The following is a 61110-nucleotide window of genomic DNA, read 5'->3' as shown; positions in this document are numbered from 1 at the left end:
AAAGATATCACCCCCAAATATCCTATCATTTTTCATATTTCCTGGATCATGATGGCTACAACATCAGATGAACGCTACCACATTTTCTTATAGAATGAGTTTGGGGCTGTTGAAGTAGGCCATTCTGCAGGCAGCCCAGCAGAGAACTGTAATGTCCATAGAAGGGAAACAGCATGGGCAGCTGCAGAAAATGCTCCCTTTGCACTCCTTCCCAATGTATCACCCTCCCTATCTGAAGGCTTCTCTACAGAGGAGCATGCAGTTCATTTTCTGCAGCACATTCAAGACATGATCCCTTGACTTAAACTGTCACCAAGAGGAAAAAGAAAAGGATATTGATTGCAATTACAGACTTTTTTCCTTGTTACATGGGCACCTGTACATGAAAAGCTAAGCTGTGATGTACATGTCATTTTAAATAGGCCACGAAACAGCCAGCACCTGCTGCTCATGAAAGTAATAAAAATCTTTCTATGCAGATTCTCTTTATTTACAGGAACTGCTATAGAGTCATGTGGGAGTAGATGTCTGCCTTTGTTGTTCCATACATGACTGGTAGAGAATTTCTGGAAATGAGATCCATTTTCTTTTGTTTCTATTAAATGTCCCACATCCATATAAAACAATCTGTCAGCAATACTATACAATGAATCTGGTAGGTGGGATATTGAGACTCAAAAACATTCATAGAGATATGGAAACTTCAAAGAACAAATTCTATCTATTACATGTTAACAGCAGTAACAAATCACTGAGACTGAGACTGAGTTTGTGGAATATGAGCTAAAAGGATAAAGAGCATTCATGTTCAGTAGGGAGGAACTCAGGTTGCCACCTATGAGGTCATCTAGGGATGTCACTACTGAGAAAAAACACGGTCATGTCTAAATGAATCTTAACATGAAAAGTTTCTCATCACACTATGTGCAGAACAAGCATAGAGAATATTCCACTTAGCCTGTTCTAGCAAATAGCTAGACCAAAAATACAGTTCCATTTCGTTTGTTTTCTTCAAGCCAGCCTTACAAATATGCACCCCTGTGAAGTTATGGCTGTTACTCCCAGATTACAAATGGGAAAGCTGAGGCACAGGGGCAAAGTCTAAGGAACTTACGGAATTTATAGCAGAACTAGAAAATAAGAAAACAATTAACTTCCTGTGCTGCATGTTAGCTGCACACCCCCATGTAGAGGGCAGCTCTGAAAAAAAGACATGAAAAGCAAAGCCTCAGTACACTCTGTCAGGAATTCATGTTCTACGTGGAACTGACTTGTCAGCTGCAAACAGGGGAAATCTTTCTTTTATTTTCAGACATAAAAAGGCCTGTCCTTTGAGAAACAATTTATAAAGGAGATTCTTTTTGACAGGCAACATGACGTGTCAGCAGTGGGATTGTGGACTACAATTTGCTGATGTATGAGGCAACCAAGTCTAAATTGATATTATAGTGTGGATACAAGAGCTTTCTCAAGTCACCCTGTCATGTGGCAGAGTGCTGGGGTAGTGAATGTGCTGACTGTGATCAGGATTGAACAAAGTTGCTATGGAAATGTTTGTGCACAATGGATTCCCTAGCTTGTATGTCATGAATCCAACAATTCAACCAAGGACATCTTAAGGTAGGTCTCAAGCATAACCAAATGGAATACCACATGGATTCAGCTTTGTTTGCCAAGCAGCAGTCAGATACTAGGGTGATCCCCAGACTCAGTGCAGAATCCTCCCCCACAGAGACATGACATACTGAGTGTGCATCCCCTATTGTTTAGAACCTTAATGAGAGCAAGCTTGATTGTCTGCCAGTAGCGAATCCTTCAGCTGAGTATAAAAGGAGCCATTAGAAACTTAATCACAGTTTTTGTGTCTATAGGGGATCACTTACCTTTGGCCAAGCAAGGAGAGGTATCGGTGAACTGGTCTCATCTGACTCATTCCATGCAGACCTTCAATCTGCCCCTTCCACATCAATCCATTCAGGATCTTGGGCTTGTTGGGCTGGAACAGGTGTTCCTCAATGACCCCTCATAAAGGTCCTACCAAAATTATCTTACTAGAGCAGTAAGCTGGTACTGATCTCCTAGACTGGCAGTCTTTTAAGGATGTACAAAAACCTGTGAGTTGGTCTATTAATGTTTAGCATGAGAACTTAAAGAGCAGGGATGGTTTCCTTCTTTGTGTTCTACAAAACAAGCATGATACCAGTGTTGAAATAATCCACTATTGCCAATAATCAGCATTAAGCAATGTAATGCCATTGGGTATTGCATACAGCATCTTTTCCGATGGCATAAGTTGAAGTGCCTTCTGCACTTTGTCTCCTTCCAAACCAAAGTTAGAGAAACGTTTTTGACTATTGCAGGAAAGTGCAAGTTCTATCAGCTAACAATTAAGAACAAATTTGTATTGACCTTAAAATTTAAAATTAGAGATGAATAGAAGATAGTGAGAGCTGTGTAATGCGGAATTCTACGAAAAAATAAATGGTGAATTATTATATAAAGGTGAAGAAACACAGTTAACATTGGAAAAAACCTGAGGACACTTTCAGATACTGAAAGGAAGAAAAGAAAAGAACGGAAGATTCCTATGGACTTTGACTTGGGTTATTGGAGCACTCTTGACAGAAGAGAAATATCTGTGTTCACATATTTTAGGGGAGTGAATGCATCTTTAAATGTCAAATCTGTTATTTGATCATTTTGGATTCATTAATAAATACAGTTAAAAAAAACTGAACTTAATTGGTGAGCAGGGGAGGCTCTCAGATGGGAGCGTTAGCCATTTCACTTTATGCTGCTGGGTTTATATTTATCCCATTTATGTCAGATTTGCAGACAGATATAAGCACAAACACACATGTAACAGGTTATCTTCCCTATGTAAATCCATGCATATATGTCTGCCTTCACAAATATTCTTCTATAGGGGTCCATGCAGATCTGTAGCGTGAACAATCCAAAAGGTACATGCCACGAACTTGTGATTCAGAATATAAGCCTCTCTTTAAAATGTTGACAATCGGCCTCATACAGACCTGGAAAAAAATGCTAACTGGAGGCAAAAGTTTCTGAGTTTTCCAGGCTGAGTTCCTGCATGTCTGTGCACGGTTGTTTCAAAACCAGCCTCCCTTCGTCATAAAAAGCTGTGCCCAGGAGATTATTTCTTTCCACCAGCTTCCCTAGCAGTTTACACAAAGGGTTTTGTTTTTTCCTCTCATATTCTTTGCAGCTTTGTTCAGAATGCCTTTAAACTTATGGTAAAGAAGAGGCTGTTCAGAGCTTCACATTCCTCAGTGAGCAGTGCCTGTGCTCGCATGCAAGCCATTGCCTCCCCTCCAACTATTTTAATCATTTCAGAAAGGGGGGGGTCATGAGGCATTTGGCAGCAGGCTCCTTTTATATAGCTGAGGTGGAGTCAGCCAATGGCCTACAAGCCTGGAAAATTTTGCAGGCCAGTTTTACTGGACAGCTTTGCAGAGCTGTGCCATTTGAATTTAAGCACACGCATATCCACACACTGTGCTCTTCATTTCTGGCTTGTCTCCCAGCACAGAGAGCTTAGTGAGATTTGGGTCTCTCTCTCTCCCCTCTGCAGCGATAGTTTCTCCAGGCTCTGCTAGTTAGGACTCCCCAAGCAAATCATGGAGGACACCACTTTGCAAATTATTGAACAAACAACTGCCTCTGAAACCTCTGAGGAGCAAGCAGCAGAGGAACCGATCAAATCAGACCAGATCAATGGGGTGACGGTGCTGACCCTTTTGGACAAGATCATCGGGACAGTGGATCGGATCCAGATGACCCAGGCTCAGCTGGAACAGAGACAGCAAGAGATGGATAGTGCAGTGTCCAGCATCCAAGGCGAATTGACCAAGCTCACAAAAGCACACACCACCACCAGCAACACTGTGAACAAGATGCTTGAAAAAGTGCGAAAGGTGAGCGTCAATGTGAAAACCGTCCGGCAGAACCTGGAGAAGCAAGCTGGGCAGATCAAGAAGCTGGAGGTCAATGAAGCAGAGCTGCTGAAGCGCAGGAACTTCAAAGTCATGATCTACCAGGTAAGGAGATTTCCTGCAGCTCCTTAGGCTATGTTTGTCAGTGTTTGTTTCCACTGCTAATAGTAACATAGTAATGAGGTAGAATGGTGGTGTTTCCCCACTCCTGGTTCCTCTAGAGTTCTATTACAGTGTCACATAGTTAATTCTAGGTTTAATATTATTGGTATGCTCATGAGATGGAAGATTTAACATAATTTATTGTGCTTAAAATGAGTGCAGGCTGGCCTTTGCAACCTGCAGCAAGCGAACAGCAGAATCTGGAACTTGCTTTTTGACTAAAGGTAGAAAAAAGTGCACTGGGGACTTTATGGGGATCTTGTAAATCAGCCAGTTTAGGTGGAGCATGCCTACTGGGGTTGGAGTTCTAAGAATTAGAAGGAGCATAATACTGTCTCAGGTTTACGATACGCACCTGACAATGCTAACATGAGACAATAACATTGGTGTCATGTTTAACCTCATTCTTATGGGCGATAGAGCAGAAACATTAAAGAAAATGTAGCATAGTCTTTTGAGTTCATTAGCACCCCTCTTTCCAGAGCCGTGGATCTGCCTTTGCCATACTGCTTGTACAAGTAAATACAATCCAGTATGTGTTACAGTTTCTTTAACCTGAGACCTGTTCGGTTCTGAGCTTTTCCGTGACTCAGTTTCAATAACAGGCGCCTTTGCTCTGCCTGAGGCTCATTTTCTGGACTAGGACCTGGATTTGCCTTTAATCTTTTAAATATTATATAAGCAAATAACTGGGGGGAAAAGCAGGCCAAGGCTTCCACCCCTTTTTCCAGTATCTGTTTGGGTTTAACTTCATTTACCAGAGCTGCCCTCCAGTCACACATCTGGAGAAAGTATAATGAGTTACAGGCAGTCAGAATCACCAGGGGTTAATAACAGACTATGTCAGGGACAAACAGAGGAACATCCAGTGCAGGTCACAGGGAAAAGGGGGAAGAAAAGGAACAAAAAAGCAGAAGTACTTATTACAACCATAGTTTGAAAGGGGATCTGGTCCTGCTAGGCTGAGGAATCTGGCAAGTAGCGGACTGATATAGCTCTCTGATTCAGAGCCTAAGCATTTATAGTTATATCATGCCCGAAAGGCTGAAATACTCAAGTATATTAGGATCATGCAAGCAACCTAATCAGACTTAAAATACATATATCGGAAGCTCTTCATATCAGGCCTGCAGGGTAGCATAGTAGCTCTACCTAGGGAAAATAATGTAAACACCTAAATGCACAACAGTGGAACCAAGCATTGCGAAGTGATGGAAATGGCAGGGAATCCTAATATTCCCTGCAAGTATTTAAATAAGCTAGAAGAGATAGATATCTTCCAGGTGTTTTTGCAGTGTCCTGAGTATTGGTGGATTGTCCTTCTGAGAGACGCTCTTAATTGCTTGCCACTGCTCAGAAACACTGTCCTTTTATTCTCTGGGACAAAAATGTATACTCTTAACTCCCACGGGCAGCAGTAGCAAAAAGGCCTATTGATTTAAAAAAGGAGCAGAATCAGCCCCTGAGTTTGACTTCACTGAGAAAGGATGGAGGCAAGGATTTCCTGGAGCATAATGTTGTTTTGTGGAAAATGGGATGAATGAATGGTTTGAAATGCAGAACAAATTGTTCTGTGTGCATTTTAGCATGAGATACTACAGCCTTGAGGCTGGAAGGCAGGAGAGAAAAACTCTCTGTGAAATTCTACTGTAAATCCCTGTAAAACTATGCAATGCTCAGCCTGTCTTAACCAAGAAAGTATAAGCATAGTTACACACTCAAACACAAGCAAGGGTAAACAGGGTGCAGGAGGTCACAGGGAAAGTGTGCAGACTTTTGTCAAACACTGTTGAGACACATGAAGCTTCTTTTGGAGGAGAAACTCTGAATGGTCCCCTGATTTGGAGCCTGAATTGGAAAGCAAAATCTGTGGGAATCTTTGCCTTTCTCAATGGCTGAGCACCAGGCTGGGATGAACCCCAATAATATTCACCTATCAGCACACCGCATGCATCTTTCTGTATTACTCTACTGCTGCATTTGCTTTGTCAAAGACAACTGTGGTACAATGAGCTTTGTGATTCCTGTTGATAAACCATAGGGAATCCCCTGGAAAAATTGGGTATATGTTTCCAGTACACTGCAGTACTGTAGCCACTTTCCCTTGTATACGGGGGAAAAATAGATTTGCAGTCAAAAGAGAACTTGCCTCAGGGATATTGTCTCTCTGGGTGCTTCTCTTGCTGCATGATGGTGTTAGCCTTGAACAATTTTCAAGACAATAGCTATTATTTTTCTCATACACAACAAAAATATTTGGCTATTTAGCAGTATCATTAGTCTGTGGCTTGTACTTGCTGATAATATAATCATTTAAGTTCTACCAGATAGTAAATGGAGTTATCTGGCTCCACATATACTATTAATTGTCAGTGTTTGCATTCTATAGCGCCTTCTGATTTGTGTAGTGAGAGAGATTTTGGTATGGCTTTCTTTTTTGCTAGGCAGGACAGGTTCCCATTTGCTGAGGTTGTCCTGGCATTGGGGGCTAACATTTTTGAGCAGTTACTAACATAGGATGCATGCATGAACAATGTTGTGTATTTATGAAAATAGCAGGATACAGGGCCAGATCCTGATTTCTTCACGTGAGAAGCTCTATCAAAGTCAGTGGTTTTACCTGCTTCAGTAAAAGGAATAGGTATGGGCCCAGCATGTGCACTAAGCCGAGGAGTGCTGACCATAAGGCTTCTAATAATTTCATAAAGAAGATGAATGCAGGGTGGAAAAGAAAGTACCATTTCTGTTTTTAAATCTGGAGGTACATATAACTAACTGTGGATCAAGTTCTGCCACTTTACCCATGTTGAGAAACAGGAGACTAACAAACGGTGGGTGACCAGGGCACCGGCCCTGGACTTCCACTTAGAGGGGCCGAAAGAACTGAAGCTGGCATTCCTGCCTGCCCAAATGCTGGATCAGCCATAGCCAACCCAGTCCCTGCCACCACCACTGTTGCCCAGGGAGCAGATCCTGGCTGTTATGCTTCTGTTGAGAAATACAATTTCTTGCAAGTAGCCCTGTTGATTCCAATAGGATCACTCCTGGAATAGAGTCCTCTTCTGACTCTATATTTAACAATTATTTTATATTATTTACTAAGCAGCAAGAATGTGAGAGATGCAAATCTCATGATAATTCCTACCTTGGGGAATATTTGGACATTATACATTTTCTCTGAACTCCCTCTCTCTGGAAGAAAAATGCAACAAAGGCTTACAAAATAAGCTCATTGTTCTACAGTCATTGCTTCCCAGAATGAGCCATAAATGGAGAGTTATTTTAGATGTGGCCTTGATAATTTTGTTCATCTCGGGGCTGTAAACAGTTATGTTACTAACCTTTAACAGCACTTGTTTTTTAAGAAGCTATGATGTACTTTCCTGCTCAACTGTGATTTAAGGAGGAAAAGGTTAAGAATGCAAAGATTTATGAATTTGCTTTTTTTCAGGGAGTGGGGCAAGTTTGCCTAAATGAAATATTAGGCAAAAAGAGGAAGGGGATATTTTCAGTGGGTCACTGAGCAAAGAGTCCGTGCTCCAGATGCATTTAATACTGCATGATTCTGTGACTTGGAGAAGTAAAAACAAAAGGTAGAATAACAGTCACTAGGAATAGGTGATATCTGTCTGCTAGCGTCTTTCTGCAGACATAGCAGTTATGCAAGGAGTTACACCAGTAGTACCATCAAGATCCTCCAGCTTCTAGCTGGCAAAAATAAACTAAAGAAAATAAAGCTTTTTTTGTTCTCTGATATTAGAAGGACCACGAAAATCAAAGCTGTTTCTTGCATTTGCCTTTTGGTTAGTAGAGAGGAGCATACAACATGTCCATCTTATTTATCTGAGCTGGGGGCGGTGGGGAACATAAGACTGAAAAGCGGGCTCGCCCAGCGAGGCCTGGTAAGGATGGTCCTGGGATGGAGACTGTACACAAATGCATATGTGCTCATATGTCTCACTCTTTTGAGACCAATCTGACCTCCTGGTGAGGTAAGAATCTTTGACTTAAAAAGGAGTTGGATCAGCCCATAAGAGTAGTATAGAAAAGCAAAAGACTTCCAAATTAACCAGACTGCATGTTCTGAAAATGAATCCATGAAGTGAGGTGTTTTTCTTTGCCAAACTGCTGTGTAAATACAGCTTTAATCTCCTTATCACAAAGTTCAACTTTCATTCCACAAGAGGTTTGATGGCAAGCAGTTATGTTTGTCCTTACAAGCAGCTCATATCACCAAAGCCACTTAATGCAACCACTCATGGCCTCTGCCCTGCATTCATGTGTAGGGAATTAGGGAAGCTCTGTATCAGATTTGGTGAGCTTGCTGATAAAAGCAGATGGGCCTGTACCAAATTCCCTCATTCCCAAACTCAACCCTAGTAATATGGTTATACCCTCTCTACAGGGTATAAAAATTGTAAGAAAAAAACACAGTCCAGACCACTCATCTAAGCCATGATAGTGAGACCTTTAATGCATCTAAATTTTAGAAGAACTGTGAATACAATTCCTCCCCCCGCAACATTTTGCATCAGAAACACTCTTATAGACACAAAAGCCTGGCTTTTCTTATGGTTGAGTGTCCAGATAGATGTACATAGTACACAATATACCCTCAAAACACAGACCTTTTAAAACTGTGGCTGCTGACTTGGGGGCTGATGGCATGTGAGATGAGCTCTTAGGAATATCATCTGGCCCATGCTGCAGTTTTACCTTCTTATGAAATTAATTGCCTTTGTCAGAATTGGGGTAAATAAGTCACTTAAGGCTTTGCAGGTACCCAAAACTGATAGGTGCAGGCCCACTCTCATCCCTATAATACTACTGCCCTTATGCATTATTCTGGCCATGGTTGGTTTGGAAAACAGAGTGGGAAATGTTCTTTGGTAATTTTAGGAAGATCCCAGGAGATACCCACCCCACCCCGCCTTCTTTGTTGTTTTTTTTTTCCATACTGTCTCATTTTTAATTTTATCTGAGAAGTCAATTATTTGAAAGCCCCCTGCAGAATTTCATCTCCCTTTCTGAGTAATTCAGCATGCCAAGTCTACCAAACGGCTGAGCTTCTCCCAAGAAGTGCCAGGTGGCAAGTTGGGATGGGATAGAAAACAGATCCTAGCTCTACAATGTGTAGGGTAGGTGGGGCTGTGCAAGGAAATATAAATAGCACAGCTTGGCTTTTGTGCCTTCGGTGGGCCATATACGGATGAGAGTGTCCCAGTGCTTGTAACAGGGAGGGGCAGATCCCTTTTGAACCCGCTTGTTAATATGGCGGGTTTGGAAGCTGAACCTGACGACAGTGTTGGGAGCTCTTGCTTCTCAGAGAAGAGGGTGAAAAGAAGCATGGGAAGAAGTGAAAGAACTGAATGAACAACGTGGGGTGGGGAAGGGAGCCGAGAGTGTGGCAGAGGGAGAGACGAACACGGAGAGAGACGAAAGAAAATGAATCCTGTGTTCTGGAGAAGCTGCACCCGCCCCACATCTGAGCAACAGGGTGTTCTCTCCTCCCCTCCAGCACACGAGCCGTTTCTAAGCTAGGGAAGCTTTTTTTTCCCCCTTTGAAATTAATCATGATTAAAGGAAAAGCTCATGAATTTAAATGACAAGACAAGGTCTGCAAATGTCAACGAGGCTTGCAGACTCAAAAATCAGCCTACAAGAGTCACAAAAGCTTGGACTCTGCAAAGTTTGGCCTGCTATGTGTGTTGCATTTTGGTGAGGAAGGAGAGTCAGAAGCAGAATGCTGGAGAGTGGCGTGGGTGTTGGGTACCGTGTATGTGCCCAGTTTACAAAGCCAGCTAATGTAACATGGCCAGAAATACTCAGTGTTAGTGACTGGGGATCTGGTCTGGAGCTCAAGTACTCTGTGTAGGTGGCATCACCATTTCCCAATGAATCACTGGAGAGACATCCCTTTCACCACCCACTGTTTTCTTTATTTGCTTCTATCGCCTAATAGCATCTTAAAATAACAAAGCAATGACTGCATACTGTCCTTGATCCACTCACAAACAGCTCCCCCTGACAGTCCTGGTGCTGTGCCTGCAGACATAGAGCGATACGTAAGGATTCCAAAGTGTTTCCAAATTCATAAGATAATCTCCATTTATGTATATAGATACACCCTGTGTCCCTGAAAGTGGCTTTTGGGACAGTGCCAAAGTCTGGGTACACTGCAGACTTCTTCGCCCAACATCACACTGCAGTGAATTGCATTGCTGTGTTGTGGGGATGCTTTCATATTGCAATGAAATGACAACACAGCATAACTCAGTAATGTAGCCTCATAGCCCAAAGAGACATTGTTGCAAAAGAAACCTCTGTAGCATGTGGCCCTAAGTCAAAAATCAGTGAAGAACACATACTTGATGAACTGGCATTGAATGCAGCTCCATTGTTAGTAAAGTAGAATGAATGTCCTGACTGTATTCAGTCCTGTGTTGTTTCTTCTATGGCTCCACTTGCATTAAGTTTTGTTGCATTTCTAATGTCTTAACCTTGGAATGACAACATTTTTGTGGGTGAAATCTTTTATTGCATCAGCTGCACAGTTGAGTGAGATTTAGGGAAGCTTTCAGATAAAAGGTAACCTTCCTCAGGTAGAGATATCACCCACAAAAACTCCTTGCCTTTTGCATTTATCCTGGACCATCACAACCACAACATTAATCCAAAGCTACCTTGGCCTTGGGTTGTGTTTCACATTTGAGATGCACCATGAAATGGGATTTGGTATAGAGGTATGCTTCTCTGCTAGCATAAAGACATCTTAAAATGTGTGTAAGTATAATTTATACTCACTTTACTAATGAAAATTACTTCTTTATAACTCCTGCTTGTCTGTGGAATGCTCCAGGTAGAACTTATACAGCCTCACAGGTAACTCTCTAGCATAGTCCCTTGGTTTAGCAATAATACTGATCTGAATGTTAAAGCTCCATTCAAGGTGCTTGCTCCCCCCATACTGTATTTCAGCCTTTGTAAAGAAAACCCCTGTTTCAAAGAAACCCTTATGATCCCAAGCTGTATGCCATAATTACCATAGTCATTCAGTGTTTTTGCAGCTGTCTTCACAGAGATTAAAGGTCTCTCTGAAAAGGGCCTGCATATTGACAAAGATCACGGTGGGTTGAACAACCTTAGGTATAATAAGAGTTGGCTTCAGCCATTGCTCAGAATTTAGCTTATCTCAGGTTCCAAAGAACTGAATCTACACTTTTGGTTGCATATTCACGTTCCTTTCTAGGTCCCAAGAGAAACTGCAGAGTAGAGCCAAATGACAATACCAAGTCTGTTATACCGATAACACAAGCCTGTCCATGGAAAAGAGAGACTCCAAATCCCTCAAGAAAAATCAGTTTACATGAGAATTCCTATCTGATTTCTGGACCAAAATGTCTTGGACAGCTTGGGAAAGCATCTGAATTTTAAGAGGCTTTCTCATTACTAATAAAGATACCTGTGTTCCAGTTGAAAAACCAGTGTACATATTGCACATATATTATTAGGTATGGTGCATGCATGCTTTTATGATTAATATAATACTAGGCATCCATGCACTAAACGTCCAGGGACTGGAAGCATCATGGTTGCTATACAGAATCAGACCTGTTAAAAAAAAAAAAAAGGGCATTCCATTCTATAGATGCCTGAGTTAATGAGTTTGCAAACAGTTCCTCCCTGTGCCCTTATCTTAAAAGTTGGTGCCCACACTGCTTTGCCAAAGTCCTATCACAAGGTCTAAAAATTACTTGTCGTAAGGTGAAAGTGATATAGGTTCTGTTTGAGATCGATTTGACTTGTCATATTATGTTATTAATATTATATTAGGGATCAGGGGTCAGCACCCTACCACCCAGGGGTGGGATGCAGCTTTCAAAGAGACATTATCCATCTTGCCAAGCCCACCATAAAATTATACTGCCATGGAAGTGGGAGTTGTTAGATACTCTGCCTCTATGTTCCATCTGCTGCCTGTGGCCTGCCTTATGACTGAACTGTGTTAATTCAACCTGCTGTTAGGGAAAGGTTCCCAACCCCTGTATTATCATTCAACATTCCCATAACGATCCAACGGTGAGAGATTCAGACTGATCATTGGTGATAGGCTGTGGCCTCCAGGATTGAAAGTGGTCTCAGTGTTTTTACCCTGGCCCCAGTCTGCTGTTGGCATTGGAGACTGCAGCCAGACTGATGTGATCATCTGCTTTCTCTTTCCTGTGCTGGCAGTGGAGACTTTGAATCCATCATGACTGCATAAGGAAGGGTGGTGCAGTTGGGTGTGTATGAGATTGTTTTCAATGCACTAGCCCAGGGGTACTCAGTCCCTAGGCTGTATCTAGCCTCAGAGCTGTGTTATCTGGCCTGCTGAGCTCTCCACCTGCAGTAGGGAGCAGTGGCACTGGTAATTGCTGCTCCCCTGCTGCCAAATTTCTGGACCTATGGGGAGGCTGGCTAGGGTGGCCCTGTACACTAGATCCAGCATGCAAGGCTGAGGTGGCGCAGAGCCCAATCCATGTTTGTGGGGCTAGGCCAGGGCAACATGGGAACCAATTCAGGTGGTGTAGGGCCCGATCTGGAAGGTGCAGGGTTCAACCCCTGATGCTGATCATACAAGGGATCTAGCTTGGAGATCAACCCTGTGCCACTCATATGGCCCAGGGGGCCAAAAGGTTGAGCACCACTGCACTAGCTTGATTTTGGTTTTATTTGTCCCTAGCCTGTAGGCGGCATCAGTACATGTTTGTGTGGAAAAAATGTATCACAAAGCAGCTCACTCATAATGTGTGTGTGTGTGTGTCTTTTTTTATTGCAAAAATAATTTCATATATATATATAACTCCACCTCCAACACCCTGCCAAGTGGCCTTTGTGGTTCACTTGGCAGCTCAACGCGCACTAAAAAACCTGTTACACAGTTTGCAGTGTGCGACTGTGCACCTATCCCTATACCCGTACCCCCCACCCACTGCCCTCCTCAGAGGGGCTAATCCTGAAAAAGTCTATGCCAGACCTCTCTCTACCAGATGAGGTCTGCCGTTTCTTTCCCATCATCCTCTTCTGTCTTTCTGTCGTACCAGTACATTTCACTTAGTCCCATTTTAATACAGTCCTTGACTGTGGGCTGTGAGCAGGTTCCTGGTTTTCCACAGTTCAGACCTGAAGTAGGAGATGAATTGGTTGAAGCACGCTGTTGGGGCCCCATGCCGTCTGGTCACGTGCCCATAGAGAACTGGTTCCCTGGTCAGGTTTCTGACACCTGTCACTACCAGGAGGAGCACATGAACTTTCTTCCACACCTCCCTGGCATGTGGGCAGTCCCAGAAGAGGTGGTCGAAGGTTTCTGCCTGCCAGCGGCAGGTCAGCCTCAGGCAGTTCAGTGGACCTGTCTGCCCTATGCTGTTTCACGGGAAGTGCCGGGTGGGCTGCCTGCCAGTTTAGGTCTCTGTGCTTCTTCTTCAGGTCCCTGTGGAAGATTCACTCCCACACGGCCTGGCAGCTGTCACCAGGTAGTAAGTCTACCGGTGATATGGTGTCTCTTGCCCTTACCACCTCCCGTTTCTTGCAGTGGTTTACCAGGGTCACTAGGGTAGCATCATGCAGCTTGTATTCCTTTCGAAAGTGCTTCAGGATCTCGTAAAACCATGGGGGAAACATGGTCCATGGGCTCCCATTATTTGTTGTGCACACTTGCCACTGTTGCAGCAACTGCCTTGCAAAATACTTAACAAAGCTGGCTGTTTTAGATTCTCCCCCTGTTGCCAGTTTGCAAATCTGGCTCATGTACTTGGCCCAGAGGAAGAGGAGGACATCTGTCATTCCCCTGCCTCCAAACAGTTTTGCTTTGCACAGCTTGGCCCTTGCCACTTTCTCCCATGTGGAGCGCCAAAAGAAAACACACACAGCTCTCTGGATTCTGTGAATGGCGTGCTCGGGGTGGGGGGAAGGGGGAAGACTAGAGCAGTGTGTAGCAGCATTGGCAGAAGCACCACCTTCATCAGTACCATGTGCCCCCCTCCCACCCCCCGACAGGCAGTGTGACTGCCATAGCCCCAGTTTCTGTCTGGCTTTGCCCTCTGTCTTCTCCCATGCCCTCTGCCCTGTCAGCTCTGGGTCAAACTCCACCCCGAGGATCTCTACCCTTTCCCAGGAGACGAAAACCCCCAAGGGCAATGGGTCTTCAAGCTTACCCAGTACTAGGCAGATGCTTTTGCTCATGTTGAGCTTGGCCCCTCCTGCTGCTCCATATACCTGGGTGTGTTGTAGTGCTCTTTCCACTGACCGTTTGTCCCGCGTATGATGTTCAGGTCATCCATGTACACAGACTTTTTTGTCTCCTCCCCATGCCTCCCAGGGATTTCCACTCCCCTGATCTGGGGATCCTGTCTGAGTTCTTGTGTTAATGGTTCCATCTCGCAAATGCACAGGACCGGGGAGAGCGGCAGCCCTGCCTGACCCCCAATTCTACTGCAATAGGGGCTGTCAGGGACCCATTCACCAAGGCCCTGCTGCTCACATTGCTGTACAGTGCCTTGATCCAGGTGACAAAGGTTGCGGGGACTCCCATCTTTTTCAGTCTCTATTAGGAAGCGGTGCAATACCCCATCGTAGGCCTTCTCCAAGCTGAGGTTCAGTATGGCAACATTTTGTCCCCTCTCCCGCTGATACTGGAGCATGTCACGTAGCTGCATAAGGGCATTGTGGATTTGTCATCCTGGCACTGTGAGCGCCTGGTCCTTGTGTGTGTGTGTCTGAGCAGAAATGCAGGGACTTGTTCAGGTAACTGGAATGGCAACCCAGAAGCTGCACTGGTAGATTCTATATGATCTCTGGGAACAGGGCAAGTGATAAAAAAGGTGCAAAATAAAATGCTGCTGTGGGGTCCCAGTTCTGAGGCAAGAGAATTCAGGAGTTCTGTGGCCCGTAGCAGCTCAGGGAAAGCACGATAACTCTTAGCTGGCACCTCTGCAGAGGAATTGCTCATTGCTATTCAAATCTATTCAGCTGGTCTCACTTGGGAGCCACCTTCCTCTGTCCAGGTGACTAAGAGCCATAGCGCTGTAGTCTCAGCCGAGAGCCATGTCCATCTGCTGTCCAAGCTCATCAACCTCCCTACGTTTCCAGAGGATTATCAATGCTCTGAGAGAGTCGGAGCATTGGTTCAGTCCGAACCTGTTGATTCTAATTTTTTTCATGTTGTGACTTTAGCTGCGTCCTGTGCTCAAGTTGCCTTTTTGATGTGGCCCTTTCTGGCATGGTCTTTATCACAAATGATCCTTACCCCCAGTTTTCCAGAGAATAACCGTGTTAACCCCAAACCATCATTGACACCATTGCATTGACACTGTAAGTTTTTCACCCTGCAAAATCCTAGCAAATACGTTATCCAGTCATGTCTCTGACCTGGGATCACAAAGGACAAAGCAGTCCCCTCATAATCAGCCAGATCTCAAGAGCTCTCAGACCCCACATACCCTCAAGGGACAGCAGTTCATCTGGAATTTTTTTATACCATCTTCAACAGAAATAAAGAGGAGAATTAAATGCAAATGTAATTCGGACCCAAAGGGCACACCTACACGAGACGCTAACTGTGTAGTAGCCTAATAATACTGCACAGTAGTGCGTCACAGCACAGACAGTGCACAGTAGTGTCACTAAAAGGTGTCTGCCTGTGCTACTGCACTATAACTGCACATTTATTTAGTACTTGATTATATATGTTCTAAATTAAATGTGCAGTAACCACTGCTCATTAGTGAACATGTAGATGCGCCCAAAGTCCAGGAATCAAGATAGTGCTGTTCTGAAGAACATAAGAACTGTTTGTTGGGTCAGATCAAAGGTGCATGGAGCCCCATGTCCCATCTCTAGTAGTAGCAAGTACCAGAGTCATCCTTTTCCTTTCTACGCTTTTAGCTTCAGTACTGTAATATGTGGGTTTCAGGGCTGTGGAAAATCTGAGGGAGTTACTGAGTCTCTGCTTTCGCTTTGAGTCTCCTGCCTTTGAGAACAGATTCAGTGAAGTTCGAGCTGGAAAGAACCCTATTAGGTCATGTCTTGCCCATCCCCTGAGAGCTGGGGTGGGATTGTTCCCTACAGTCTATTTTTGGTTTAACTCAGATTCTCAGGGCTCCAGTTCCAAAGAAGCACATCAAGAATTCAGCTGCATGATTTCCATCCATGTCAAAGGACACCAGCCTGCTAGATCTCCACATGCAAGAAGTCCTTACTCTTGTCTACACCTCATTTTAATTAGCAGAGCCTCATGATATGTGTCCACAGCAGCATGTGGCCCCAAAGCAAATTCAATAAGGCGTTTATTTGCTTCAGCTTCTAGTACCCTTTCTAGGGCTGAAGTGTCAGTACTTTTACCCAGAGCCTCTCCTGGAGTGTGGATTCCTCTGGAGCTGGCTGAGACCTACTGGATGAATAGTTCATTGCTCAAATATAAACTAGTGTTGAGATGATTAGTTTTGCTGTAGTTCTTTATATAATTAGTGGCTGAGCTGTGCAGCTATAAACTGCTGCGGTGCAAGCAGCCAGGTTAAATTAAAGCTGCTGCCTATTGGGATATGGTTAGACTTGTGGGGAGGGGGGGGATATGACATCTGTACTTAATGGCTGGTGAAATTCAAACCAAAAAGAGGCATATTCCCCCTCATCTTGTTGCCCAGCACCTCGGGCATCTCTCAGGTGCTTATCACCATGGTATCCATGCACCAAACGTCTTTCCTCTGCAATGCCCGTATGATGCCACTGGCGTCATTACACACATAAAGAGCTATAACTGAGGGTCGAATTTGGCCCTAGTGACTCAGTATGCTGGGCAGCTAGTCAATGGGCACATCTACATGAGGCATGACTAATTAGCTGTGCAGTAAATGTCATGCATCTACACATGTGCCCTTATTAGAGATGAGTAAACAAATTAACTCCGTAGCAGAATACTACTTGTATTTACAAGTACCATCCCACTGGAGAGATTTTTGCTGTGCAGCAGCACATGTATAGATGCTGCCCTGGCTGGGTGGGGCATGTGGGTGCTTCAGCACAAGGGCTGCCTACCAGCTAGCCCTGCAGTGGAGCTCCATCGTGCCCTAGCTAGCCCCTCCTCAGCATGTTGAGCTGGGGCAGGGGGTCTGACCCCCAAAGCCCCTTTGCCAGCTGGAGCTGCTTCAACCCGGCTCAACATGCCACAGCCCCGGGTGCATGTTCAAATGGCATGCCTGGGAGCAGCACACTCCAGAGCAATAAGCTCCAAAGTTCATTATTTTGTGTTAATTACATGTGTAGATGTGCCCAGTATATTCTAGACCCCAGTGAGTGTGTGGATAACTTGGATAATTTCGTTTTTTCTCCTACAACAAATATTTAATTACTCTTTACCACTCCATGAGGAAGTGCATGTATACCCCACTTTGGAACTGGGGAAACTGAGGCACAAAGAAAAGAAGAAAGTCATCCAAGGCCACATATAGCTGAGCTGGCAGATCTTGGATTAGAACCTGATACCCAGTTCTGTGCCGCATCAGTTTCCCTAGAATTACACCAGCAAAGAATTTGGCCCATGGCTGGCACAAGTTACTTAATCTAATAGGCTTGGGGAGAACAAGGCTGAATACAGGCTTGGGAAGAACAGGGCTGAATACAGGCTTGGGGAGTGAGTGTGATTCTTTTATCTTCAGCAGAGCTGCATCTGATTACACCGGGCTTAAGGTTGGGTCCATTGTCTTTTTTCAAATAAGGGATAAAGAACTGTGTAAATGTAACTGGTGTAAATATGAATATTACCAATGCAAAGCATAAGTCTCATAAGCTCCAGACAACTTGCTTCATCTTCTTATTCTCGCACAGCACGTGGCTGTTGTCTTTTGACCATATGGAGTACATGAACACATGATGATGTCACACTGTACATGTGATGAAAATGTCACTTTATGTGGCTTACTGGCATCACACATTACATGTGCACCAGTTTAGGGGGTTTTGGATGAGACTGCATCATTGGAAACTAAACTACATCCCGATGCATTTTAGTTTGCAACGGTGTGTTGCAGCTATAAGTCGGCTGGCCACGGGAGAGGTGAGCAGGCTCCACAGAAAAAAAGTATCAGGCCCCTCGCAGCCTCTGCCTTCATCAGCAGGCACTTGCTGAAGGCAGAAAAAGCAGTGAGGAGCCTGATCTTTTTTTTTTTTTTTTTCCAGAGCCTGCCCATGGCTGGGGGGTGAGCTGCTGGCGGGCTTTTCTCTGTGGCGATGGTGCCCCCAGTGGCCGCCTGGGCAGGCTGCTAGTGAGCCAGGTGCTGCCCCAGCTCAGAGGCAGCACCCAGTCTAATCCAACTCTTCCCTGGGGGCGCTGCTGCAGGAAGGACCTGGTCCCCCCACAGCTCAAGGGCAACTCGGCTTGCTGGCAACTCGCTCCCCAGCCACAGGCAGGCTCCACTGAAAGAAAAAGAAAAAAAGGATTGGGCCCCTTGCTGTAATGTGATGGAAAGATAAAAACCCTAAATTGAAACAGTAGGTTTAAATTAAAAACCCACACAATTTAGGGGGCATAAAAGACTACACCCCGTCACGTGTATAAGCACCCATGGGTAACAAAGGCCTCGAAGAAGTCCTGCCCCAACATCCAGCTGCATAAGACAAAGACCAGAGCTGGAGTCAGAGTGAAGATTTGTGTTGATCTTGAACGAGGTCAGAGGAGGAACATCAAACTAAACATTTAGAATAAAAAATCCAGGATGTTTACTCTGCACTTTTCAGCTGAGAAGACTTATATCAGTTAATGCCTTTTACTGATCTCCCTGCATATCATCTCCAGTGTAGTCCCCATCTTTATAGGACTGCTGTTCAGAGATAGCCTTGCAGCTATTAATCATGCATGGCAGGTGTATCCAGGAGGGGCAGCTTTAAGAACTAGACCAGTTACATAAACAGGCTGATAACGCAATTAAACCATTTTTTTTCCATTGGGAAAAAAGAAAGTTATTTTTCCCCCTTCCAGTCTATTTACTTGTCTTTTTCCTACAGTCCTGCTTTTCATCTGATTCATTGCCGGGCAAAGCAACCTTCAAACATGGCCTCACTGTTTATACTGACTCCCCCTCCAGCCCCACCCTGTGCTTTTCTTTTAGTTTCCATCCCAGCTGGACTAGCAGCAGCACATTTCACACAATGTTATAAGAACCATCTTTCTTTTTCACATCAAGAGCAACACAGCCTCTAATGACACTATTCCCAGGATACGGTGGACAAGCTAGATCTGTTTGATAGAAACCCAGTGCCAGTGAGGTTTTACACTAAGTTACTTGAGGATGGAAGGAATTTTTCTCATCACTTGAAGTCCAGTAAGTTTATTCTGTAGTGCTTACGTGCTCCCCACCTCGTTTTCCCCCACTAGAATCTTCAAGTTCTTTCCTTTACATCTCAAGAAGATGATAACCCCTTGATACAATTTTTTGCTCTCTTCTATCTATAAAATGAACTGCATTTTCTTTTATTTTGAATCCCCTCAGCTGATAATCCTGGAAAGGGAATCTGATGCCAAACTACTGAAAATATAATAAAGGAAACTACTTTATGTATCATCTTTGAGTGGGGTAGTTTGTAAAGCCAACTGCTCTCAGGGATTGCTAAGTAGCAGCCCCCTCCCATCAGTGTATATTAAGCAAAAGAGAAAAGTTTTGATTTTGCAATGTTGTTCTCTGTTGAAACACTGAGAGAGGCTGTTTGTGTCCTGCTGGGTTGAGGGCTTGTCCATATTCTGTCCTGGCAGAGTTGTGTGGATGCAGTTCAGGAATCAAACAGCTTTCTGGATCCATCTCACTCATGTAGTTGGATTTAGCTCTTCATAATTGTAGCTGTTGTTCATCTAATCTCCACTCCTCCCCAAAGCTCTTAAATTATTTAATAGTAAGGTATTGCTTCCAATTATACTGGCACAGTTTGGGAATAACTTTGATGGAGTCACTTGAGGTTTACACCAGTGTAAATGAGAGTTGAATCTGACTCTGTGGTTAAATATTGCATAAATATCAATGACTTGCTATAGCTGGCAATCAGGACTCATAGTAGAGATGATATTTTTTATTAGATCAACAAGATTTTTGCAAAAAAAAAAAATCTTTAATTGCAGGCTTTTGGGCACAAACACCCTATATATCAGGCATTGGAGAAAAGATTATAAAAGTTCTCCTGGGTAGAAATTAAAGTTCATATTTCATAGGATTTTGCAGAGGAGTCAATAGATGGAAAAGTCCTCTGGGCAGTTAGTTCATAGCTCGTATGAAGCCTCTCACGTCCTGTGAGGATCTGTGATGTGTTCGCCTATGCAACTGCACTGCAAATTACCTTGCTATAGCTGGGTCATTGACTCTTTTGGGACCCCCAGTAAATGAAAGCAAGACTTCCTTCTTGTGAATCTGTACTGGCTATTTCTGCTGCCCTTTCACCTCTGCCCATTCTCATGTTAAGCTAGTTAGTTTAAAGCAGCTGGTGGGGAATAGGGAAATTCTTCCATTCTGCTTCCTTTCTGCTGGCCATTGAAATCCATTTTCCTCATCTTAGCCTGAGAAGATCCAGAGTGTGCCCCATGACCCTTCGCCAGAGCGTGTGCCCTTTGAAACATCGCCAGAGTGTGAGTCCTCTGACCCTTCTCCAGAGACTGTGCCCTCTGACCCCACACCGGAGAAAGTGCCAAGGCCCCTGCCAGCAGAGGATGTGAAGGGAGACATCACTTTTAGGGCATCAGACACAGCACCATCTGAAGACAGTCATGAGCCTCTTCTGAAACTCTGAAAGCTGCTGATTCCAGTGCCTTGCATAGTTGTGGCCCACCTTTTAGTGGCTGCACTGAGCCATTAAGCTTGGGAGGCAGATATTTTTAGTTGGCATAAATGCCACAGCTGATTGAATCCTCTGTTTGCTGCATGATAATTGTGATGTAGTTGTAATGGGTGTACAAGAAACTGTGATCTTCTGTCAGGCCTCTAGGGAGTTGCCCTGTTCTACCTCTGGGATGATTTTAATTGTGGGAGGGGAGGATGGTCACAGGCCTAAAGCCAAGTGATTCCTGGGTTCTATTTCTGGCTCTGCTAGAGAGTCATTGGGCACCTTTAGGTAAGTCACTTCCCTCCTCCCTGCCTCAGTTTCTCTATCAAAAGCATGGAATGTCTACCTCCTGGGAGTTGTGAACTTTGATTTGTGACGATAAGAAATGGCTTGAACATATCAAGGGTGTCAGAAGAAGGCAGGCTCTTATCCCACACTCTGTAATGTTCAAGATGAAACAGCAGTGACCTATTTAGAAATAGCAGGTCTGGAGGCACTGTTCAAGTCAGTAAGTCACCCTTCTGTAATTCCCTTCAACACAAGTTACACTTCTCTCCACAAGCTTCTGGTGGTGGTAAATATGGCTTCTGCATCCCAAAAGCTCATCCCAGGCCATGGAGACTGCTGGTAACAAAGTTGCCTTTCACTAGATAGGATGTAGCTGCACTCTAGTCCTCCTGCCTGCAAAACCTGTTGAAAGTGAGGGGAGGGCAGTCTGTATGTGGAGGCAGGAAAAGAGCTGGAGATGCTTGTATGTCACCTTAAATACCAGTCCTTGTCTAGCAGAGCCACGAAGCCTTATCAGGTAACAGTTCTAATTTATGGCAACACCAGCATGAGACAAGTATCAGACTCTTGCAGTATGCTCGCTGGAGTCCTCCTCTTTACAGCAGCAGTCACTGGTCTTTCTTGTAGGCCCTACTGTTCTGTATATATCTGGGAGACTAGAGCCAACGGTGGAGAGCTGTCAGTGATGGGGGCAGTGTTGCCCCTCAGCTCCACCAAGGCTTGAGATACAAAACCTGCTTGTACAGCAGGGAAGCCTCTAAACGTGGCAGCATTTAACCCAAGGGTTCCTATGCTTCTTATTTTATTCAGAATGGTTCTTCTAAGCCTAGAGCAGAGGCTCTGCTCCTGCCAGCCACTGTACTGCACTGAGCTTTACAGAGTGCACATCTGACATGAAGTCTGGCAAAAGGGCTCCAAAGACCCATAAATAATATTTATGCACTGGAACACTTCAGCATAGTTCACTTAAGTGGTGCTGACGCAATATCATAAATAATATTCCTATTTTATGCTTATGATATGAACATATGGCCCCTGCCATCCTTTACAAATGATCATTGTAGAGCATTGCTGAAGGGTGAACAATGGTGAAGGGGAGGAAGAGAAGCTTTGGCCAAGGACATCAGGGCAAACCCCAACTCATTAAAAGTACTCCCAGATCTTGAATCTCCAAGCAGAACCTCGGTTTTTGAGGTCTCATGTGAAGAATCCACACTTCACAATTAACGAGGCCACATTGACTGTACTCTGTGTGCATAGCCAGAGAGCTTCTGTGATTGGAAAGAGCCATGGGCCACCAGAGAATCAATAGGTTTCAAACTTGAGGCATACCGCACTGAGTTTACCCCCTTCATCATCTGTTGGCATTTTTTGCACTCACATTTTGAACCTGACACTTGTTTTTAAGCTATGGACATAGAGGATGGGTTACAAGCATCTTGTTCCTATTCATTCTGCTGGCCAAACAGAAGGGAACAGCCAAATAGCCCAAAAGAAGGAAACACTGCAATTTGTATTGCCAATGTCTTTGGATTCTTAGTATCATCTCTGATTGGTTAATGACATGTTTCAGTGGGGAACTAATAAGTTCCTGAATCTTAGGATTTCACTTGGGTCAGTGCCTGGGGACATTCCCCAATTTAGGATGTTACTAATGCCAAACTGTTCAAATTTACTTATGCCCTTATGCAGGGAACTACATTACATATGCCTCCCCACCAATCTAAGATATCAGGGCTACAATGCAAAAAAGGCGAAGTCAGGTGTTTTCAGTTAGTGAGGGGCCATTGACACTGTTGATTGCATGATGTGTGTGGTGTCTTACAATTTTTGATTTGCTAAACCATCGTGTTTTGTCACTTTGTGTAACAGTTCTTGGCAAAATGGCTCTTATAGGATGTGTGTGTAAAGAGCAACATACTCCATTAAGATTTTATTAAAACTGGGTGGCTCCAAGAGATACTATCTTCTGTTCCTGAAAAGGGCCTGACTCATGTTAAAAGAATCTTTTCTACCTGTGGCCAAAAAATGCTGCCAAGTCAGAATGGCAGTGCTGTGTGCCCACGCAGTGCTGGGTGGACAGGGTTCCACAAAGAGCAGGGCAGGGCCGTTAGACCCAGAGAGTTCAGGTACTCCGGAAAGACTTACCAGTGGAAATTCTCCTTTCCAAAGGTGGCCCACAAGCTTAACAGTTTGGATTGTGCCTTTTTTGATGCATAACAGAAGGCTGAAAGGAACAGTTGTTATTGTGCTCATTATTTCCTTTGGCCTTCTACCTCAGGAGTATTAGGAATGTCAAGTCTGGTCTTCCACTACTTAAAAAAGCTTATGCACCTTTGATTTGGTTAGTTTATAAGGTGCAGGTTTACCCAGCCTTCTGCCTGTCTTAAGACCCCAGTATTACAACAGGATTGGTGTGGACAGGGCACCATGTCCATGTAGAGCTCCATTAGGGACATCATCATAGACCCTATTACAGGAATGGAGACTCCAAACTTGCCAGAAGACTCTTTAGAGGCCTGAAATTTGGGGCATCAGGTTTCTCAAAAACATTTTTTTTAATCATAAAGACAAAAGATGTTTCTTAAAGGTTATTAATCTCTCAAGTATTCAACAGGCTTTTCAGTCCGCCATATGCTGGGAGTGTAAGACCTTAATTGATGAACACATTGATATATTTCAGTGGGAGGGGAAGAAGGCAGAACCCCTATTTTTTGTCAGCGGATTACCTTCAGATCCTCATTCATCTGTGCCCTGGTTCCCTATTTTTTACCATGTGTGCTCTTGTTACTGTATAAAATAATGGTGTCCTTCTCACACCAGCACTGATGCGAGGTCATCACAAGAATGTGCCCTTTCAGGCTTGGTGTTCTCAGGTGCTGGCAGAAGGAAGCAAAGTGACTGTGTTTTTACTGTGAAAGCTGGAGCTCCAACCTGTTCTTTTCCCAGCTGGGGACAATATGAGTCAAAATATATGCTCCCTGACTCCCTTCTGCCCAGAAGCTTCTGATTGCTGCCTGAGCCTCCTCTTAAGTTGGCACTTGCTTAGCTGTACCTGGTGGGCAGCAGTGGAATGAGACAGAGAGGAGGACTACTGTGGGAAGTGCTGAACAGCAGCAGCTTTAATGTATTTGGCAGCAGTAGGAACTGGGCACCAGTCAGGTTTGGGCAATTAATGGTGCTATAGGACTCATGGGATGGAAGAGTGAGCTTGTAGCATTTTTCATCCTGCAATTGCATGTCAGCAGGCCTTTACTGTCTTCTCCAGATAGAGTGTAGCTGCTGTTATAAAGTGACTGCATAAATCAGCTGCAGATGTGATTAGCATGCATGTGTGTATATATTTAAAAGACTTAATTAAAACATCAAACTGGAGAACAGATCAGCTGGGAGTGTGTTTTCTTCCACTAACAAACCAGAAATAAAAAAAAATCCCCTAAAGAACAACAGTCCTGTTGACTTTCCATTTTACTCCTAGAATTTTAGGAATGTTCCTCAGATTTGTCTGTGATTCTGCTATATTTTAACAGTCCCTGGCCCTGCCAGGCAGGGAATGTAGCTCGGTTTTGTGTCTCAGTGGCCTTTTATATGGTGAGGGAAATGTTTACTTGTGTTGTAGCAACCAGACAGTATGTTCATGACCATAAAGGGTGCTGATGAGTGACTCACTGGAAGGGAACTCAGGCTTGAAAGTGTTGTCAGATAAAAAAAAACCCACTTAGTGGAGCAAAGTACAGAGCAGTTCTGTTCAGTGGACCTAGCAGCACTGAGTTATTTGAAATAGAAAATGTGCAGTGTCTAACACCCTCTCTCAACCTCACAGCCAGTGGCGACGCATAGTGGGTGCATGTCCACTCCCTGAGAGCGCCAGTGCACCCCCTGATCAGCCACTTAGGCAATGGCCAAGGGGGGCAGGCAGGAACACTGGCGCCCCCCCGTAAGCACCATTTGATCGCTGTGATCACTGCAGCCGCTTCTCGGATCACTTGATCCCAGGAGTGGCCACAGCCACTCCCAAAAGCGGCTGCAGTGATTGCAGCGATCGGCTGTTGCGGGATCACCCAGAGGGGTCCCTCCCCTGGTCAGCAGGATTGCCGGGGGGGGGACCTTCCACCCCCAGTCGGTGGTACTGGTCGCATGCCCCCCCAACTAAGGCAGCACCAGTCGCCCATGCTCATAGCTCCGTTGTTCACAGTTCCACGCAGATGGCACAGGTTTCTTGTTTCCCCATAACCTCCAGGATATATTGCTACTTGCCTGTGTTTTCTCAGGGAACCTCACACCAGGGTACTTCCAGGGTAAATTGCTCCTCTTAAGGTTACTGTGCAGAAGGGGAAAATGTGGCTTAATGTATCAAAGACCATGAATGTGGGTCTGAGGGGGGCGGGGTGATTCTTCCTCATGCACGGTATAGGTAGAGGCATTCTGCGTGGGGCAGGAAACCAGATTGTTTCCACTCAGATCAACTCTGAACCTTTTGAGAAGTTAATCAAAATGAATAGATTCTACCTTCTATGCCAGGGGCGGGCAAAATGTGGCCCTGGGGCTGGATGCGGCCTGCCAGGCCATTCTATCTGGCCCGCAGGGCCCCTAAAAAATTTAGAAAATTAATATTTATCTGCCCTGGACTGCCTGTCATGCAGCCCTTGGTGGCTTGCCAGAACTCAGTAATCAGCCCTCTGCCCAAAATGATTGCCCACCCCTATTCTATGTACACTTAGACACATACCTTTTTGTGGGTGCTTATGTTTCCTGCCTGTACCAGGAGTTGGGAAATCCCATGAGAAATTTTCTTTTCCCAGTAACCTGGGATCAAGCAGGCCTGAGTCCCGATGGGCATACTGGGAATCAGAGTTTGAGCATTTGGAGCTGCTGATACCGAGGGTTGTACTATAGTTGTGCATCTCAACTCTCCTAGTGCCAGTCTCAGTATGTTTTCCAGGAAAAAGTATGTGCTTACAATGCCTGGTGTTTGAAACTGGGGCTCATCTGAACGAGTCATGAGTGAAATAAGGCACACAGGAATAATACTCTATCAGTGGAGATTTACGTAACAGTCAGGCAGCAGGCGCCTGGATTATTCTTCATTGTTCCAGCCGGGCTTCATTATCTTTTCACTACATTTGGACCAGGGCTGTTTTCCTAGCTACATTATCTCTAGAGAGCAACCTGCAGCAGCAGACTTCCCCCCCCAGATATGCCTGCTGTGGTGAGGCAAACCCTGCCATTTCTGCTGGGCAGCTCTTCCTGTTCTATCACAGGCTGAGCAGCTCTTGCATAATTGGGAAGAGATCCTTGATGTCCCATGAGCAACACATGGGTGTGGAGAGCAGCCAGGGCGTTGTGAGGAATCCTTCCTGGCAGCAGGCTCAGGAACTACCCTCCTCTCCCTCTGTGAAAACAGAGCTGTTTTGTTACTCTCAGCATTGGTTGTGCAGGGTCTGATTCAAAGCTTGGAGAAGTCAGTGGAATGGCTCCTCTGGGCTGTTTTGGCTTTGGATCAGGCCACAGTGTTTTCTCTAGGCATAGGCTTTGCCAGACACATTCCAGCTTGCTGTGCCCAGTCTCTGTGATAATGGTAGACGTGTAAACTCACTGCTAATCTGGGCTTCCAGGCTGGAAGGGGCAGCACAGGAGGCAGGACACACAATGGTGTGATCTAAGGCAGCATTTCTCAACCCCTGGGTCCCAACCCAGAAGTGAGTCACAAGACTATATGAAAGGGTTGTGAACAACCTTTAAAAAATGGATCAACAAACTTTCAAAATGGATTCTTCTTTAAGGAAGAAAAACATGGGTTTCCTCTTGCAGGCTGGCAGTACCAGCCTGCAAGGGGCTGATTGGGGCAGGGGGTGCCATGTGCATGTACACGCACTTACATGCATGTGGCAGCCAGGCTGCACGGAGAGCAGTTCCTGCAGCTCCCCACAGGTAAGTCTATGGGGCGGTGGGGGGCAGCATAGATGACAGGGGGGTGGGAGGACACATAGGCAACACTGCCTGCCACCACACCACCTCTCTAGGGTGGAGCTGTGGTCTGAGGGGAGTGGCAGCAGTGGCTGGGCCATGGCAGCAGGGTAGAGCTGCAGCCCGATGCATGAATGACTACCAACAGGAGAAGGTGAGGGCAGTGGAGCCACTATCCCTGTCCATTACTCCTTGTGCTGCTGGTGGCATAGCTGGCGTGGGGGGGTCAGGTGGCAGTGGCACCAATGAATCTTGCTGCCCCACTCTGCCCTCCTGCACTGAGTCTTACCTGCTGGGCCGTAGAGGCAGCTCTTGCCTGTGCCGGTCCAGCCAAGCTGCAGCCCCATGCCTGCTGTGGGTGTACAAATCTGGGGGGGCATATGTCCCACATCCCCCCACCCCACACATTGGGGTGCTGGGGGCAGGGGGTAGTGGGTTGGAAGTGAGGGGCACCAGTGAGCTGAGGTGGTTGGGGGGCTGTGGGTCAGGAGTGAGGGGTACTGGCAGACCCAGGGGGCTGTTTTCTACTTAAACCATTTACTGGGTCAGGACTGGCCATCAATATTTACAAATGGGTCCAGTACAAAGAAGATTGAGAACCACTGATCTAAGGGAATGTGCCCCAGGCAGAAAGGGCAGGTTTGCCCCTTTAAGGGTTTTGGGGCCTGGGGCCAGCCAGCCCTTTTGGATTTTCAGACCCAGCTGGGAAAGCCTGAAGAGCAGAGAAAACAGCTGACGGGGAGCTAAGGAACAAGGTGGCTCCCGTGGTTGGTTGGGGAACCAGACAATGGAAAAGGCCTCTCTGTCCCTGCTGCCTGTATTGGTCAGGGGACTAGCTTCATTACTGTTTGAGCTTTGTTTTGAGAAGTAAAAGCATGCCCTGGTCAAGGGCCTGAATGGATTCTGGACTGGGGGCAGGCCAAAGGCTCATGCACAAAATGAGGGGGTTTGCTGTCTGTGATAACTAGGATGGCTAAAGTACGCTCAGTTTGCAGCTGCAAGAGCTAAGAATGTGTCCCCCAGATCCCTGCATCAGAGGGGCTGTGTCCCAGGATGCAATGCTCTGTCTCTTCTCATCCAAGTGGACCAGCTGTATTATATGTTGCAAGCCGCAGTTCTCTCCCTGGCCACCCCCCCACTCCTCCCGCCCGCCCATCTTAGAGACTGGGACAGTTGTAGGCTGCTTTGTTATATGCCAGGGCCATTGTGGGTTTCAGATAGGCACACATGCAACCAACTCAGCTATGTGACCCATCAAAAGGAGCATCTCCTCAGCAAGTGATGCTGCAGCAATTGGAGAGGCAGTTACTTGCATGGCAGATGTGGAGGTTCTGACGTGGCCTCCATTCTGCACTCAGCTGAACGGCAGCAACCTAACCTCATTTGGTAGCAGTGGGAGCTGGGCATCAGTCAAGTTTGGGCCCTTAGTGGCATTATAAGACTTTATGGCATGGTGGAGTGAGCTTGTAGTGTTTTTCATCTTGCAATTGCATGTCAGCAAGCCCTTACTGTCTTCTTCAGACAGAGAGGTTCTGGAGTCAACAAGGGGTTGATAAGTATCTGAGCTCTCAGGATATGGCTCCTTTCCAGACAGTTATGCCAGGGAGAGATGGGGGAATGCCTTTGTTCTTGCTAATTGTGTTGATTCAGAGGGAAGGAAGTTGCTGGAGTTCCTGATGTTCCTGTCTCAGCAGGGGCCAGGGTCTTGGGGAGTTGAGGGATTGCTCCAGCAGGTGTTGTTATGGAGAAAATGAGCACTGCCTTCTTGGGGCCTGGGGATTTGTGCTGGGATATCCTGGCCCCCTTAGGAGCATGGGGGTTGTTTTCTAGATCTACTAATCAGATGAATACAGCGGATGTTGGCTTCTTCAGATTAATCTCCAGAAAGCAGCACAGCGAGGACCTGGTGAATAAGCACGGCCCACAGCACAACTTTCTGTTCCCAACAGTCTCCCAGAGCCAAACTTCTTGAACCTTTGCCCCCCACTGCAAGGGGCAAGCTGTAAACCTTTCCTGTGTGACTGGGTATTTGCCAGGTTTCTGAAGTGTGCACTTGGTGAAACAAGCTTTTCTTTATTAGTCGCTGTGGAGATGGGAAAGAATTTGGGGGAAATATTATAATTTCTCTCAAGGCATGAAGTTTTCTTGTGCTGGAAAAATGGGAGCAATCAGAAATGTCCTCTTTCACCCAGGGGTAACTTTGCTGAACTCACTGGGAAAGGGATGGGGGTGAGATCAGATAAATCTATATCACATCGCATATTCCAGGATAAAGTAGGGAGGATTCATAACTGAAGCAGCCACAGGTATTGGGCTCAGCAGCTCTGCATCTGCACAGACTCGTGTCCTGTCCTTCATCTGCGTACCATTGTGCTGGGAATATGTCTGTGCCTGGGTAACAACATACCAAATCTAAGCATTGGATGGAACAGCAGATAGGTTCATGCTACCAGCGGTATCATGTTTCAGGTGGCTGTTGTGCGAATAGGACTCTCTTCCTCTATTGTGCTGAAGGGACAAAAATGCCATGATTCAAGGAGCATTTTCACTATATTCATACCTCTAGGCTGCTTAGGGGACCTAGGCAAGTTTGCAGCTAATGAGTGCTCCTTTTTGGTCACAGTTTTAAATAAATCAAACAGTTTGCCTGGCAAGATGACCGTGGACTTTGCCACCATTTTAGTTCACTAGCTTGGAGCATGGTTGGGTCTGTGGTTGCTTAGGTGGAGGAACATATAGCACACAGACTTACACTGAGGTGAGGGGTATGCCTTGATACATGGACTTCAGCTTCCCACAATGCTTGAAATTGTTGCTGGGGCAGCTTATGTCATTGCATCCTCATGGAGTTGAAGGGCTTGGATTCAGGACATATTTCACCAGAGAAATCAGGTCTCACACCAGAGCCCTAACAGGTATACTCCCTTGAATCAGATGGACAATTAGCCTTTGAAAAATCAGGAGTAAAGCTACACTGTTATAAATTACACTAGTTTAGATGTCTGTCTGCAAGTTATCATGGGATAGCCATTTGTTCAAGCCAAGAAGACTGGTATGGGCTCCCCTACCACCTACTGGCAGTGTGCAGTAGTAGCAGTCTGTAGGACATAGCTGCGTTGGAGTAATGCCTTGACTGTGCACTCCAGATCCTTGTTTGATTGACGCCCGTGTACAAACCTGGTATCAGTTTCATGGGTGTAAATGTGTCCTGTTTCCAGGCCCAAAGTGAGGCAGGGGGAAATGGATGCCAGGAAAAGTCAGGATTTGTTTCAGGCATTTTCAAAATGAACTTTGAGCAAATCCTGCTGTGTTGGGGCTTGTAGCTTGTGCCTTTCTGATTTGCAGCAATTCAGCCATCCTACTTCGGGGCATTTCAGGTGTTTTGGTGGGGATAAAATGAGTAGACCCATGGCTGGGAGCAAACAGACCACTTCCTCATTTGCTCAGAACAAATTTCTTCATGACTTGTAATTCTCTCCTGTTCTCAGTCAGGGCCTCCCTCCTAGACATGCCCAGCAGGCCGCCCTTGACACCTCCTCAAAAAGCAGCATGGCTGGGTGACTAGGTGATGCTAGCTGGTAACATCAGAGGTGCCCAAACTGCTTCACTGATTTGATCAGCTTCTCCCACTGGCACCACTGCAGATCAGAAGGAACTCAGTGGAGCTTACAGCTTAGGCCCCTGTGTCAGCCTCCAGGAATGGTGCCCTTGACTTTTATCTTCCCTCCTTGGCAATAAGTCTTTGTAGGTTTGTACCCTCCATGAGTTCCACAAAAGAGGTGGTGCCCCCTGCAGTGGGAGCTGGCTCAGAAGTTGTTCGTTTCCTGGGAGGTATTCCTGGGGGGTGCTTTTGTGTTAAATGAGCATGGGGGTGGTCAGTTTGCTGTGGGCAGTTTGTCCATGGCAATGCAGGAGAGGTGGATTCTGATACGCACGGCCCTCTCTCTGCATATGTCCAGGGGTCAGGCAGAAACCCAAGGGCAGTGCTGAGTTCTAGTATGGGGCCCATTCACATGCTCCCTCTCTCTCGTGCTGGCTTCCTGATAGCGTGCTCATCCTAGTAATTCCATGCCTTCCCCTCCCAGCTCTGTAGATTAAAATGACTTGGGTGATAAATCCTGGAGCCGTGTACTGCAGCCCTGCAGCTGTGACGCTTCGTAGAGTGATGGGCTATTTCCAGCGTGTCCTGAGAACATAGAGGTGATTCACTGGAGCAGGGATGCACGCTATGTGCTGCTCAGATGAAAACCAATCTCATTCCAAATGAATGTGCCCCCTCCCTTGGCATGTGTGCCTTGCGTGCACGCACTCACCCAGCAGCAGGGGCACCAGACGTTTGGCTGTCACAGGGCAGTGGAGAAGTTGAATGAGTTGCTCTTCTGTCCCTGGCAGAAGCAGAGTAACCAGATGGACTGACTGCATGGAAATCCAGTCATCAAGGCTCTGTGCCTGGCTTTGACACAGACTTGCTGTGCAGCTTCAGGCAAGTCACTTAACTTCAGTGTCCCCATCGCCAAAATGAGGATGAAAGGGCTTGGGGATTTATTAGCCAAGTGACACCCCAGCCATCACATTTGAATGAAGTTTGGGGAAAGATTCTGGAAGGCTCCCAACATTAAGGGAAAGCCAGTCTTTTTACAAAGCACCTGCCCCAGATCTCCCCCAACCTAGCATCCAAACCCCTAAGCTCAGAGCAAGCTCTGAATTCACAGTGCAGCAGCCTCAGGTGATTCACTCCCTCACTTGAGTCCTTATCGGGAGGTCTTACCACGCATGAAGGAGGCAGTCAAAGAATTTAGGAGGCAGGGGGGGAACCCATCACCACCCTATAAGTAGATTCAAGGCCATGCTGTGTTCTGGCCCCACTGAGAGATGTGTATAGGACAATAAAGAGCAGCAGATGGCATCCTGATCCCATGGGAGATGGTTCTCCAAAGGTGCTTTCATAGCGAGCTGGAGGGGTGCTGATGGACTGAAGCATTGCTGACTGGTAGCAGGGGCAAAGGGTGCATATGGAGCTGTGTAGGTGCAGCAGAGCATCAGCACAGAGTCTCATGCTGGAGGATGCAGTGCAGATCCCTTGCGGCAGCTAGAGGTGCAGCTACACTGCCTCCTCCACCTCCCCAAGGAGGTGTGATGCATGGACACCACAGCATGGGGCCAGCCCTCCCCTCCTCCCAAGCCTAAGCCTGCTGTGCTGACTCTTTCCCCCCACCCTCCCCACTGTAAGAGAGAGAGTGAGAATCTCACAGGGCAGGAGAAGAATAAGAAGTCTAGAAAATCACAAGTAAGAAGAGCCAAGTACAGGACCTCTGAGCATCAATAGCATGGGACAAAGAGAGGAGTGTCACCTGCTGAGAACAGCCTGTGATTCTCCCTCACTCACACCCGCACACTGCAACATGCATGGGGCACTGCATGCAGATCCCAAGGCGTGTGACAGGGGAATGCATGTCTAGGCTGCAGCCCATTGCATGCTAGTATCGGGCATTGTCAGAGGGATCTATATGCAAGGGGTGAGATCAGAGTCCTCCACCAGGCCAGCTGAGAGCCAGGTACTTCCCAGTCCACCTTCTTGAGCTTCTGCATGGTTCTGTCTCTGGGGCCGCAGCACAGTCCTAGTCTTTTAGTAGGAAAAACCCAGTCATGTTAAAACCTGCTGTGCACAGCGACTGCTGATAATCGTAAAAGCCAGTGGGCTCATAGGCTAAGCCTGCATCCACTCAGGCAAAGGTGCTTCCAGAGATGTAATGAATACTTAGATGCTGCCTCGGGAGAATGAACTCCCTCCATCCTTCGCTCCTTCCCTCCATTAATGCTAACCACCATTAACATTAGTGGGTTGGCCCTTGCCTGCAAGGATCTTTGCATGTTTTATAAACATTTAGAGAGGAGCCTGAGATTGTCATGAGATTCACAGATGTGACAGCAGAGGCCCAGAGAAGGGAAATTACTTGCCCCAAGGTAAAGCTGTGGCAGAGTTAAGAACAGAACCCAGAAGTCTTGATTCCCCTTCCTTGCTTTGGTTACTAAACTCCTCTCTGTCCTAAAGACGCAACTAGAATCCACAAGCCCTGGCCGCTCTGTTCCGGCCCCTCCTGCTAGAGTGCCCCCTGCACCCAGGGGAGTTTGCCATAGTAATTCTCCAAGTGCTTTGCTCTGTGAATTTTCTGTTCTCAAATTCCACCCTCCACTCCCACTCCTGCAGAGCTGCTGCTAAGTGCAGTTGCTGGAGGAAGGACATGATGCCTGGAGTGGCACAGTTGGCCGCAGGCTGCAGAGACGCAAACCACATCCTAGCAGCTCAGCCTAGCCTTTCCTCATGCCCTTCCCCTTTTCTCCTACTGTAGGAGCCCTGGCAGGACATAGCGATTGAGGCAACCAGCCCTGGAATGCATGGGAAGAGGAAGGCCCCTGAAAACAGCTTGCAAACAAGGCAGTCCCAATGGGTGCTCCATGCTGCAGCATGTCTACGTGTTCCAAGCCAGCAGCTGGAGCAGACGAGACCGTGCCTGGCCTGAGTCCAGGCTGCCATAGCAGCCTCAGTAGGGTGAGAGGCACAAGGAGGGCAAAGAGCAGGGGCTCAGAGCTAGTCCCGTGGAATAAGTAACTCTGTGGGGCGTTCTGTGCCCCAGCCAGCTGTCTGTGGGGCCCAGACTCCCAAAGAGTTAGTGGGTAAAACCTGAAGCAGGGATAGAATTTTTTTTAAAAAGAAATTTTTCGTATTCCCAGCCAAATCAAATCCAAATCTGTGAGTCAGTTCAAAACCATAAGTGGCCCTACAACTGGCAAACATCCTCCACCCCCACCAGGGGCTTCAGATAGTTCCAAAGTCTTTTGACAGGCATCCTATGTGCAGGCCCAAACCCGGAGGCTTGGGGTTTGGATGCCCCCATGTTTTCACCTGCCCTCAGTCATACGGCCGCAGAAGCAAGCTAGGGAGGAGCCTCCCATTTCTATAAAGTGGGCTTTAAGCCCCAGCGCCTTAGTGGGTACTAAACTACGCCAGAAGAACAGTTATCCCCCGGGAACGCTTAAGGAAAACTGCCTTTATGGACCCAGATACATGGTGTTTCTGAGAAAAGATGAAGGTTCTCACTGTCACTGTGAAGTCAAGAAACTTTCTGCTTATGCTTGAGACACTCACCCTGGACAGCCAGGCAGATTAGAGCTTCTGAAGAGAGGGATGAGGGACCTCTTGGGGTGCAGTAGGCACATATGCAGAAAAGGGGGGACCTGAGCTTTTTCTCCCCTTTCTTGTGATTTAATTTTTCCTCAGCTGACATGTTCTGGTTTCCCAGTTAGTAATGTGATGTGTATCCTGGCCCCTGCCCTGCCCTGGGGGAAGTGGCACACTCTGCCAGTGTGCAACGGTGGTAAGTAGAAGGCTTAGGACCAAAACAGAAACCTTTCAAAAACCTCCCTCCTCTTCTAGGGGGCAGGCCATTATTAGCATTCAAACAACAGACTTAGGCGCTCCCCTGAAAAATCTCAAGACTGGCTTAAAACTCAGGGGTTTACAAAGAAATAAACTTCTCTTTCTAAATGTGTCTTCTTGTTTCTGAATCTTTTGAGTTCCCATTTCCCAGTCCCTCTCTGCAACCATGAGGACTGAAAGCTTCCTTTTTCTGTTACGTGACAGCAGAGATTGTCTTGGAATCATATGCCTTCTGGACCTAGGACTTTCAACACTGAGTATATAGAAGCTCATGATAAAGCCATGAAAGTTAGCAGTGCTGCAGTGGAAAAATGGAGTCATAGGGCACATCTACGTGTGCAGTTAGTGCACATGAATAAACGTTGGTGGTGATTGGTCCAGAATTTTTTTGCTGCTGGGCGCAACATTTGAACATGCGGTCTGGAGCAATTAACTCTGGAGCAATCAGCTCCAGAATTTATTCATGTGCAGCACACGGAGCCCAGTTGGAGCAGCCCCAGCTGGCAGGGAACTCTGGGAGTCAGCCTGGGGCTGCTCTGACTGGATTCAGTGTGCTGTGGAGGGGCTAGCTGGGGCACGGAGGTGCTTCAGCATGGAGCTAGTTAGCAGGCAGCCCCCACACTGAAACACCATTGTGCCCCAGCCAGCTGGGGCAGCGTCTACACGTGCACTGCTACTCATGAAAAAACTCCACAGCAGGGTATTCTGCATTTGGGGTAATGACTTTGTATTCTGCCCTGTAATCTGTATTTACAGGTACTACCCTGCTGTAGAGTTTATTAGTTTTGTGCACCCTAATAGGGATGCACGCGTAGATGCTGAGATGTTTACTGTGCAATTAATTAGTCAACTGCATAGTAAACGTCTCGTGTAGATGTACCCACACGGTGCCATCCTGTCCAGTCCTGTGCTTCATATTACCCTTTATCCCCTTGGCAAAGCAAAGCAGGCAGAGAATTCTGGATTGGGAACATTTTATACTTGCATTGCAGAGCAGTACCTGACCACGTGAGGGTCAGACAGGGTTGGCTTAGGCCCATGGGGGAAAGCACTTGCAAAGCGCCACACAATAAAGGAAGGGAGCCTATTTTTTCAGCTCAACTGTAACATCCCAGGCCCCACCCTAGCAATAACTCTACTGGCCTGTTGTGCAGAGACCTTCCAGCTGTCCTGATAGCCTGTTGTGAGATGGAGCAAGGGGGAAAACTGTGAAGTGAGGGCTCCTGTGCCTAATTGTGTTTGGCTGTGAGAATAACAATAGGAAAGTTCTGATTGTCTAAAAAGATGTTGACAGAGACCTCTGGCCAGGGACAGGAGACGGGGGAGCCATTCAGGCCCACGGGATACTCTTGATGATTTGGCAAACAAAGGAAGGATGGAAACTTTCCAGTGTAAATGGTGAAAGTGAGGTAATGCCCTTGGCAGACTGGAGAGGAGAGGGCAAGGGAAACAGCCCTGGGCCCCTGCCAGGCTCCTACAGCCCTGTGCTCCAGACAGTGCACGGGTTATGGGGACTACGAGGGGGACAATTTATCCTCCACATCCTGGCTCTCTGGCATATGAAAGCAGCATAATCATTGTCATTCAGAGAGCACACTGCTGGTCTCAAACTCTTCAGGGCCCCATACTTGGATGTTCGCTGGAGAAAGCCATTTTGGACTCTGGCTGGGGCCTCCTGGCTGAGGACCTCCCAGGAACTCGGGTCTTGTATCTGCTGTTGGCTCCCTTGCTAGTCCTGAGCATTGCAACACATTGAGATGCCTGCGGCATCCGGAGTATCCCGCCTTCCTTGGCTGAGCCATGGGGTATTTCTAGTTCCACTTTTGTGCCTTTGTTGAACTTAGCGGACAACAAAGATGTTTGAAATGATCCTTCAATTAGCTGATTTAGCGATTGAAAACAGGATGCTCCACATTTATGTTTTACTCTGATTTGGGGATGAACCGAGGCCCCAGCCGAGCTGTTTCTGCAGTCCCAGGGTAAAAGGTCAGGGTGTGGGGAGGACCAGTGCTTCTGGGGTGGATTGGGCACCAGGACTCCTGGGGTCTTCTGAGTAACCTTCAGTGAATCCCTCCCAGTTCTGTGCTGAAGAGGGGAGTAGAGAAGGGGTGGAGGCAATGAAGCCATTTGTTTCTTTTTTCATGTTGCCAGGATACTTTCCCTCAGTCTGGGAAGGTCTGGGGAGGCTGTGAGATTTCATGTCCTTAGGCATATTCTGGAACAAGAATATTTGTTATGAAGGCTATAAATTCCTCAGTCTTTCCCACCTCCTTGGCCTCTTGCTGCCTGTTATAAAGATTACAGAGATTTTTGCTAGGGGTACAGATCCGGGAATAAGGAGCTCAGGTCCTGATCAAACACTACTCCCTGCTCCCTTTCCTAGAGCCATGGATAGAAGGCAAGAGCATGCCCCTTACAAATCAACTATAATTTCTTGGGAACAGAGTTTTGCTCTCAGTGACAGGGCATTTACTCTTACTGAGCTTTGTGATCTTGGGATGCCCCTCACTGTGCACCAGGGGGCACTCGTTATCCCTCTCTGTTTCCGCAGAACTGGGAACAAGCCCTTCCAAGACAGAGGTCTCTGCCTGGTTTTCAGTGCTGGGAGTTTTTTGAAGTTAAGGGCAGATCATTTCTGCCTGGCAGATAAAGGGAAATCCAGAGGGTGGGCGTCTGGATCTGTGTTGTTAGAACAGGGCTAAACATAAGCTTTCAAGGTTCTTTGGGTAGATATGCTATCTTTTATTAGACCGAGTAGCTGGGGAAAAGTGCACCAAACACCCTGATGGAAGATATGTAGGAGAAACCAAGCAGCAACTGTGCACCAAAATGAACGCACACCGACAATGTATCAAAGACAAGAAGACCCAACTCCCTGTGGGTGCACACTTCTCACAGGACAATCACTCTCTTTCCGACCTCTCAGTTCTAATCCTCAAAGGGAACTTACAAAACACTTTTCATAGAGGAGCCTACAAACTTCACTTCATAAATCTACTGGATACAAAAAATCATAGACTCAATATAGACATTGGATTTATGACACATTATAACCTGCCTGACATCTGAATCTGCCAGACCTGACCTTTCACACTTTTCTTTCCTCTCCCCACCTCCTTTCCTTCCCTCTTTTTCTACCCTTTGTATTCCTAATTTCCAGCTAATTACTTTTTCACAGACAGCCTTTTTTCTATCTTGGAAAACTACTACAGTAGAGCCTCCCTTACTTACCTTTGCCCCCCACCCCCTTTTCCCACTCTCTTCCCTTCTCTGCCTTTTGTTTTCCTAATTGCCACCTATTTACATTCTCACTTTTAGCTTCTTTCATGTCTTGGAGTCTCAGAACAGCAGAGACTCTCTATTCCTGAAGAAGGGTGATTGTGCTCAAAAGCTTGCAAAGAACTTTTCCCCAACTACTTGGTCTAATAAAAGATCACATCTACCCAAAGAACCTTGCAACATGACTGCACCAAAAACCCAGAAACATAAGCTTTGGGATTTGAGATCCAGCCTATCCTCAGTCTACCTGGACCTGGCAAAAGGCCCATACATGGGAATTTCCCATGCTGTAAGCAGAGGCTAAGCCCCCAGGGGAAAGCCAGGAGGTGCCCTTGACAGGATCACAGATGACCCAAATCCCTGCAATCCTGAGGGGGTTAAGGAACTTGCTGAAGTCAATGACTCATTGTGTATGGACACTGGGAACTCCAAGAGATGACTCACGTGAATACCTCCCCTTGCAAGTGGAGCTCTGTGCCTCTTCCTATAGAGGGCCTAGGTTTTGCATCTTCCAGCATCACACTAGGGTCTTCACAGACACCAGCCTGAGCCTCATGAGGCAGTGATGCTACTTCGCTGCTTGGGAGGTCATTTCCCAGTCATACAAGAGGACTGGGGGTATCTGACCAGTGCTGGGAGATCTGTGTCCCACCATGGGGAAGGGTTGAGATGGGGCAGTGAGTCACTCCCTGAGCACTCAGGGCTGTCAGTCCCATTTCACCTCCTTCCCAGCCCCTCTTACTCTGTAGGGCAGGATGGAAGCCCAGGCAGCTGGAGCTGTAAGAACAGGGAGCCCAGCTGTGCTTCTCTGCAGACACCATGCCCCTGATGCTGCCTGGGTTTGTTTGCAATGTGATTTATTAAGCTCTGCTTTCTGGGCCAAGCTGCCTTTGCTGCCTGCACTTCAGAGATTAGATGCTGGCTTTGAGTGAAAGCAAGTCTTGAACATGGGCATGTTGAGTCTTTTGCAAATAAGTACATGGACAAACCCAGGTGCAGATAACCTTAGTATATAGAAATATGCAAAGCCCGTTTGTATCCAGGCTGCTGCTCTGGGGAGATCCTGAAACATGCACTACAGTGGATGCTGCCAGGCTCAGGAAGTATTCAAAGGGACGCTATGCCTTATGTGCTACTGTTTGCAGACATATGCAAACCCCTGCATTCTTCTCTGAGGCTGGTGTAAATGGAGAGTATCTCTCTTGGAGTCAGAGGAGCTAGATGTGGATGAGAGGGTGGGGACTGCATCTTTGGTCATGGGATAGAAACAAATCTCATAGCTGAACTGTCCTTGTAGTGATATGAACAAACTAGGATATTAGAGTCTGATGCAGATGCCTGGCACTGCTGCCAACAGCTCTGGGGATGGGGACAGAGGAGGGAAGGAGGGTTGGGAAGATGGCCATGGCAAAGCCCCAGTTCCAGTGTCTTCAGGTCTCTTCTGTGGCTAAAGCACTGATGGGTTTCTAACCTAGCCCTGTGTGGCAGAGCAGATATAACTGTGCTTAAATTTAGCAATGAGCTGTTTTGTAGGAGATCTGAGTCCTCATAGGAATCATTTACCAGGTATTTTGAAGAGAGGGATGAACCCAGGCTTGATAGCAGCTGCCAAAGGCTGAATTTGGTCCCAGGGGTCAGATTATTCATAAACCTCAACCCCCATTATTTCTCTGTTCCAGTAAGGGCGGATAGCTGGGTAGCAGCTTCAGGAGCTGCTCAGACTGAGGGTAGGAGCAGCTGGGTGCCACATGGGTTTCTCACAGATTACATTTTGTGTCTTGCAGGATGAAGTGAAGCTCCCATCCAAGGTGAGCATCAGCAAGTCTTTGAAGGAGACTGAGAAGCAAGAAAAGGAAGGCGAGGGCGAGGAGGAGCCCCTGGGTGAGGACCACGCTGATGAGGAGCACATCCAGCTCTCCTCAGATGAGGAGGTGGAAATTGAGGAAATCATTGAGGAATCTCGGGCAGAGCGCATCAAGAGAAGCGGCATGAAGAGGGTGGACAACTTCAAGAAAGCTTTCTCCAAGGAGAAGATGGAGAAGACAAAGATAAAGACCAAGGAAAACCTAGAGAAAACCAAGCATAACCTGGAGAAGACCCGGCACAACCTGGAGAAGAGCATGAACAAGCTAGGCACCAGGATTGTGACTAATGAGAGAAGGGAGAAGATGAAGACCTCTCGGGACAAACTGAAAAAGTCTTTCACCCCTGACCACACCATTTATGCCAGGTCCAAGACAGCTGTCTACAAGGTGCCACCTTTCACTTTCCATGTCAAGAAGATCAGAGAGGGTGCAGTGGAAGTGAAAGCCACAGAGATGGTGGAAGTGGGAGGGGAAGAGGCAGACACAGATCTGATGAGAGAGGAGAGCCCCGAGATGCACACGCTGCTGGAGATCACGGAGGAGTCAGATGCTGTGTTGGTGGACAAGAGCGACAGTGAGTGAAAAGGCAGAGGCGCGGGAGAGTTTCTGAATGGATGGCTGAACACATAACCTTTCACACTGCGAGATCTCCCTGGGGGAGCCCCAGGGACCGTATACACAACGCATCCTTATTACTCTGGAAAGCCAAAGCCACTCCCCCACCACGGAGGACAAGGTGTCTTTTATATTTTAGTTTTAGCACATAGAGGAGGTAGGAACACAGGACTTTTTCTTTTTTATTACACCATTAAACCAACCCTTGGAGACCATTTCTACTTCAGGCTGTGTCAGAGTTTGCAAGCTGCCAGGCCCAAAGTGACAAGCATGCAGCCAAGCAGGACTGTGCTAAAACCAAGATAACTGTTGTACACCTAGGAAACACTCTTTCACAGCAAGCTGAAAGACTTGGTGTCAAGAATGCTTCCTGCTCAGCAACCTGCCCAGTGCCAGAGACCATGGAGTCCATGCAGTTATTTCCCACCAAGGCAGAAGGAGGAGAGAACCCGGGATCAGAGCTGGTGGGCAACAGACCTATCCCTCCCCAAGAGCTATCCCCCATGGCCATTCGGTCACAGATCTCTAGTGCCTGATGGATCTCTGTGGCAAGGGAAGAATTCAGCAAATTCTGCTGGCGGACAGAGAACATGTGAAGCTGCGCAGTGTTGCATGGTGCTGGGGTGGGGTCTTCCCCCACCACTGTGACCCTGGAGGACTTGAGCAGTTCACGTACCAATATGAAGGTCACTGTTGTTACACAGCACCCAGGTACTGTGGGAACTGTTGTGTCTGTGCCCATCCCAGTCCTGGTATCCTACACACCCAGGGCCTGCTGCTGCTACCAGCTACACTGATGCCATCCCACTGAGCTTTCTGGGATGGCACCAATGGAGTAGGAGGCTCAGCAAAGGCTGTTACATTCCTGTGCCTACAGTGCCTGTGGTCCTGAAGGGGTTAAACACCTGCCTGCTGGAGGCACAGCAAGAGGAGACCCTCGAGGAATCCTGGCATGTGCAGGGAGCTGAGTGGGGCTGAGGGTGCCCAACCTTGGCTCCCTACACCTTGTGGCAGCCATGGCTTCAGCAGCCAGTGAGGGAGATGCTTACTGGCCAAGGGGAAGAGTGAAGGTGCAAGCAGGGGGGCTGGAGGGTCCAGCCCTAGAAGCTAGTCACTTCCAGAAGGGCTAGTGGATGTGCTGATGCCATGGGAGGAAGACAGAGTGAGAAGGACTCATGGTCAGGCAGAGAGCGCTTTTGACACCAGTCTGTGGGGCCTGATCCTGAGCAGTGCTGAGCACCTGTCTCACCTTTGGGAGTCTCAGCATAACTCAGGGTCAGGCCATGTGCATTTCCCACCACCCACATCCCCACTTTCTGCCAGATGTGCTTTCATTGCCATTGTAAGTGCTGTAGTGAGGCAGCTGTAAGCTAGTGTGCAAGCTCCAGCTTGCCCCTGGGTCTTTGTGCGCCAAATTTTGTGTACACAGATATTGCAATGGCTTGCTGGGCCTCTGTAGCCATCACACAGGAAAGGAAGGCAGGAGGGACTGAGTGTATGTGGACACAGCACTTCCCCTGGAAAGCTGGGTGGCCTGTGGTTCCTGGCCAAGGGGGAGCTTGGAGCTGGTAACCCCAGTAGCCCCTCGTGGCTCTCCAGAGCAGGGCAAAGCTGCAGGAGAGGTCTGGCCTGTCCCCCCCTTTGGTCTGTACCTGCTTGGCACGGATGCCTTCCTTAGTGCCCAGTTCCCCATAGGAAAGCAGAGGGGTCTGTTATTGCAAACGCACCTAAAATATATAATCTTGCTTCTTTATTACGAGCATTTGCTTTTTATTGCTCATTGCACGCCTGTCCTGTCTGCAGCCTGGGATTCTCCCTGCTGCCCATGGGGCTCAGGGCTTGGGGCCTGCTCCAACCCCTCAGTTGGAGCCCATGTCAAGGGTGGCTTTGCCAGGTGGCATCTGGGCTCCATCCGAGGCTCCTTTGTTTCTCTGTTGGGTTCTCTTCAAGCACTGAGAAGATGTTCCTGGAGTGCCACACTGCCACCAGAGAGGGGCAGGAAAAGACAAAGCTGGATGGGCTTTTGCTATTTCCAGGCTTCCTGGGCCCCAGGATGGGAGCACAGACCAAGAAGGCAGCTCCAATCTCCCTCGCCCTGCCAGCCCCATCAGCTCCAACCGCTGTGGTGGGATATTGAGTTCCAAGCAGTCCCAAAGGAGCCTGGGGTGGGCAAGGGGGAGCCCAGCCTACCCCAGGTTTGGATCAGTCCTCTGCTTGCTGCCAGAACTACAAGTCTCAGTCCCATTAGACTCCCCCAGCCCTGGGCCTGCCAGCAGCAGACATGTACTGGAGTGTAGCAGCCCCCCAGCCCAGAGCCCGGCCCACTGCCCAGGGCAATCCCTCCAGCAAGGGTGGGGATCTTGCAATGGGCTGCAGCATGAACTCCTGCTTCCAGACCACTCTGCAGGGGAAGAGCCCTGCAGGCCCAGGGCTGGTGGAGGAGTATCTGGGGCGAGCTGGTTGTCCATAGGTGTTCTCCATTTCTAAGGGCCCATCTATCGTTTTTTACATATCTATTTTTTCTTACACAGAAGCCGTAGCCTAGAGTACCTGACATCCAGGGCATGGGCAGGCATTGGCCTCGGGAGGTTGAAGGACATCTGGGTTTGGTACCACACTTGGCATTGCTGACCCAACATTGGGGGAGGGAGCAATGTTTGTCTATGGAGGGTGGCAGAGAGTGTGTCCAAGGCCCCCTCCCATGCCAGGGTGTGAAATGTAGCTGTGGGGTGATGGGAGCTTAGACAAAGCTTTATTCGTTTTCTATGACTGCATCCTGGTGAGCAGCTCAACTAATAAAGTTTCTTTTCTAAAAGGACAAGTGTACAGCGTGGTCACAAGTAACTGGGGTTGCAGGGTGCTGGGGAAGGTGAGGGGTGAGGGCCAGGGTGGGGCGGGGTGAGTGTGGGTGGGCAAGTTACTGCCAAACGCTGTGCAAAGAACAGAGCCAGGGCAGGAGTCATCCTTCAGACATTGACTTTGCCTTTTGGGCAAGGCACTGTGCAGCCCAAGGGACATTACCCAGCCTGTCTCACATGTATACATTCAACTTGGGCAAAGCAGCTTTGGGAACTGAAAAAAAGGAGAACCAGCAGTTCAAAAACAAGTTAAACTTTCCTCCTCAAAGGGGTAGTGAGTTCCTGCAAACCTGGAGTGGAGTCGTCTCATTCCTCAGGCTCTCGGGCTACCCCACTCAGGACAGAGCCTTCTTGTCTGGTGTTAGCTGGCTGTAGGTTACACAGACTAGTCCTGGAGATGGAGACACCCCATCCCACAGCTTGTGGTCACCAAGCTGGAAGGCCTGGCCCAGCTCCTACTCTGGCTTCAAGGGGAGCAATCCAGGCTTCTTACTCGCACTGTTCCTGTGGTGTGGGCAGAAGAGGTTGAATGCCCCAGGGCAGTAGGCAAAGCTGATTATGCCACTGTAGGTGGTGGAGGGACACCTTGCCACAGTAATCCCAAGGGAGTGGTAGAACAGCAATTCTAGACTGTGTGATAGAGATACTTCCTCCACAGAGCTGTGCCCAAAGTGTACCCTCCTGTGAATATATGCCAGGCACTGGCACTGGCACTGGCCTGCTGGCAGCAGCATTACCACATCCACTCAGTTGCAGACACAAAGCAAACCCAGCTCTGCCCAGCCTCTCACAGTGGTGTCAGGAATCAGGCAGAGCTGCTGGACACTGACTCACCAGCGATGAGCAAGCAGGTGTGACTTCAACAGCAGGATTACTGGTCTGCTGGTATCTCCACTCCAAAGATACCTCCCTTGGCCTGCTTCCTTCCCAGCTCTTGGAGCAGCTCAGTCCCTGCCACTGAGTCACAGGTGTGGGATTTGAAGGCTTAGCAGTTCTGCAGCAGATTGATGCCCTGTGAAGGTGGGGAGCCACAGCGACTGCTGACACTGTGCAGTGAGTAAAACATAGCCAAGACTAGAACTTAGTGTCAGAGGGGCCTTGCCTTCCAGCTGGCCCTGCCTGTTGATAGGAGGGAGGCAATGAAATGGTTGGACTGGGTTCCCTTCCACCAGGCACTGGTTTCACTCAGGGTTTTGGTTTGAAGACAGCATTCTGGCTTAGTCAGGGATGATCCTGCCCTGAACCAGGGTTGGATGAGGTGGGCTCCTAAGGGGCCTTCCACCCCTCTCGTTCTATGATTCCACGGTTCTCAAAGCTTGCATGGGAGCTTGGATCAGGAGACCAAAATCACATCCTTGTGGCGTGGGTCCTACATACAAAATTGGGTGTGGGGCTGTTTGCTTTCTCAGGAAGAGACCATGTAAGATCTCAGGCTGCTCTACACGAGAAGCCAGGCCCAGCTTCCCCAGTACAGCTCAGGTCCCCTGCCAGGTGGTCTTTATTGGCTAGAACCCTTACTTGTGAGCTCAGCTGGGAAGAAGGAGCTACAGGAGAGTGTCTGTCTGGTTTCCTATGATGGATCCTAGGAAAAGCCTTGAGAATCAGCAAGAAGGCACTACGGGTCAGCAGGTTGGAGTTGGGGTGGGGGACCCTTATGCTTAGTTTCCTTTGAGACTGTCCTGTAAGTAATCTGTGTCCTGTCTAGAGGTGCATGGAGACATTTGCTTGTTGAGATGCTCTCTGGCAGGTAGAAAGCCCTGATACAAGAGTGACTAAAGATCCCCAGAGAAGCTGAGGCAGGGTGAGCAGTGCCATGACAGGTCACAGGAGCTGCTGTAGAGGGTGTCACCACCTGCCAGATGTCGGACATCCTGCGAAGGAGTGAATGGAGAAACCCATTCAGTATGGATCCCAGAGTCCTCTGGGAAGTTTACAAGAAGACTCTGTGTAGGCATCTGTCTGGGATGACTTGGGAGCAACAAATCCTCCATCTGTGCAGGCAGGTGGACTAAATTCCCTCTCTGCCTGACATCCAGCTCTGTCTGTTGGCTTCTCCATCGTGGTAAGCAGGGCCCATCTGTTACCAAGCATTTACTGGCTAGACAGGCTCTTCCCTAGCCTCATCCTGCAAGCCTCACACCTTTCTATGGATTTACCCTCCTGTTCCTAGCGAGGCAAGGGAACTCCATCACCTCTGCTGGATAGATGGGGAAGAGGAAACGAAGGCCACCAGCAGCTGCTGCCTGAGCACTCGCAGCTAAGTCAGGCAAGGCCATGCCATGCTGAGAAAGCAGGCTGAATGCTGGGTGCGTGCATGTGTGTGTGTGTGTGTGTGTATGTGTGTGTGTGCATGCGTGTGTGGAGTGGGAGGATTGTGGGAAGCATGGTGATCCTCAGCTCAGGGCTGTGATGCATGTGATCTACACTTCTTACCCCATTGCAGCTGGGTCCCTCCACACAAGCAGTGGGGATTCCCCTGCATAAGCTCTATTGGTGGTGAGGCTTCAGTGAGTGGAGGGGGGAGCTACCCCGAGGTTTCCTTTTTCAGCACTGACAGTGGCTGTTGGTGGCTTTCACTCAGTATGTGTGAACAGGGGCACAGCCCAGGAGTAGGCAATGGGAGGAGATGCTAACTGCCAGGGGTGGGCGTGAGGCTGACGTAAGCGAGGGGCTGGAGAAAGGTCACATCCTGTGAAGGACAAAGGCTGGGAGAGCCTCCTGCCTGAGGGAGCCTGAGCTGGAGCAGAGGGGAGCTCCCTCCACGTTGCTCTCTGTGGCAGTGCCCAGTGCCAGCTGCAGCAAGGGAACCTTAAAACAATGATCTGGGCTTGCCTGTGCCAACGCCTTTCAAGCAGGGAGCACACTCCCTTCCCCAAGGCTGTGATTGCTCCAGAGCAAAATCTGGGCCCATCTGGAAGGTAGGCAGTAGTTATAGGGCTCACCCTTGGGTCTGTAAAGTCTGAGTAGGAATGCCCCAGGCTTCCCTGTGCTTCATTTCATGTAAACTGGCTGCTTCCGCCTTCCTGCCCCATCTCCTAATGCAGGAGTCTACTGATGTACAGACACACAGAGCTTGAGGAAACAGACTATGTTAAAATGTTTCTGAGTGAACTCCAGCCCTAGACAGCAACAGGATCAGCAGCAGCAGAAGTGATAGTGACATTGACAGCAACAAGGACAGGGAATGAACTGAGAATATAAACCCCAAATTGGGGGTTGGACCAAGGGACTGCGGTTGGGTTAGGGAAGGGCAGCAGGTGGGTGCGTGGAGGCGCAGGGGAGCAGGTGCGTTTATTGTAACGAGTGCACAGTTTCTTAATGTGGTTTAGGGTATGTGATGGAAAGTTTATGCTAGGTGATGTATATATATAACTATATATAGATCTAGATATGTATGGCTGTTTAAAAAAAAAAAATCCCATTTTCACCAGGGCCAGCCCTGAGGAGGGTAGAGGCTGCTTTGGGAACCTCACATACCTTCCAAGGTCCTGTCCGGATTCTGACCACAGCCAGGCATAAGGGCAGAGGCAGGGTGGGAAGATGGGATACTTGGCTGGTGGTTTTCCTGTAAATCAGCCAACAGCTATGCTGTATCCATGGGGAGTCTCCTGAGAGACAGGTCTAGTAATGCTCACTGCACAGGAGTGAAAGAGCCCTGCCAGCTCCTTTCTGAGCTGAGGGAATACTTCCCCATGCAAGCGCAGCCATTTGAAGCCAAGGCGCTGAGCTCATGATGTGTTCTCTGAGCTTCCTACTCATGATGCGAGTTGTAAACTGGAGACCCTAGTGATGTTTAATTCTGGTCACAGTAGTGTTTCTAGAGCAGCCTCCGTCTGAGCTGAAGGCATTAGGATGTGAACAGCAAAAGCGTTGGCTGTAAAGCCTTTGAGGTTAGTGCACAAATGTCTGGAGGGCAAGTGTCTGGAGGTTTGGATTGGGGAGCAACTGCAGAGCTGGGGGGAAGTTCAGGGTTAAGATAGTAAGGATCAGCAGAGGTTGGGACTGAGGTCCCTGGGCTGACAGGGAGGTGCTAAGATAGCAGGGGGCTGCAGGTCAGGGCTGAGAGGCACAAGCAGAGCTATGTGTATAGGGAGCCCACAACTGAAGCAGGAGGAGGCTTTTTCTTGGGACTGTAGGCATGGTCAGAGAGGAACTGCATTTAATGTGCCTGCTCCTCCCCCAGCTTTGCTAGGGCTTGCTGCACCTCTCGTTGGGTGTACATTTGTACAATCTTCCCCACACCCTCCCTCAGCTCAAAGCATCTGTCCCAGTCCCTCTCAGGCTATGTTAGAGTCTAGTCCTAAGCAGAGCCATTGCAGGAGCGGCAAGTGTCTTGTCTGGCCTAGAGGGTATCACATACTCTGCTTGCTTCAGTCCTTAGTGCTGGCAAACAGAGCTCCTGGGTGATGCTGAGCACCTGGATGCTGCCCCCCCAGGGAGTGTGGGATGCAGGAGGCAAAAGTAGCCCAGCTGGGTCTCTGGAGCTACAGGGGAAGGGCATGGGGATGCTGATTTGGAGCTGGAGGACTCTGTGCCCTGCACCCACCCCCAGAGAAGCTGGGTGCCATGCAGCACACACTACAGGAGGGGCAGGGTGGACTGCTGGGCCATTCCTGGCTGTTGAGATTGCTGGGGAGCAGCTCAGCTGAAGCTGTTGTTGCTACATAAACCAGCCAGGGTATTTTTAGCTTCATTGAAAAACACAGGAGGAAACAAAGCAGCCCCATAGTTTAGCTGACAGTGACAGACAAGCCAGGTCAGGAGGAGAAAAGGGGAAGGCTTCCAGGCTGCAAGAGCAGGACCAGCCCTGAGAACTATTGGAAAAGCAGGTGCAGCCAGGAGAGCGACAGCATCATCTGTTCCTAGGGCCTGCAGATGATGCAAGGGCTGTCTGTGGGTTCCAGTCAGGAGAGCTGAGAAACATCAGGCTCCTGCCAGGAACACAAGAGATTGGATCCAAGCGACAGTTGCTTCCTCCCAAAGACAAGCTGCCTATTTCTAGTTCCTCTATCTCACTGCACAATAGCCGAGATGTACGAAGTGCAATCTATTGTGTTCCTCCCATTGTTTCTTTCACAAGCAGATGAAGGCTGTGCATCTACTTGTACACCCAAGCTCCCAGAGCAGCTGCTGTTCTGAATGTTGCATTTGAAGTGACTTCCAAGGCTTTCAGAGCTGTCTGGGTTTAAGTACCCTGCAGCAGGCTCCCAGCAACACAGCATCATCTGTAAAATGGGGATGATGACACTGCCCAGTCAGACAGGGAGGTGGGCTGGAGGCATATTCCAAGATGAACCTTCAGTGCTCAGGGTTGTCTCACCCCAGTGGCAGCCGGATAAGCACGCCACTGATTCATTAACTGGGATTCTGAGTCTTTCTAAGAGCCACAGGCCCTTGGAGGGAGGTCTTTCCTCAAGGGAGACAGAGCATCAGTGCGGTACCAAGGTGTAAAGTGAAAGAGCTGAAGTGAAAGAAATGGAAGTGACAGGGAAAGAAAGAAAGAAAGAAAGACTTAGGTGCGTTAGTCAGTCAGTTGCAGGATGACTGTGAGCCACCAACATGACACGACTGAGAAACAGGCAAAGGGGAAACCTGCAGGGCAACAGACAAGGTATTCACAGCAGTGCCTGAGGCTGCTGGCAAATGTTCAGTCCAAGGCGTGATGGAATCTGATTTGTCATCCCCACAAATTGTACCTCCTGCTATGCCACGCCTACTCATGGCCTATGATTATGAAATCAGGGATCAAGCCCAATGGCATCCTATTGCCAGTATAGGGGGAGCCTGGGATCATGATCCTGGGCTCCCCCTGCAACCCGCAAATAGCAAACCAAGCTGGGTGCCCAGTGCTCCTGAGGCTGGGAACACTGATCATGTGCATGAATGTGTGACCAGTGTGTTACTTAAGATAAGATGTGATTAACTAGTTAATTCCATCTTAAGTGTTATGTCTGCCAGGAGCCTGAGAAGTGTCAGTGCCAGGGCAGCAGGGCCTGGGGAGATCACACATGGAATGCAGCACACCTGCCCACCTGGGATGAAAGATAAATGCAGCCTGGAACAGGTGTGGAGAAGAGCGGCTAGGAATGAGCAGGGAGCCGCAAGAAGAGAGGAGATGAAGGGCCAGATTCCATCCCACCTATTGGCCACATAACTGGGCATAGACACCTAAGCAGGGATCTGTCCTACCCTGCTCAAATCCTGACAATCCATCAATGATTCTGGCTTTGTAACACAGTATGATTTTATACTTATGATTCTGAGTCATTAAAAAGAATGAAGAGGTGATGAATACATCACACTTGGGTGTGTTTTTTTTCAGGGACTCTGGCGGAGTGGAACAGAATGGCACTTAAGTGCCTAAATCTATTTACATGCCTAATAAATTGTATAGGATCTGGCCCTAAACTTCAGTTCGCATGGTAATCCACAGGTGAGATAGAAACACAGGAAGTACCCAAGATAGTTTTTAAGCTAGCTAACTGGTGTGGGTACTGATAACAGGGCAGGTGCAACAGCACAGGGGTCAGCAGAACCTATCTGGGATCTGGGGTAACTCCTCAGGTGCTTAATCCCTGGTGAACCAGGATTAAATACCTGGATTAAACTGCTGCAGCTCCACTGCTATTGGGACCTGAGCTAGACAGTTTAAAGGGTATGTCTATAGGACCTGTAGTCACACCTTTGGATTGCAATGTAGATGCACCCTTAAAGAGCTGGGCTTGTTTAATCAGGCAAAGCAAAAGCTGAAAGAGGATGTGATTGTCATTTATAAATACATCCCTCACGGGGCATAAACACCAGGGAAAGAATAAAACAAAGGGAGAGAAACTGGTGATTAATACATTGGGGCCTGAACAAGGTTCCTGTGCATTGAGCAGAGAGACTCTGGAACACCGCCCCCTCCCCACCCCCCGGCCCAGTGAGACTCATGGGATGGGGAACCCAAGCGGTTTTAAGATGGAGTTTGCCCAGTTTGTGAATGGGATACTATGACGGAGTTACCTGTGACGGTAGGGGGCTATCCTGGATGACCTGGCCAGGTCCTTCCAGTGCTGTGCTTCTACCTGAGCACAGAGTGGTAGGCAGTGATGGACACCACACTAAGTGAGACCTGGCATGCATGGGTGACCAAAGTATACCTTCCCAGTCAGTCCCAGAGGCTCGTCCTCCTTGTACTTTATTACCCTTCAGGGAGCATATAGGGTTGCTATGACTGGGGAGGGCCTCAAATGTGTCAGCTGTGCAGCCTGCCAGGGTAGAGCAGAGAGAAGCTGGAGTCAAGGGAGCTAACAAGGGAATGCATTGAGCTCAGCACCCAACTGGGACAGGGGAGTCCAGGCTGGCTTTATTCCAGGGGAGATATCTTTGTTCTTTAACAGTAGTGGATTCTCCATGTTGTGGCACCTGCTAAACAAAACCAGGGGCTCTTTGTAAGAGGGATAGTTTGGCCCAGTCATAAGGTATATGCTGGAGGCCAGGGCAAAGGTCTCTGGCCTAGATCATGTATGGGGTTAGATGAATTGATTACTCTTCCTCCAGGTCTTATAATCTATGGCTGCTGGAATGCAGTGGAAACTAGCAAGGCTCCTGCAAGTAGAACATACCGAGCCTTCCCAGTGCTAGCCCAATTACAGAAAAGCCTCTGACCTACTTGTAACAGGGGGCAGTCTCACCTTTTAAGTAGGGCAGCCAGCCCTGGGATAGGAGTCCAGCTGTAAGGGATAAACTGGGAATTAAAAGCCCAAGTGGGGTGAGGGCAAGCAGTTCAAGCTGGGGGAAGGAGCAGCTGGTGGGTAGATAACAGACTGAAACCCAGAATGGTGCACTTCTAGGAAGTGCCAGAGTTACAGGGCCCTCTCCTGCTGCCTGGAGAAAGGTTGACAGTTTGATTTATTTATTTGTTTTTTGGTCTAAGGATTCATGTATCTGTGATGAAGAATGCCTAAGGGGAGCAAAGCTAGGCAGCAGGGCCACAGACACTCAAGCCTGTTTGAGGATTATTGTTTGGACTGGTTGAGACGCTCCTAAGGGGACGCCTCCTGCATAGCAAGAGGTGCAATGCCTTGCTTCCACAACTGCAGAGTCATACCCCATGTGAAAGCCTCCTCCCTAGCTTCCATGGCACTCAGTCACCCACATCTCATGGCCTTTGCTGAGTAGCCCTGTACAGCACAGGCAGGCCAGCGATTCCCTGAGAGCACTAAAAGCAGCAGCCAGGGCAGGAGGGCCATCTCTGCTTTGGGGGCACCAGGCTGCCAGTTGCATGCTGATATAGAGACATAGTCACACATATTAGTGTGAAGTCAAGTAGAGGGTGGGGTACGTTTATACTTATAGACTAACCAGCATAGATATATGTGTGTATGTATACATACAGGGGCTGATCCAGGGGGGTGCACTTGTACCCGCTTTGATTTCTGGTCCACCCAAAGCTTAAAACCAAGTGCCTGGCGTGGCAGCAGCACTTCTAGTCAGGCAGTGCTGAGGGAGTTACTTGACTGCATAGCTTATCATTATGTACCTGATCCCCTCTAACCTCTACACCCCATAGGTATTAATGACCCTCTCTTCTTTTTAGTGATCTTGATGTTCCACCAACCAAGGTAGCCTGTGTCTTGCAATTGTTGTCTGTTAGCTGCTCCTGGTCAGGAAACCCCTATTTCACAGCCCTGCAGACTGTTTGTTTTTAACTCCATTCCAATGAAGTTATATGGTTTTTTTTGCTTCAAACTTCAACTGAAGAGTACAGCCTAGGCACCTAGCATAGTAGTAAAGCTTCTTGGGCATTTATATGTGTGCTCTGGGAGTGGGGGGAGGTGTTTTAATTAGAGCTGCTCCAAGAGCCACTCTAATTAACATGCCCCGAACATCTCATGTATCAGCATTCCCATGCTGAAAAATGTCGGCAGGGGCACTTTAACTAAAGCTTGTCGAACGAGCTTTAGTTACAATACCCCCACCACCATTTTTCAGCATGGGGATGCTAATATACAAGATGCTGGAGTCTGCTGGAGCACGGTAATTATTCGAGTCTGCTCTGATGCACTGTAATTACATTGGAGCAGCCTGCACATGTATAGGTGCCCCTAGTTTCTTTTTAACTACAGAAAAATGTTTTGTTCTTATATTTGATGATCGAGCTCACCACACCCTCTTCTTCAAAATCCTAGGTCTGCCCATATATGCATGTGTGGACATGTCTATGTATGCATATACAATATATATATATGTGTGTGTATATATATGTGTGTGTATCCATCTATGTGTATGTGTGTATATGCCTTTATATATGTGTTTGTATGTGACCTGTTTGTGTATGCATGTGAACAGGTGTGTCTACATATGTGTAGGTATGTGCGCATATATGTCTGTGCATGTGTGTGCATATGTGTGTATGCATCTATATGTGTTCATACTTATGTGTATGCATGCATTTAAGTGTGTGAATGTCTATATATGTATCTGTAATCATGCATGCATGTCTACATGTGTATATGTGTGCATGTATACATGTGTGTGTGCATGTGTATATGAGAAGATGCAAACATGTCTATGGTTCTGTGTCCTTTCCTGAAACCCGTACATGACTTTCATTGACCTGACAAAAGCATTTGATACAGTCAATTGGGAGGGCCTTTGGAAGACCATGGCAAAATTTAGATGCCCGGAGAAATTCATTGCAATGATCTGGCAGTGCCATGATGGCATGCTAGTTCTCATTGTGGATGCCGGTGAGTCATCTGAGGCAATGGAGTCGAGCAGGGCTGTGTGTTAGCCCCAACCCACTTCAGTATGATGTTCTCTGCTGTGCTTACAGGTGGTGTTCGTGACTGTGATGCTCAGATTGATATCAGATACTGGACTGATAGCAAGCTCTTCAATCTAAGGAGACTACAGGTGAAAACAAAATTACAGGAAGTGACTGTGTTCTTCTGTTTGCTAATGACTGTTCCCTGAATACCAAATCTGAGTCCGACATGCAGTGAAGTATGGACTACTTCTGTCTTAGTGGTGTGAGACCAAATCTGTCACAAGCTGAAGAGAAGTGATACACCAACCTGCACCACGAAAGCCATATGTAGAGCCTATCATCACAGTGAATGGCCAAATCCTCCAGGCAGTGGACAAATTCACCTATCTCAGCAGTACACTGTCACATATGCTTCACATCAATGATGAAATGAATGCCAGAATTGCTAAAGCAACCATGGCCTTCAGCAAACTACATGTAAATGTGTGGGAGACCAGAGGCATCAGTCAACAAACAAAACTGAAGATCTGCAGAGCTATTGTGTTGCCAATCCTGATGTAAGCATGCACAACTTGGATGATGTACAGAAGCCATGCTTTGAAGCTGAACTACTTTCACATGGGCTGTCTGGGGAAACTGATGAGGATACGATGGCAAGACAAGGTCCCACACACTGAGGTTCTTACATGGGCAGCCATTCCAAGCATCCACATTCTGTTGATGAAATTACAGTTGAGATGGGCTGGCCGTGTTGCCAGGATGTCAGATGAGTGACTGCCAAAGATTTTTCACAGTGAGCTAAAGGAGGGTAAGCGCTTTCCAGAAGAAATGCTTCAAGAGCTCCCTCAAGTCATGCTTGAAACATTTCAACATTGACCCAAAATGTTGGGAAGATCTTGCTCATGATCGTTCCACTTGGTGAAGCCTCGTCCATATTGTCTGAGTGGAGAACTGCTGAGGCAGAGGAGAAGCACAAACAACATAAATTTCACAACAGCAGCAAGCTATCCAAAGAGGCATCTCTTGCTCAGTCTGCCATAGACCAGTGTTTCTCAACCTGCAGGTCATGACCCAAAAGTGGGTCACAAAAATGTATGAAAGGGTCACAAACAAACCTTAAAAATGGATCGATGAACTTTAAAAATGGATTCTCCATTAAAGGAGAAAAACACGGGGAAACGGTGGCTTTTCCCCTGCAGGCTGGCAGAGTTCCAGCCTGCAAGGGGCTGTTTGGACCCCACCTCCCCTTTGTCCTACACATTGAAGGGCTGGGGCCTGGGGGCAGTGGGTCAGGAGTGAGGGGCAATGGGTTGGGACTGGCCACTGATGTTTACAAATGGGTCCTGGTACAAAAAAGTTGAGAACCACTGGCATAGATGGTTTTAAGCACAAATTGGCCTGATCAGCCATTCACGTGTTCACAGAAACCAAACCAACCAGTGATGTCATGGTCATCTTCAAATTCAAAGGACGAACAGCAACAAGAACAAGTGTGTATGTGCATACATATGTGTATGTCTTCGTATATGTCTACACATGTGTGTATACATGTGTACTTAGCTCTCTATTGGTGAAACATGGACTCCTTATGCTAAGGAAGAAAGAAAACAACAGTTTCCATCTTCGAGGTCTCCACTGTATCCTGGGCATAACATGGCCTGACACAATCTCCAACTTTGTTCTGGAACAGGGCAAGATACCCAGTATGTTCATGCACCCAAGGCAAATGCCTCTGTTGGTTAGGATGTGTGAATCATATGAGCAATGGCTGTGTGTGTATTATACCCCCTCCTCCCCCCAGGTAGCCTGTCTGCATTTTACCAGCTGCATTCTTCCTCCCGCACCCCCAACCTGCCTCTCACCTATTGTCCCCCATTCCCACCTACATTTTCACCGACCTGCATTTTGCATATTGGCTCCTATTCTACCCAGACGAGCAGAAAAACACCAGCCAACTCTCTCTGTGCCTGAAGAAGGGCGTTTGGGCCTGGCAGGTTGCAAAGAACAGTTGGTCTGATAAAAGAGATCACATCTACCCAGAGAACCTTGTCTGTTTCTGTGTGTGTGTGTGTGTGCGCATCTGTATATTTGTGTGCGTGTGTGTGTACGTGTACATACAGGAATGTGTGTATGTGTACACGTGTGTATATGCATGTGCATGTGTGGGCCCGCACCCTCGTGCCAGCCGACGGGGCGGATGAGACCAGCGCGGCGGGATGCACCGCAGCATCCCAGGGCACGGGAGAAGGGGCTCTACGCACCCCCCACCCCCGCTCAGCCCGGCTGCTCTGGCCCTTTAAGAGGCGACAGCAGAAACAGCCCCGGCTGCGCTGACGTCAGCGCGCTGCCCGGAACTCAGCTGAGTTTCCAGCACAGAAGTTCCCGGAAGGTGGTGTCCCGCCCGCCGCAGGCCCTGGCCTCTCCCTTCCCCTGGCTCGGCCGCGCGGCGGGAGGTGTGCCCCCCCACCCGGAACAGCCGCCAGGGGGCACACGCCGGCGCCTGCCTGATTAATGAAAGAACCAGGGGGGACTGGAGGCCCTGATTGGCTGGGGAGGCCCGTCCCCCGCGAATCCTGAGCTCACCCAAGAAGCCATTGGCTAGAACGACTGTGACGTTTGGTTCGAGGGGGTGGGGCTGTTAGAGTGGCAGTTCTCTCGTCATCGGCGGAGGGATCAGATCCCCGCTCGCCGCAGGGATCCGGAGTCGCCGCCCCCGGCCCGGCCCGGCCTGGGAGCCCTTCTCCGCAGGTGAGCCGGTTCTGGCCTCCGGGGGGCAGCGCCTGGGGTGCTGGGGCACGAGTGGGTGCCCCTTCCGAGGGCCGGGTGCCAAGGGGCCTTGGCAGCTGCTGGGCGTGGGTGCTGGGTGGCTTGGAGCATTTCCAGGCGCCCGGCCCAGGGGAGCCAGGCCTGTGGGCTCTGCAGAAAGTGAGGGCTGTGGTTGGCAGATTTAAATGCCCCGGAGCCAGGAAATCAGGTGATGATGCCCGTGGCAGCCGGAACTAGTCCCCTCTTGCACATCCGTCGTGTCTTGGATCAGGTCATCTGGGACGCTGGCATGGTGCAGCTGCATGTGCGGTTAGCAGGAATCGGGTGCCGCCACCGTTAGGGAGCACCGCCTGTACCAGACCTTGTGCCATCTCTTGTCCCTGGAGTTGGCAGGGGCCTGAGGAGGCAGGTTGCACAAGGGGTACAGGCAGATGCACCTGTTGCCATTGCTGGGTGTCAGTGGAGAGCCTGCCTTGTGAATCTTGGCTTCCAGGCCTCTACAGACTCTAGCTTGGTGCTCTTCCTCCTGAGCTGTTCTCAGGCTCCCTGCAGCCTTTCCAGGCTTTGAAATTGCTGGTTGGATTATGACCCTGCTGAGAGTTGTTTATGATCACCCAGCCAGTGTCTGTTTGCACAACAGTTGTCAGTAAAACAGGGTGTTTCGTGTCTGCAAAACTTCGCTGCTAGCACTCCCAAATTTGCCAGTCCCCTGCACTGTTTAGAGTCTAGTAGCATGGATATCTGACGCTGAAGAGTTTTTAGAAAACCCTGTCCCCAGTAGCATGGATCTCGAAAAGCTCCTTTTCTTCTAACAATGGTGTTTATGTTGTGTGGTTCGCATAACCTGGCTCAAGAAAAGACTCATCAGTTTCGTTTCTGTTGTTAGTCAGTTTCCAATTTTTAGCTCTCCCTCAGTAGACAATCCTGTGGCATTAATTAGTACCACAAGCACTGCGGAGGAGAGAAGCCTCCCATTGTTCTACTGTCTGTAGATGTGCCAGTCCTCTCCGAGAACTGGGCAGAATGTTGCCATGGCTTCTAAGGGGTGTGGGATCAGAAACTTTAAGAGGAGCAATGAATGCCCCCACCTGGCATTTCTTTTGCAAAAAAGATTTGTTTCCTGTTCACACCTAATAATATTATTACAAGTTTGAGCTTGGCAGGAGTTGTTATTGGGGTGGACTGGTTGCTGTTGACAAAAATGTCTGTGAAGATTAGAACTATAAGGTTTTGTGGGCCCTGCAAATATCATCTCTTCTGTGCAAGCAGGAGTATAAAATGGCCTTGTTTAATTCAGTGAACATACTTCTACTGCTGAATGCATTTTTAAAATGTAACACTAAGAGACTTGAGTCTAAAATGCCTTTCCATAGATTCCTGCTCTGAATAAATGCAGGAAAAATTCAAGAAACCAAAATATTAGGATTATTATTTGTATTGGATCCTGGGATTTAGTTCCCAAGGAAACGTGTACTTCTCAGAGTTTTAACCATGAAATGATCCTTATGTCACAAATTTAGAAATGACTGAGGACAAGGATTTCTATTAGAGCACCTAAAGAACACAGAGCATAAGCTGCAGAACCATTCCTTACAGGCATTGGTCCAATACCAGATTCAAATTGCTGTGCTATTGAGATTACTTATAATGAAGATTAAAACCAGAAACTTGTGGTTCTGTGTTTGGTCAAACCAAGGTTGGTGAACTGATTCATGTTTCTGAGACAGGTGTGAACTCTGGCTTGCATCAAGCGACAGGAAAATACGCAACTGCTCCAAAGTCTTCTGGTTAGACAGTCTCTTGTGCAACATGGACTTTGTTGCCTGGACCAGACAGTAGTTTTATAGTATAGTATAGAACTATAGTTTTATAGTTCTCCTAAAGAGAACTGACTGGTGTTGGAAGTAAAACTCAGGGTCTACGTTTCACATCAGTAGGTAGAAAAACAGAGCAGTTGTGCCAGAAGTTACCTAAATATTTCCCAGGGCCTTTTAGTCACTGTATCTGTATCACATAATCTTCAACTTGCAACTTGCCCACCACTTCTTTATAGAAGGGTGAGATGCCCAGGGTCACAGAAAGGATCTGTGACAAAGTAAGAAATTGAACCGTAGCCTTCCAAGCTTCAGGCTAGTGCCTTCTACATTGGTTCTGGTGCTGCTGAGCTGAGCACAGTTATATCTGAGAATTGCATAAAGCCATGTGGCTAACATCTGTCATGTATGCATTCTTTCACCTCCCAAGGGGGAGAAGTGTGTGGGATGTTCTAGCTTTGCACCTGTATATATGTGTACATGTATGCATGTTACAGTGCATAGGACCAAAAAAGGGCACTTGAAGCAGACAGTAGAAAGTCCTGGGGGAGTTTGCTATGTAGTCTCCCACTCTCAACCAGAGATCTTCTGAGTGCATGGATGTGCTTTTAACCTGTAGTACCAGAGTGAATGCATCAAGCACTGTCTTCATCCTGGAACAGTAGTTGGTCTCTTGACTAGGCAAGCCTGGCCTTGGTCTCCGAGAGCCTTGAAGGTAAGGATTGAGACCCTGAACGTGGTTTGGAATTCTCTGGGAAGCCAGTGTCAGGTGCAGAGATTGGGTATGACAGTTTCTGCAGAAGAGAAGGACTGCTGCCCCTGTACTTGTTGAATTATCCCAAGCCCCACAGGACTTGTGCACATGTCAGAACTGCAGCCATGCAGTATATACAAGAGGTGATGGTGTGAACACCTGAGGCCAGGTTCCTCTCTGCTTCTATGGAATGGAGTCTCTCAGCCAGCTGAAGAGGGTAAATGATGTTGCTTTTGCATGCTGTTGTGGGAGGGAGAGCTCAGGGTTGGTAAGGATCCTGGAAGCATACTTGAGCCAGAGACGGAGCTTACCGATGGGCTGCATATCTTCTACTGAAGGAGACTGTACCCTTGTGGCAAACTTTCAGTGGCTTCCTCTGCCTCTCTGGCTTCCTCTTTCTGAGACTGGTGCCTTCACTGCCTTGCTTTCTCCACCTCCAGGGTGGGTTTTCTGGGAAAACCAAAGAAACAGAGCCAAACTCTTGTATTAAACTGCCCTTGCAGAACCTGTTCACCTGTTTTTTGAGTAACTTTTTTGACAAGGATAATTTGGGGTTATCTCAATCCTGCTAGATCTGGGCCAGTCGAACTTTGTCCCTCAGCTGGTGAAGTTGCACCAATAGAGTGCCATCTTGCACCATCTCTCTCTTGCAAGATGAATCCTTCAAGGAACCTCTTCTTGGGCATTTGCTTCAAGTGATCATGACAGTGACGCTTCTGTTGCGAGTTGGCCTCCAGGGTTGTCAGTACAATTGCAGGGCCAGCCAAACAGCCTTTGTCTACTTGGTGCTCGCACTAGCAGAGCAGGAATATTTGCGGCCCTCTCTGAAAACAAGGTCCTTTCCTGGAAGTGCCTGGTTATCCTGACTGCTTGCCATGTAATTCTGCACAGCTTCATTGCAAGGCCTTCAATTCTCCATCCCCATAAGTTGAAGTGCAGATGCTGCTGCAGGGGTTTTTAACCAGCATTTCTAGGGCAAAGGTTGTTTGCAGGTAGTAGCTCTTGGGGAAAATCAACTTTGCTTGCTTGTTGCAGTGTAATTCCTATGTAATTGCTGTCACAGCAGCCTAGCTGGCAACTGAGCATTTAAATTTCAAGGCCCAACAACAGATGTCTTGAATATAACTCTTTTAAATACTGTCCCCGCCCCCTCTCTACTCTAGAACATACAGACTTCAATAACTTCATCCCTGGCTTGCCCCACCATAGCTGGTACTAGGCTGTGTTACTGATTTGTGTTGATAACTGCCCTGGAGCTTGGCTCATGTGATGGCTTTGAATGGCCTCAGATCATTGTAGACATGCAGCAGAGGCAGCCCTGGCTGCTAGGTTTCAACTGCAGGGCACCAGGAAAATATCCTTAACTTGGCTAGCTGGTTAGGAAGGAGCTGGCTTCTCCATTTAAGGCTGCAGGAATACAGGTATCAGTTACTCATGTGTATTTATAAGGAAGTTGTTTGTTTTTTTTATCTGACCCTGGCAATGATCTGCATTACCAGAGAGCTGACTCTTTCTTCCAGAGAAGCTAAAGAATAACAGAGTAAACACTACCCCAGGGTTCAACAGCTCCATCTCACACATCAGGAAAATGTATGCTTATTTACTCTCACATTTGTGGGATGCTGGTAACATTGGTTGCCTTCTGGCTCTGTTCCAGAGATGAAAGAAAAGGCTAACCACAGAGAGGCATGAGGCAAGCTGAGCTGGAAAGCTTTAGCCCTTAGTTCTTGAAGACAAGGCCAGGGAGAAGTGGGTTAGACAGAGGGCTCTGCCACAGCACCAGGGTTAGTTAGAAACAAGTGTTAGTGCTGCTAGAGACATGATGCACTCTAGAGGCAGATGAACTCTTTCTTCTCTCCCTTGGGGCTGTCTGTGCTGTGGGTTTGGGTAGCTCTGGTGCAGTGCATCCACAAGACAGATGCCATCAGTGCCAGTAGCTGAGCTCCCACTGTGAAAGGGGAAAGCCCTGACATGTCATGTTCTGGTCTGGCTCCTGGTGAGTTGCCCCTCCAGAGCTCCTGTTGTGTTCTCCCATCCATCCTAGTTTGCAGAGAGTTCATTTGGCCTAAAACATCCTAAATCCTCTCCTCCCCCTTGAAGATGAGATAGGTGAATGACTGTGTGAGCTTAGTGTGGCTTTAGCTGGCTCCACACCACTGCATTGAGAGACCAGCCCTGAGTCTGAATGCTACTAAGTAGGTTGGAGGAGCATTTATAAGGGGCCAATGCTGCCACAGCAGCACCCAGAAGCCTCCGCCAAGTGAGAACCCTGATGTGCTGGGTGCTGGCCCAGTGGAGAACAAAAGCAAGCTCTTTGGGCAGAAACTTTCAAGAGGCAAGGCAGAACAGGTGCATGAAATGGACAAGAAGAGGGATGGGCAACAGAACTAAAGATCCTCTCATCCTAGGCTGGCTGGGTGTGCAGGTTTTGACCTATTACCAGCAGTCACCCCTCCAGAAGACTGAAGCTGGCTCACCCCTGACCTTGTGGACCTGGTCTGTGGTGGTGTTGATCAGATGGCTTTCCATGATTCTTCATGGGATTCTTGCTTTGTGGAAAGCCATTTGTGGTGGGGTGAGACATTGTTCCTGCCATCCCTGTTTCCAAGGAGTTGGTTTAAAAGCTATTGCCAATAGCTTAGATCAGAGGTTCCCAAACTTCTTATTGCATAGCCCTTTACAGAATTACCAGCTGCCCGCATGCCCCTACCAGCATTCATTTTATATTTTACCCCTTTAAATGCCAGTTATAATGAAA

At 47.8% G+C, this 61110-nt stretch overlaps 2 protein-coding genes across 6 annotated transcripts in view; both read left to right on the top strand.

Moving 5' to 3' along the window:
- The first annotated feature begins 3393 nt into the window (after positions 1-3393).
- Positions 3394-43224, top strand: PTRF (polymerase I and transcript release factor). Its single transcript, XM_019550441.1, has 2 exons — positions 3394-4061; positions 39711-43224. The coding sequence occupies exons 1-2, from the start codon at positions 3642-3644 to the stop codon at positions 40371-40373; spliced, it is 1083 nt and encodes a 360-aa protein (XP_019405986.1). The 5' UTR covers positions 3394-3641; the 3' UTR covers positions 40374-43224.
- Positions 43225-55654: 12430 nt separating this feature from the next.
- Positions 55655-61110, top strand: part of STAT3 (signal transducer and activator of transcription 3) — a 35676-nt gene continuing 30220 nt past the window's right edge. For all 5 annotated transcript variants that reach the window (XM_019550439.1, XM_019550437.1, XM_019550438.1 and 2 more), the window contains exon 1: positions 55655-55766. The gene's annotated coding sequence lies outside the window, so the exon portion shown is untranslated. The remainder of the gene's footprint in view (positions 55767-61110) is intronic.

Source organism: Crocodylus porosus, unplaced genomic scaffold, assembly GCF_001723895.1.
Source record: "Crocodylus porosus isolate Cpor-Errol unplaced genomic scaffold, CroPor_comp1, whole genome shotgun sequence".
Lineage (NCBI taxonomy): Eukaryota > Metazoa > Chordata > Crocodylia > Crocodylidae > Crocodylus > Crocodylus porosus.
Note: the sequence above shows the minus strand (reverse complement) of the source record. Positions and strands in the feature narration are given on the sequence as shown.

Excerpts from the sequence above, each read along its gene's own strand:
- PTRF (XM_019550441.1), top strand. The coding sequence starts at position 3,642 with ATGGAGGACACCACTTTGCAAATTATTGAACAAACAACTGCCTCTGAA. Across the intron at positions 4,062-39,710 it reads TCAAAGTCATGATCTACCAG|GATGAAGTGAAGCTCCCATC; the intron begins GTAAGGAGATTT and ends TGTGTCTTGCAG.